At 38.6% G+C, this 72,089-nt stretch overlaps 3 protein-coding genes across 6 annotated transcripts; 1 reads left to right on the top strand and 2 right to left on the bottom strand.

Annotated features, from left to right (window-relative positions):
- The first annotated feature begins 35,408 nt into the window (after nucleotides 1-35,408).
- LOC107812907 (peptidyl-prolyl cis-trans isomerase FKBP20-1) lies at nucleotides 35,409-45,282 on the top strand. Of its 4 annotated transcripts, XM_016638088.2 has the most exons (7): nucleotides 35,429-35,557; nucleotides 36,125-36,494; nucleotides 42,539-42,672; nucleotides 43,974-44,107; nucleotides 44,187-44,266; nucleotides 44,791-44,883; nucleotides 45,017-45,282. In XM_016638088.2, exons 3-7 carry the CDS (start codon nucleotides 42,564-42,566, stop codon nucleotides 45,159-45,161), a joined length of 561 nt encoding a protein of 186 aa, XP_016493574.1. In that variant the 5' UTR covers nucleotides 35,429-35,557; nucleotides 36,125-36,494; nucleotides 42,539-42,563; the 3' UTR covers nucleotides 45,162-45,282. The 4 variants fall into 4 exon arrangements, with proteins under 4 accessions (XP_016493573.1, XP_016493574.1, XP_016493575.1 ...); XM_016638087.2 differs by lacking the exon at nucleotides 36,125-36,494 and having other exon boundaries at nucleotides 35,409-35,557; XM_016638089.2 differs by lacking the exon at nucleotides 36,125-36,494 and having other exon boundaries at nucleotides 35,439-35,557; nucleotides 42,543-42,672.
- LOC142177034 (uncharacterized) lies at nucleotides 36,180-36,740 on the bottom strand. Its single transcript, XM_075245494.1, has one exon. It carries the CDS (start codon nucleotides 36,738-36,740, stop codon nucleotides 36,180-36,182), a length of 561 nt encoding a protein of 186 aa, XP_075101595.1.
- Nucleotides 45,283-50,001: 4,719 nt separating the features above from the next.
- Nucleotides 50,002-52,045, bottom strand: LOC107812906 (E3 ubiquitin-protein ligase RDUF2). The gene has a single exon (XM_016638086.2). The coding sequence runs from the start codon at nucleotides 51,837-51,839 to the stop codon at nucleotides 50,649-50,651; it is 1,191 nt and encodes a 396-aa protein (XP_016493572.2). The 5' UTR covers nucleotides 51,840-52,045; the 3' UTR covers nucleotides 50,002-50,648.
- Between the last annotated feature and the right edge of the window lie 20,044 nt (nucleotides 52,046-72,089).

The following is a 72,089-nucleotide window of genomic DNA, read 5'->3' as shown; positions in this document are numbered from 1 at the left end:
GACCCGCTAAAGCATAGATACGGTTCTGGTTACCACCTGAACTGGAACCTCTATCTTTTCCTCGACCTCTACTAGCCGAACACTGAGACTCGTGCCCTGAAGGATGCACAGACATAGATGATCCTGTTGCTGAACTGGTTGGTTGTGCCATACCCCCAGAATCTCTCTTTGGACAATCTCGCATCATATGCCTTGGACGCCCAAATGTATAACAAGCATCGGAACCTGCTCGGCATTGGCCCAAGCATCCTCTACCACAGGTGTCACACCGCGACTGAAATGACCATGTCTGCCCTGAACCTCATTGTCACTGCAAGCCCAACATCCGTGAGCTCTCACCTGGTCTTGACTGAGTATATCGGTCATACTTGTAACCATGTAACTGAGGTGGCGGAGGCCTAGGTGTCCGTCCGAAGTACTATGGCCTATAACTACCCTGAGGCTGCTTCTGAGACCTGGGAAATCTCATCCTCTTACACTGCCCATGCTCAGTCCTCTCTGTACCTTGCTGCCGACGCCTACCCCTTTCTATATTCTAGGCGAATGCCTCTTTCTCCGTGGCATGCATAACCCAGAAAGATCATGTGAAGTTGATTTAACGAAGATGTATCATGACATTAAGGATGTGTACTGGTGGAACGATATGAAGAAGAACATTGCTGAGTTTGTCGCCCAGGGTCCTAGTTGCCAACAGGTGAAGGTAGAGCATTAGAAGCCCGGAGGGCTAATGCAGACTATAGAGATCCCGGCGTGAAAATGGGAGGCGATAAATATGGACTTCATCACAGGTTTGCCTTATTCTCACCGAAAGTACGATTCTATATGCGTGATAGTCGATAGGCTCACAAAATCAACCTATTTCCTACCAGTCAAATCTACATATACAGCCAAAGATTATGCAAAGTTATACATTAAGAAGATAGTGCGGCTACACGAAGTACTAGTATCTATTATATCTGACCGTGGGGCCTATTTACAGCACATTTTTGGGGGTCATTTCAGAGAGGTCTAGGGACTCAAGTGAATCTCAGCACAGCTTTTCATCCACAGACTGATGGACAAGCCGAGCGCACAATTCAGACACTCGAGGATATGTTACGAGCATGTGTGTTGGATTTTAAAAGAAGTTGGGATGAACATCTACCTCTTATCGAGTTTGCATATAATAACAGTTACCACTCTAGTATCCAGATGGATCCGTACAAGGCTTTGTATGGGCGTAAGTGCAGATCTCCTATAGGGTGGTTTGATGTTGGAGAATCTCAGCTACACGGGCCAGACCTGGTTCAGCATGCCGTAGAGAAAGTAAAGCTTATTCGGGAGCGATTGTTGACAGCTTAGAGTCGTCAGAAGTCATATTCTGACGTGCGGCGACGAGACTTAGAGTTCAGGGTTAATGACTAGGTATTCTTAAAGGTATCACCTATGAAAGGTGTGACGAGGTTTGGCAACAAAGGCAAGCTTACCCAGTAGCTTATGAGTTAGAATTTCCCTTAGAATTGGAGTTAGTCCATCCGTTTTTTCACGTATCTATGCTACAGAAGTGCATTGGCGATCCTACACGAGTGGTGCCCACTGATAATGTACAGATTACTGATGCCTTGTCATACGAGGAAGTTCCAGTTGCCATCCTAGACCGACAAATCCGCAAGCTACGAAATAAGGAGGTAGCCTCCGTGAAGGTTTTATGGAGAAGCAAGAATGTGGAAGAGATGACGTGGGAAGCGGAGGAAGAAATGAAGTCTAAACACCCCCACCTATTTCAAACTGAAGATATGGCTTGAGATGGGATGAAACAGCATAACTCTATTCAGGCTAGTAGGTCATTAGGTAAGCTCTTATTTTTTTGACTTTCAGTATTTATGATTTACGGCTGTGTGAGGCAAACTGTTGCTATTTATAGACATTGGTCATGTGTGGCATGCATAGTATGTTTTATGGCTACGTGCAGGTTGGTTTTAGTCTAGTTTATGGAGGAGACTCTGGAAATTTTTTCCAAAGTGTCTAAGAGTAAACATTCCAGGACGAATGTTCCCAAGGGGGGAATGATGTTACACCCTATATTTTCGTACGTAAAAGTGCATCGTAAGCAAACTAATGTAGGACCCAAAATGAGATCATATTTGAAAATATATAAAGTAAGTTAATCATGTTACCTCGGAGGTTACAAATATTGAATAACATGAACAACAAGTACAAAGAGGGTTGGAAGATTTAGAAGCTAAAGGAATTGAAGAAATAATGTTTCGTCGAAAGTCGACAAGTTGGGAATATTATAACATGTAATTTTGGGGTGAGACTAGGGTACTTAACATGATAAGGAGGTTATGTTATGAGTTATGTTAGTCGTATGATAGTCGTGTGTTATGTTTTGAAGTCAAGCGAGTTGTGCAACAAAAGTCGATGAAAGTCATCACAAGCTGCGTTCATAAGTTTTACAAAAATTTGGGTCAAATGTAACTGCGATTTTCTCGTAATATACTTAGAGTTATGGGGTGTTCCACCCATAAAATTGAAGATCTATGAGTCTATTTTCTAACTCATTAAACTGTTTGTCAATATGATATTGTAGTAAAGAGATATATGCATTTTTACGAGATTACGCAAGCTGCTAGGTGACAAGTAGGTGTGTCACCTACTTGCTTAAATAAGAGTCAGAAAATGGGCTTGTTCGGGTCGTCCAAAGAGGCATTTTAAAGGCCTATTTCCTTCATATATTATACCGATAATAGGGCATAATAACCAGACATAAGCTCTGAAAAAATCCTCCCAAATATTTCCCACAAACCCTATTGATTTTCTCTCCCTTTCAAGTTCTAATTGAAGGTAAAACCTAGAGTTTGAAGAACCAAGATTGGAGCTGAGTTATCCAATAAATAAAGTAAGTTTACTTCTCTCTTTCATCCATTTTTTCTGCTGTAAATGCATGGTAAGTCATTCTATATTTGTAAGAACTCACGGGACGGTGATCGAAAGTTGTGTGTTCGAGTTAATCACTTGTAGCGGACGATTTTGTGGATTGTTTTGTGTTGTTGTTGGGCTGCGTGTTTTACTATTGTTTTGTGAAGCTTTGGAGGAGGAAAGGTGTGTAGAAACACCACATAAATTAATGGTGGTGATCTGGTCATTCGTCGTAATATTTTCGGGCTGTTTAACACTACTACGATGGTCATTTTGTGTATGAAGAGATTGGTTTTGTGTATGAAGAGATTGGGGTGTGTTGGGCTATTTTGTAGTATTTTGTGGTGTATATAATGTTGGAAAATAATGTATATATGTTGTTATTGTTGTGTTCTTGTGTTGTTGGTGTTATCTTGAATTTGGAGGAAGTAAGGATTATAGGGAAGATGTTGTCCGTTTTAATACAAAATAAGCATGCCGTTCGTTATGCGATAGTTGTACCTTTCGTAACTTAATGATAGTATTATTATCGTTGTTGTATATTAAGGTGCGAAGAGGCGACTTCAACTTGGTTATTGGAAAGATTGTGATAACGTATGTTAAGGCTAACCCCTTCCTTCATTTTGGCATGATCTCGTAACTACATGTGTTTGATAACGAGGCATAAAGAGAAGTTCATACTTCCGCATTTATATACATTATCCTAGTCTCATAAGTTACAGTATTCTCCCTTATTGGGACTTTATATTCAATTGAGTATTGTCTTCTTCCTGTCAAGAGAGCAAAGGGTCTATATATATACAGTATTACAGTATTTTCACCACCATCGAACTATAATCGGTTGGCAGACCCCTATTGGGCAACCTTTGATCAGATGGTAAGTTATATACTGAGCCTACTGTGGCCGAACGACTATGACCGAGCCTAGAATGGACGAGATACCTAGCCTAGGATGGTCGAGAGCCTATGAGCGAGCCTACTATGGCCGAGCAGTTACATGTACTGAGCCTTATAGGGCCGGACACGTATTTTACTTACTATATTGAAGGAGTTGAGTCAGTATCAATAGGTAAGTATATCTCCAGATCATCTTTGTCTCCCAGTTACTTTCAGTTATTATATTATCAATTCAGTTTTTGCTTTAAGTTATTTTATTATCTTACATACTCGGTATATTATTTCGTACTGTCGTCCCTTTTCTGGGGATGCTGCATTTCATGAGTGCAGGTTTAGATAGACAGATGGGTATACCTCCTCAGTAGGTGATGCCTGAGTTCAGCCTGATCGGTAAGCTCCACGTCCTTCGGAGTTACCGGGTCTAGAGTTTTGTGTACATCTTCTGTATATATGAATGTTTGTATATATGTTATGGGTAGGTCGGGGCCCTGTTCCGATCATAGTACATCCATCAGTAGAGCCTTGTAGACATATCCTGTCAGTTAGTGCAGTATGTTGGGCTCTTAGGCCTGGTATGTATATTTTGTTGGTTTGTCAGCTGTAGTAGTTATGACGGCCTTGTCGCCCCAGCTTTATATTTATGTTTAGTCAGCGCTAGTTTCCGTTCAGTTTTATATTTTGCTTCGCAAATTGTCTTGCAATATGGCCCCATGGCAAAATTATGACATTATATGTTCAGATTTCCTTAGTTGCAAGTTGGTACGCTAGGTTAGGTGAGGCACCGGGTGCCGGTCTCGCCCCCCAGGTTCGGGGCGTGATAGATTAACTCTAAGGGATTTATGTTTTATTGTCCTTCTCATTCTCCTAAAGTTGTTGAGGCTAGAAATGCTAAATTTCTTGAGGAGCATGAAAAAAGTGGGAGTAGTTTGACTCAAAAGGTGGAACTGGAAGAAATAAGGGAACCACCTGTAGTACCTTTATTTATTGGAAACTTAATTGTTGCTCAAAAAATATCTCATGAATTATCTAAACAAGAACAAGTTCAAGAACTACCACCACTTAAGGAACCACATGAAGATCAGCCCGTTTTACCTGAACCCACTGAATAAGTGTCTAAACTATTGAGAGTAAGAAAATCCTCAAGAATTCGAAAATCTTCAATTTCTAGTGACTATGTTGTATATCTCCAAGATTCTGATTTTGATATTAGACTAAAAGATGATCCATGCTCGTTTTCTCAAGTCATGAGTAGAGAAAACCCTGCACTGAATAAAGTGTGGAATCTCGTCAAAACACCAAAAGGAGCCTCTACTATAGGTTTCAAATGGGTTTTTAAAACTAAAAGAGACTTATCTGGTAATATCAAACGATATGAAGCCACGCTTAAGGACAAGAGTTTTACTCAAAGGGAAGGCATTGATTACCATGAAGCGTTCTCTCCAGTATCAAAGAATGATTCATTGAGAATAATCATGGCATTAGTAGCTCATTTTGATTTAGAGTTACATCAAATGGATGTGAAAATAACTTTCTTGAATGGAGATCTTCAAGAGGTGATATATATGCGTCAGCTTGAAGGATTTTATGATAAGAACAAAAGTCAACTTGTTTGCAAGTTGAATAAATCCATTTATGGGCTAAAGCAGGCTTCCCTCCGATGGTATATTAAATTTCATAATGTTGTTTTTCATTTGGATTTACGTAGAACATTATTGATCAATGTATATACCTTAAGATAAAATGAGCAAATATATTCTTCTAATCCTATACGTGGATGACATTTTGCTTGCAAGTAGTGATTTGGGGTCGTTGCACGATACCAAATAGTTCCTTATCCAGAATTTTGAGATGAAGGATATGTGTGAAGCCTCTTATGTCTTTGGCATAGAGATTCACAATGATAGATCCCAAATATTACTTGGACTGTCTCAAAGGGCCTATATTGAAAGAATTTTGGAAAGATTCGGGATGAAGAACAGTTCACCTATAGCAACACCAATAATTAAAGGTGACAAATTCTCATTGAATCAATATCCACAAAATGCATTGGAAAATAGGCAAATAAAACGCATTATCTATGATCTGCTTGTTGGGAGCCTAATGTATGCACATGTCTGCACTAGACCAGAATGTTTGGCGGATCTCAAAGTAACCCTGGTCTTGACCATTGAAAAGCTGGTAAAAGGGTTTTGAGATATTTTCAAGGAACCAAGGATTTTAAGCTCACATACAAATTCTCTGACTTGTTGGAGGTGATTGGATATTCCGACTCTGATTTGGGTGGATGCAAAGACACTGGTAAAATCACTTCAGGATAAATTTTCCTTCTTGCTAGAGGTATTGTGTCTTGGAGAAGTGTCAAACAAATCATTTTTGCAACATGCACAATGGAAGCTGAAGTTATAGCATGTTATCAAGCTACATCACAGGCATTATGCTTGAAGAACTTTATTTTCGGCCTTAGGATTGTCGATTCCATTTCAAGGCCATTGAGAATCTTCTATGACAATTCAGTTGCAGTGTTCTTTTCTAAGAATAATAAAAGTAGCAGCCGAAGCAAGCACATCGACATAAAGTACTTGATGGTTACAGACTATGTGAAGAAGCAAGATGTGAGTTTTGAGCATGTTAGTACTACTTTGATGATTGTTGATCCTATGACTAAAGGTCTGCCGGCTAATATTTTCAAGGATCATGTAACCCATATGGGACTTAGTAGCTCAATTAGTCTTGCTTTGCTCTCTAACAGTTTGTCTAGACATTATGTTTATTTTGATATACATGACAGTGCACCCTTGTTTTTTTATGTATTATTTTGTGATAATTGGATCAATAAAGTTGGACTCTGAATGACTTATATTAAGTTCATTCATAAATTTGTCTACACTTTGTTAGAACATATTGTTCATTGTAATACATGGAAGGAATTGTTTCCTTAAGAGCATGACCACCATGATTCATGTAATGATGTGTTCTAGTTAAAGTGATTGCTTCATAAGTCTATGGCCATATTATTATGTTTATCTATCATAAATGATTATCTAATTTTAATATATGGGCCAAGTAGGAGAATGTTAGAAATTTATCGTCTTTTTTAGAGACTTTTAGTGTGGCCCACCTATTAGGTAATAAATTATTTAGCTTGTCAACCAAGTAAATAACATATCAGATAATATTATGTAGTTATGCATATATGGTAGTTTCTTCGATGGAAAGAAACAATTTTTATTAGGAGTCCCTAGGACAACCGTAATTTATCGAGAAGTCCCCAGGACTAAAATATTTGTCTAAGTGTCCTAGCCAATCTATAAATACGCATGACATATTACGATACGCACATATTAGAAGACTCCTAGGGTTTCTGTCAAGATTTTTCCAAGGCAACTCTGCAATAATAGAAGGTACATTTCTTGATTAATTTCCGCTTTGTTAGCTATACGTTTGTATACGAATTTCAACACTTTTGACGGCTATAAAAGAAAACGAATAATTTGCATTCATGCCTCGGCGCTTTTAACTTTTGCGTTTACGTCGCCGTTGCACATGTGCTCGAGTCATTCGGACCAGAAGTCATAGCAATTCTTCCTTTTCATTTTACTAGTCAAACCATAATCCATAAACCGTAGTAGATCAATAGTATCATGGCAATCAGCATGGAGACTAATTACATTAAAATAAAGTAATCTCTAAAAGAGGAATAGTACTAATTAATCATATGATTATTCAATCCCGAGATTTCCACCCAATAATCTCCCACTTAAAGGACACGTGTCATCTTTATTGTCCCAATGATGATTAAAAGAAGTTGGTCAAAGACAAGCAATGCTTAAGATTTGTGTCAGTGTTGACAGCTAAGCTTCTAAGAGTATATGATTTTCTTTTCTTCTTCTACATTTGTTTAGCCGTCCGACCGTCCAATACCTGACGATTTGGACTAGGATGAGAAAAAGAAAATGAGAACAAATTATAGTGCAGAGCATGTAACTGAAATTAGTTTCCATTTGAGAGAGGGATAGAATCAAAGTACCATCAATTTATGTTGTTTAATGACACTATTAATGATAGATAACATGTTGGAATGATTCATTGTCTTTGTTGTTATGTTAAAAAAGAAATTACGAGTAAGATAGGGAGTTCTTGGAGGGATGAAGTCGAAGGTCTATCGGAAACTTCCTCTCTATTTCAGAGTAAGGGTAAGATCTGCGTACACACTACCCTCCTCAGACCCCACTAGTGAGTTTATACTAGATTGTTACGTTGTTATTATTGTTGTTTATACATATAGTAAAACAAAAACTTAACTTTGGCGATAAGTATTATTTAATTTTGCATGTTTTTTCTTCTCGTCTCCTGTACTTGCATTGAAGTCCTTACTAGCTTGAATTTACATTGCATAAGGTTTATTATCGAGGAAACGCCTTTTATCAAGATTTTTTCATTCTCGTGATTCGAACGTGAAACTTCTAGTTAAAAATACAAAAAAATTTATCTCAATCCCACCATAACCCTTAAAAATAAAGGAATTCTCTATCAATGAGTTGCATGCAAATTTTTTAATTAATAGAGGTAAGCACCTACAATTAATTAGATTATGTGATAAAAATATTAATGTTTGCATTAGTGTAAATTGTCTACGTCATAACCCTTAAGATGTGACTTTTTCTCAGACACCGCATAAATATGAATCTACTTGTGCACGGGGCTACCCTTTGCGATAAATAAGACCGGCAAAAGTGGGTTTGTCACCAATTACCATCACCTAGCTTTGTGAATTTACTTGGAAATTAAATTCTCAAAGCAAGTGAAGAAGGTAAGGAAAACAAACTAGGCCCTGAGAATTGAAGTGTTTTTCACTGTTTTGGCAAATCTTGATGTTCACACAAAATGTACGCAATCAACAATAGCCACGTAACATAAGGGTGCAGGCCAAACATAGAATGAATAATTGATTAAGTCCATTTGATCAGTCATTTGGTGGGTCTCTATTTGGGTGATGGAACAGCAAAAGGTCATGTCTGCACAGCCTACTTATCCCATTATTGTACCAATATAAACCATACAATCCTTTTTCACCCTATTCCTCGGCTTTTTTCATCTTTTACCATGGAAGAAATTTTACAGATTACATTGTGTTTTGACATCCTGTAAACGAAATTCATTCATTCAATTAATTCAGATTTGCACCTCCGTACGTAGAGCCCGTGTATTGTAAGTGATTCGAAATTGCTCGGAGCGGGCCTCCCATAGAGGCAAGTGAAATTGGTGAGCCGTATGATGAACAACTATCTCTGCGATTTGGAGAAGACTCAACTAGTAGTTAGTACTCCTGATTTCGTTGATCGTGTATGATTCATTTAGTTAAGGAGGTGTGCTCTCTATGTAGATTTAATTTTTTCATTCACGGGATTCGAACTTGAAATATTTGGTTAATGTCTTATAAATCTTATTCATTTTACCACATGCGTATTACATTATGTTATTGATAAGTCAGACTAAGTCAGTCCAAAGCCACTCTTATATAACATGCATGAAGTAATATTATTTTGCTTTGGATTGTGAGCCTTCACGGTTTTCCCTAAAAACATAATATTATTTAAGAGTATTTATCACGTCTTATATATAATTTTTTTACTTTTTATCAACATCTAATATGAGATATTATTCGCGCACTATACAACATGTCTCATGAAGTTTGATATATCGAAAATTAGATTCTTTCCACGTGTTTATAAAAATAAATCAAATCTTCACTCTAAAAGACATGTTACAAACAAAAGTAAATCAAAACACACTCATTTTAGTAATTTACTTCTAAATGAATTAGTTAGTATATACTAATTAATTAACACAAGGTAAAAACTTACAAACAATAAAGTGGGAAAAAAGACAACCGACTTGGCGGGGTGAGCTTTGAGCTTATCCATAAAGGGAAAAAGAAGTAGAGCTTTAATTCCAGTAACATTTTGTAAGTAGTTTTTTTCCTCAGCCGTGTCTCTGTCCGATACCTGGATTAGAGTTCCGACTATATCGGATTCGAGTCGCAAATGAGAAATTACTTCTTATCAGTATTTTTTTCTATTTTCAAAATTTGAACACGGAAACTATGAAATTAAAAATCATACTCAAAATTTTTATTTAAACAATTGGTTTACTATCACAATTTGATTTGTAAACAATTATAAAAATCGGGTATTGTACGATAGTTATAAGGATTTACCTTTTTTCTCAAATCGATAATCAGATAACACATCTTATTAAAGGATGTCTATGTTAATACTGGTAATACCATTTACAATTAAGATCCAACATTTTAATTCATGCATAAACTAGAAACACTAAGGAGAAAAGAAACGACCTTGTTGTCTGTGGATCTCGAGATATATTCCTCTATTTCATTTTTATTTTTATTTGAAGTTGTTTCCTTTTTAACTTGTGTTTAAAAAGAATGATATTTATATATATTTGAAAAAAAGTTTAACTAAATAACATAATTTTATAGTCACACCATGTAATGTTATATTTATGATCATTAACTTCAAATGTTCATCCTAAAACTATGTGTTTAAATAGGTTCACATAAAATAAAACGCAGTAAGTGTTTCGTAAATTTCAGACGTATACACCCATATAGATGTCAGTTTCTAATAAAATGAGAAATACGCTATATTGCTAAAAACAATATAGAAAATGATTCACATCAACTAACTTAAAATTATAGATCTGAATCAAGTACATGATAAATAATCTTTGAAAACAACTAGCTAGAAACAACTCTTATCTAGCATATGTACCATAAAGCTAATATAGATGTTGATTGTTGACCAGCTACACAAGGGAGGTTGAAAAAATTAGAAAGTTGAATTCAATTTGTAGTTATTTCTTGCATCAGTATCTCCACTTTCCTCAATTTATTTTTATTTAAATAATAAGCAGTACTGATTATACCCCACTAATTAAATTTACATGTACTACTTAAGATTCTTTTTCTTTTCTAGTTTAATTTATTTTTGGGCTTTTGTGTAAATGGTGGAAGATATTCAGAAAATTGTGTGGCTCTTATTTACTCTGCCATTTTTTCTTCTTCTGGTAAAGTAGGGGCCTAAAAAAATCTTAGAACTGTAAAAGAAGGCCATGGATGACGTATTGTCATCTCATTGTTCAGAAATTTATGTCCCCAACGCCTAATTTGTCACCAAATAACGTATTATTTGACCCTATTATACTCCAACTTCTAAAATGTTCTTATTGTTAGATCACAAATTCGAGGGAAGACATCGAAAAAACAACAGCCAATGTTAGTAATTAGTGTGCTTCACATACTCGTTATATCACGGGAACTATATAATGTCAGAATTGTAGGTAAGAAAATTATTATACATGAATTACTGACTTTAAATTAGTTTTTTCTTATCTTTAAATTGTTTGTTCTCGTGTGTGTATATATATATATATATATATAACTTAATGCATTGCAATATAGCATAAAATAAGATATCGATTCTCGCATAACTTAATGCACATACATTATTTAACACGGCCAAACGTTGCATTAGTTATGCGGCGAATTCAACCGAACGCTATGGCATATTATTTAGACTGGGCCCATATATATATATATATATATATATATATATATATATATATATATACTATTAATAAAAGGTTATACTTATACTTTCTTAAATTTGGTTGAAGTTATTCCGGTTAGTGAATAAATTATGAAAAATTTATTTCTATTTCATTAATTTGTACATTTATATACCTCTCTTCAAACTCTGATTTTCCCTCTCCTGGGTATACTTATTTTTTGCTCATGTTTCTAACCATTTTTCTTCAAATTTTAGCTCTTCTGAGTTAGTTATTTCATTTTTCTGAATTAGTTATTTTTATTTATCTTGTTTGATTGGTCCATAGAGCATGAAGCAACTATTTTCGTGTCTTATTAGTCATTATTATATGAATTTTAAGCATATTAAATTCAGGGGCCTCTTATTATGATATAAGTTTGAGTCACAAAATTCATTGATCCGCTCCGGTGATGATGCATGACATTTTCAGAAACAATTACACCTTGCTCAAGCTTTAAAGTTCACGTGAAGTACATAAATTCTAATTGCCAAGTCTACACTCCACGCCAATAATAGTCGCTCATCTAATTGCTTCACCTAGAAATAATAGAAGAATATGCAATATATGTATAATCCATATATAATATATATATATATATATATATATATATATATATATATATATATATATATATATATATATATATGTATGTATGTATGTATGTATGTATGCATTTTAATATTAAAATTATAATTTTAAAGTGCATTATTTCTTGTGAGATAGTGGTTATAAATTAACAAGAAAGTGATCATTACTTTGGTGTAACTCATGAAACCATTAATGTCATAATCTACCACTAATTACACGCTAAAGATTAAATTTTATAACCACCAATCATGTTCTAAAATTTTATTATCCCACTACCTTATTATTTATTTCATGAAAGATATTTTACACCAATAAATAGTGGTATTTCTTCCTTGTGTTGTAGATGGAAAAATATTGTAGTGTGTATGAAAAAAGTGAAAAATGATGTAGCGAAAAGAGAGAGTTAAGAGAAGGAGAAAATCCAAGTCTCTAACTTATTATCTACAAAAATAAATATTATTTTGTTGAAGGAAGGTGTTTATTTTGGTGGTGCTTTGGACTCAACAATTTGTCTAGAGTTTGTTCGAGTTATACGACATTGTCGGGCTGTTGTATCCTGCAGGGGACAAGTGAAGAGTATTACTGTTGAACCGATGAATATGCTACCACAAAGGGCTTGAATCTTCTTAAAGAGAGCGAGATATCCGCGTCTCAGCATGAAAAATATTTATTTATTTTTCTTATCTTATTTTTCAACTGTAATTATTTGTAAATTTCACCAACAATGTATAATTTATGTATATCAACTATAAACAATCTGCTAGCACCTGAAACTGCTCAGCTTTGGCAACCTTTGCCACCATTGGCATTATGCTAGTGCGATATTTATATATCTGGCGATTACAGCTATATATGCATGTACCAAGTACGATAACAATGCAACAATTGTTTACATTATCACCGACTATGATATAGGACATCACCATTCACCTACTGCCTACTGATGGCAACCAATATGATTAATTATCATCAATTAATGCTGGTTAGTGTCATAATCCATTTTAAAATTTCGATTAACTAGTAAACTTTAATATGTTCTACGCACTCCCTAAAAGAGTTGTACAAAACTCAGAAAAGCTTGTTGCTAGTGATGACGAATGTGTATATACACACACGAGACTCCAATAACATCTCTTGCAATACGCCAAGAAATATTATACAAGCGTGTGCTATTTAAAACGAGGCTCTTAATTAAAGGTTAAATTAATTAACTAAATCATCAACTACCGAATTAGCCTTCCTATAAATATATACGAGCTATATAGACCACTCACTTCCTAGTCAAGAGATGACGAATGCGATCGACTATATCACCATTCTCATGGGACACATGCAACACATAAATATATTTAATTGATGTGTCAAACTCTTTTTTTAGTAATATAGTTTAAAATGTCATATAAAATGATTATAAAAAAATTTCTTTTTTTGGTTGGATCAATTATTGATATCTCTGGGTTTTTAATGCTGCTAACCCCTTAGAAAAAGATCAAATCCAAGTTTCTATACTTCAATTACTTCTCTGCTTAAATGCTTCTAAGAAAATGACAGTCTCAGAGGTCTACTAGCTATAGCAGCTCAGTTCACTGGGATTTGCCTGTTATTATCATCGCATTAATTAGAAACCCATTTCTCTTTCACTGATTTAAGTAACTTCATGACGTATAACATTGGGAATCCACCTTATTTTTTGTATTTTATCACTTTTTTTTAGAATATTGGGGTGATTTTCTAACGGCGGGACTCTCAATATAATGAACCCCGATCCTAATTTATGTAATGGAGTTCAGATTTCGAGAGTTAACATGTTTTTTATTAACCTTAATTTTTTTTAAATATATTTTTAGGTATTTTAAATTATTAATTATTACTATATGACTTATAATGTATTTTATATCGTTCTCAAATATATAATTTTATTTTAAAATTTTTTGAAATTCCATGTCTGAATCTACCATCAAAATTAAGAAATTTGACTCTCGAATTCGAGTTTTGCCACATAAATCGGGAACGAAGGAGTAATGATTATTCTGTGTATATATTTTTATTATTTTAAATATTTGATTCATTTGACTAAAAAATATATATATATTCGATATAATATAAATATATATATTTTATTTAGACTACCTAAATTTAAATAAATTTTTATTTTTAATTTTATACTTCGCTTTTCTTAAAGGACTTTTGAAAAAAGCTTTTGAGTAGAACATCATTTTCTTTTTTCATTTATCCCAAATTAGTAATCCCTATATTGTATTTCATATTTAGTAAAATAAAAATAATATCATAATTATAATATAAATAGTCCAAAATTCCTTTGTTACTCCTAAAACCAGAACCCCATTATAAATACTAACCCTAGTTGCCATCTCCTAAACCCTCCAACTGACTGACTCAACTCTCAAAAATTCATCATCTTCATCCTCAAGAATCCCCAGAAAACTCCACTTTGTGAGCTTTTACACAAATAGCCAAAAAAGGGTAACAAAAAATTCCAATTCCAACATCAGATCTCTACAAATTTTCTTGATTTACTCTCTTTTCATGGCTACTGATACAGTTCCACAGCAATTTTACTTAGATGACAAATGGAAACTGTCCAAAAAAGAAAGCTTAGCTCGTAGCTGCCGCTCTTCTTCAACTACTACTTCCTCTAATTTCCTTAAAAATTCATCTTCATCTCACAACAAACGATGTGCCTTTACAAGAAAATGTGCTTCTTTGGTAAAAGAACAGAGAGCAAGGTTTTATATTATGAGGCGTTGTGTTACTATGCTCATCTGTTGGCGTGACTACAGAGATTCTTGAAAATAATTGATACCCAGAAAAGAGAAAAATGTGATTTCTTTTTTTCTGAGAAAAATATATTTTAATTTCTCTTTCTTTCTATGAGATTGTACATTTGATGGGGTTCAAGATTTTCCACAGCATCCGAGGAGGAAGAGAAATTAGAATAAGCAGATATATTATGAAGATACATAACAGGAGAGGAGAATATATGTAAATAACATACAAGTTTGTGTTTTTTTTGTTCTTAATAGATCTTCTCCTTGCCGTAGATTATTCAGATACTAATTTCAAATTGAAGGAGAAAGGGTTTCTTAATATTACTGTTTGTGTTTTTCTTTTTATTGTTTCTGATCTGCCCGTACCTGCTTTGGGACACTTTGGAAGGTAAAGTGCCGGTAAAAATGTAGTGTTACCCGCTACTCTCTCTGCCGGAGGTAGTAAAGTGGATGCAGGTTCGGATAAACTCACTAACTTTTACTTAAACCTTATATTTGGATTTTTAAGTTTGCAAAATATGTATAAATATTTAATGTAAATTCACTAATTAAAATTAATTATGAGTTCGGCGACAAATTTAGAAGGCATAAACTTCAGACTTGGTTTGGCATGTAACTACTCCACCACAACTTTTAGTGCTCGAGTGTCCTTAGTTAGAGTGGGTCGCACCGGTGCAGTTTATTTTTTTGTAGCGAATATGTTACTCAATGCGTATCCGAATTAATAACGATTGTAGGCTTTCCTGAGAATTTTCCAAAAAAATAACATTGATATATCTAAAAATTCATTTTTAAGGAGAGATTCTAAGTTTGAGCTTTAAGAATGAAAATTATTTTTAAGTGAAGAGTGATTTGTAATTGAAATTAGTTGATCTAATAAAATTGGTTAACGATTGACTAAAAGTAAAAAAGATGTATATAGGTCATGATATCGTCGATTTTCTTCTGAAAATTCGTGGGGTTTGATGTTAGCTTGACACAATTGAAGTAATGGGTCGAAACTAAAAAGTGATTCACAGTCAACCATACCTTTGCAGGTGCAGCACTGTGTAGATTATGTGTGCTTAGCTAAGGCATATGATTTATTTTAATTACGATTTTCTATGGGAAGGGACAATGGCCAATACCGAAACAAATAAGCAATAATGTCCTTTGGTTAACCTTTGGAATTAGATATTGGAACAACAATAAAGTTATTTTCGTGAACTTAATAGGTTACGAGTTCGAGATATGAAACCAGTTATTAATGTTTGTATTAAGATAGTTTGTTTAGATTATATCCCTTGGGATGCAGCTTTCTCAAATTCTGTGTGAATGCATGTGTTTTGTGCACGGGGTTGTTATTTATAGGAGACAAAGTTAGGATGTGAAGTTTACGGATTTTGAATTGGCCATCGAACTCATAACTCGTTTAGTTATCGGGTTCACGATTGAATAGTTATCCATATTTAATTAAAGGTATATATGCACCCCAACAAAGTAAAGTCGATCAAAATTTAATTACTGACATGAAATAAGATTCTGATTTAATTATTTAAAATATAATTACATATTTTAAAAGTCCAAAAGTAATACTAGGCTGATAGCTGGAGAAGTAATTGGCTCAATCTTCCACGAAATCCTTAGCCCAATAACCATACTCTTCTGATAATTTCAGGGATTTGACCATTTAGGGACCACTTTGACTTTCCCCTTCTCGTCAGTGGCTAAAATTAATATTTTTGTTTTACTTTACTTTTTGGTGAGTCAATTACATGGAAATTAAGGTCCAACTCTCTTCTCATTTTGATACTGGCACTCCTAAAGGCTAATTGGATATTACCCACACAAAAAAAAAAAAAAAAACTTAAAAACTTTTGTGACCAATAAATATATTCTTCTTCTTCTTTTGAACTATTAATATATTTAAATACAAAAATTATTAAATGTCTTGCTTTTAAGTATTTTTTTAATACTCCTTTATTTATTGTGACCTTTTAGAAAAATTTAAAACAAGAAAAGGATCTTGTGTGTTTGGGTGCAATAAATGGATTTTGATTTTCATGTACATGTATATGTACATATTTGGAGATATATATAAAGAATCTCAAATCTTATCACTAACCTTATCAGTATATACAAATATGATATATTCGAAATGCAATCAAATTCAAAATACAGTTGATCACCAAGTGGCTTAAACAACTCACTTTTTAAAAATTCTACTATCTTTCTAAATTCAAATTAAGAAATTCATTTGTGAAGTATTATTAAAATCAGCAGGGACCAACCTAGAGTTAAGTTATGAATTTTGCAGAATTCATCAGCTTCCGACCAAAATTCTTTTACTGTATTAATATATTACTTAATATATATATATATATATATATAATATCCATCCCAAAATATACTAAAAAGGGCAACTTATGCACGACTCATCCCGTGTTTACGTAGGGTACGAAAAAAGTCCGCACCCAAAAAATGTACTTACTGTAGGTAGCTTATCCTGATACAAGTATCAACAACTGATACCACGACTCGAATATGTGACCTATAAATTATACGAAGATAATTTTATCGCTTATCCGTGACTTCTCTCCCATCCCAAAATATACTCTATTGGAATAAATGAAATACTATATAGAATAAAAATGAAAAGAAACCTTCTCTCTCTAAGGCTTCTGAGTTTTGACCAATGGGTAGAAATTCGAACATCTTTGAAAAACAGAAAGAGAGAGTCCTCAAACTCTCCACGAAAGCAAAGATAATTATTAATATAAAGAAAAGCAATGAATTTGCTTAGATAATAAACTTTGCACAATAAGAAAAAGGAGTAAGAAGACAAAATTACTAGTTACTAGTACTAGTAATGGGAACTAAATGGCATTGGGAAATGTAAGATTTGGAGTACACAGTCGTCTACTGTTTTAGCTGACAAGGTATCACGAGATCTCCACATGGGGGATTCTTCATTCTTCTTCCCATCAACCCTTCCTTTAACCTTATTCACTAACCTATATAATTGTATTTTTTTCACATCTTATATATATATATATATATATATATATATATATATATATATATATATATATATATATATATATATATATTAATTGATTACTTTATTTGAATTAATAAATATAGATATCTTATAATTAACTATATAAAAAACGAAAATATAAATATGATAAGATCAAATTCACTCAGAACTCATTAGATTAGACTTTTCAATTAGCGTGTGCATTTACATTTTTCTCATTTTATTTTAAGTGACATTATTTTTCTATTAGTTCGTTACGAAATGGCGGTACTTTATGTATTAGGAAATAATTAATTTCAAAACATCTCATTTTATCTTTAATGATATACTTTTACAGCTATAAAATTTTTATGGCATAGTTAATAATGCAATGTGTAAAAAGTCTTTCTGTTTTTCTTTCTTTCTTAATGCATTCTCAAATAAACTATATCACATAAATTGGAAGTTGAGAAGTAAACAAACCAAAAGCAACTAGAAAACAAAACATAACCAAAGTTTTATTCTTTTTTTTTTTTTAGAATAAGAGTTCAAACAAATGGAAAGTTAAATGTCTTTCTTGATCCGAGAGTCTATCTGAAACATCATTGTATACAGGTAAAATCGGGCTCATGGTATACCCCGATCTCCGATAAAATAAGCCAAACTCGAGACATGATAACATAGGAACGAGAACGAGGCAAAAGTCTCATCAAATCAGTATCCGGGGGGACGACACTCGCCCTCGAGAATATCGGGGTGGTCACAGTTCGAATTCGATCTTAGCCTTGAACGACTTCGAAGAACATTGTCAGACAATCGGTCACGGCCAACGGAAGGTCGTAATATCCGTGACCATCCGAATATCACGGCGGGGATCTCTGCACGTATCGATGAAGAACCGATAATTAGTTAATCGGAGGATTTTTACCTTTTACAGAGTTGTACCAAGAATAGGATTCCTCTATTATATAAAGGGGGTCTGATAATTCATTAAAGGCATTGTAACACACATATCAAAATAATATATCGTTATTTTCTCTATCACTAACTCTTTTCTCTTTTTCTTTGGTGCCGGTCGTGGAGAGCCCGGATCGAGGATAAATATTTCAACAAGTCTGGAACTATCTTCCTCGTACGGTTTGAATTTATTCTATCTTTGTTTGTTCAATGGTAACTTAATTTATCACTTTGTATCGAATTAACCCGCGTATCTTTTAAATTACTTACAAATTTAATTGTTATCCGATTTTGAGGGTAAACAGTTTGGCGCCCACCGTGGGGATAAGGATAATAACGGCGATTTGATACAAATTTCCGTAACACCCCTACTTTACACTTGCTCTTTGAAGTGCCTTTGATTTTAGGTCAGCATTAAAACGTCGAACTCCCAATTTGTCCCTCTAATCCCAGATGATGCGTCTGGTTACCATGGCGAGAACAACAATGTAGCGCCCGGTAACGAGGTGCCCTGTCACGACCCAAAATCCTAACCTATCGTGATGGCGCCTATCTCAGTACTAGGCAAGCCGACAACATCAATAACCCACGATTTCCTTTAAATTTAAAAACATAACGTTTAATACAATACCAAAGATCTAGCAATTTCTGATACAACACTCCCAAAACCTAGTGTCACTGAGTACATGAGCATCTAATATGAGTACAAGTCTAAAAAATACGGTCTATAATAGTCTGAGACCAAATACAGTAAACAAGGAGATAGAGAAGGAGAGACAAGGTCTGCGGAACACAGTAGCTACCTCAAAATCTCCTGAAAGTCAACTGCGCGAAATGATCAACACCCGCTATGTTCAGGAATATCTGGATCTGCACACGAAGTGCAGGGTGTAGTATGAGTACAACCAACTCAGTAAGTAACAATAATAACTAAGAAACTGAAGATAATGACGAGCTACACAGTCATAGTTCACTTTCAGTAGTTCCAACAGAGAATAGACATGCTTTCAAATCCGGCTGTTTAAGTCAAATCAATTTTATACAGTTCAATTTCAAGTAATCCGGATATAAATTCTTTCAGAGATTTTACAACAATGACAGATAGCAACCAAGTGCAACAACAAATGTAAAGCAAGTACAGCCTCTCAAGCAACAGTCACTCAACTTATCACAACAACTCAACCACTCGGCTCTCAGCCTTCAGCACTCACACTCAATGGGTACCCGCGCTCACTGGGGGGGTGTACAGACTCCGGAGGGGATCCTACAGCCCAAGCACCATAATCTGCACTGACAACTCATGTGCTATAATATCCTGCACGGACAACTTACGTGCCATAATATCCTTACCTCACCGACAGGCCCTCGGCCTTACTCAGTCCTCAACCTCTCAAGTCTCTCAGGCTCTCAGAAATCACAAAGATCAGCCCAAACAAAGATAACATATTATATCAACAAATATCCAGAAAGACTGAAGTATAATACGCAAGAAAAATCATGACTGAGTACAAGACATCAATTAACAAATAATTCACCAAGTACGCGACCTCTACGGGTCTCAACAGTACTATAACATAGCCTAAGCATGATTTTCTTACATGATTTATAGTCAAATTTCTTCAACAAATAGAGATCATATAGCTAACAATAAATTATTCAACTTTATAATTTTCCGGGACGGACCAAATCACAATCCCCTCGGTGCACACTCATACGCCCGTCACCTAGCATGTGCTCCACCTCCAAAATAATCACATGATACCAAAATTCGGGGTTTCATACCCTCAGGACCAGATTTATAATTGTTACTTACCTCAACCTGTGTAATTCTTTATTCCGCTATGCCCTTTCCACGAGAATTGATCTCCGAAAGCCTCGTATCTAGCCACAATTAATTTGAATCAGTCAATACAAATTATTATAATTAATTCCATAAGGAGATACTAATTTTTCCAATAAAATCCGAAATTAACTCAAACATCGCTCGTGGGGCCCACGTATCGAAACCCTACAAAAATTACAGAATATGAACGCTCATCCAACCACGAGTCCAACCATACAAATTTCACCAAAATCCGACACCAACTCCCTCAAATCTTCAATTAAAGTCTATGAAGATTTCTACCATTTCCAACCCAATCCTTACCCATTTGAACTTAACAATCCTTTCACAACCTTATTGGTATGTATACATAATACTCTTACACCCAAGAATCATACTATTAATCACTCATTTTTACTCCAAACCCAAAATTGAAGGATTGAGGAAAGAAATTCTTACCTCTTTGAAGCCCTAACAAGATCGTTGTGAAATCTTCAAACCTTGAACAAGAATTGATGGATAAATGACTAAGTCTTCACTTTCTCTCTCTAAAATAATCTCACCTCTCTCTATAATATCAGATTTTGGCTCAAAAATGAGCTTCAAGGGCTATAAATTGAAGTTGGGTCGGGTCAAAAATTAGAAAGAATGGAAGCTCCGACGCAGTTATGCGATCGTATAACAGGTATGCGTTCCGCATACCGGCCGCATAATTTGGCCTCCAAAGCTGGGTATTACTGACCCGGTCTGCGGTCATTATGCGACCTGTATACTTATTCTGCGGTCGCATAATGCACCGCAAAACAGGTCTGTGGTCGCATAGTGCACCGCACATTTTCCTCAATCTTGCCCCTCTCCTGATCCACTTTGCGACTATTATGCGATCCGCAGAGTGATTCTGCGACCGCATAGTGGTCGCAGAAATGACCCTTTTCCGATAATTGATCTACCTCGGCACCACCAAACCTTAATTTCCTTAGCAAAATTTCTCCGGGGTCGTTTCATATAAGTTAACATCCGGTCAACCTTTTCAACTTAAATTCTAAATCTTGGAACTAAGCGCTCCAAATCATTTCAAAACCTCACCGAACACAAACCAATTACCCTGGCAAGCCAAATAATAACTGTAATTCACAATTTGAGCAGTAAATGGGGGAACATGATTGCAATAGTCAAAACGACCGACCGGGTCGTTACATGCCCCCCGCCAATCCCAACAAAAATTCGGTCGCGGACCTGATCGATGCCAGCTCAAATGTGGTCATCAACACGTATTTGCCCCACCGATCCTGAGAACAGCATCCACGGGAGAGTCCGGTCGGTAGCTCAAAATGCTCATGACGGTGAGGGAGATGGGATCAACTTGCAGGTGATCTTCGAAATGTTACAGGCTCAGCAGACAGCGATAGCTCAACTGCATAACTGAAGCCGCTCTCCTAGCAGAGTTGAGCCCGAAACATCCCGGGAAAACACTCGCAGAATTAAACCAGCCGTAAATAGGCCAAATGAAGTTGAACCTGGAACCAACCCAAAAATAATAAAGATGATCGAGGAATTGAAAAAGCGGGTGGAAATAGAAGAAAAGAAAATCGAAGCTAACGACAAGAAGGTGGAGACTTACAACTCCATGGTCGACCAAATCCCTGGAGCGCCACCAATATTGAAAGGCCTAGATTCTAAGAAGTTTGTTCAGAAACCCTTCTCTCTCAACGTAGCCCCGAAGTCGATCCCTAAAAGGTTTCGTATGCCTGAAATTCCTAAGTACATTGGTACATCTGACCGAAATGAACATGTGACCTCATACACGTGTGCTATCAAGGGGAATGACTTAGAAGATGATGAGATCAAATCTGTTTTGCTGAAAAGATTCGAAGAGACCTTGTCAAAAAAATCTATAATATAGTATCACAACCTACCTCATAACTTTATTGACTAGCTTGCTATGCTTGCAGATTCCTTCGTAAAAGCACACGTCGGGGCTATCAAGGTTGAGACCAGGAAGTCAGACCTTTTCAAAGTGAAACAGAAGGATAATGAGATGATCAGAGAATTTGACTCCCGTTTTCATATGGAACGGATGGACCTGCCATCGGTCGTAGACGATTGGGCCGTTCAGGCCTTCACCCAAGGACTCAATACTCGAAGCTCGTCAGCTTCGCAGCAGTTGAAGCAAAATCTGGTAGAATATCCGGTCGTAACTTGGGTCGATGTGTGTAACCGATATCAGTCAAAAATTAGGGTCAAAGATGATTAGCTCAGAACCCCTTCCGAGTCTGTTTATCCTATCCTAGCCAGTGACAGACCCAAAAGAGACACTGATCGTGAACCAAGTCCAAGTAAGGACCAATATTAGCCGAATATCAGTGATCGTAGGAGTAACAGGTCCGAAAAACACCCTGCGAGAAATGAAAGAAGAAGCGATCGGAGTCAAAATAATCGGGGACTCATAAGCAAAAACGGTTTTGACAGACCCGTTAGGCCTAAGGATGAACCAAGTTTATCAGAGTACAACTTCAATGTCGATGTTGTTGCTATCATAATTGCCATCGGACGCATTAGAGACACCAAGTGGTCTCGACCTCTACAGTCTGATCCAGTCCAAAGGGATCCTAACGTAATGTGCAAATATCATGGCACTCACGGCCACAAAACGGAGGACTGCCGACAATTAAGAGAGGAAGTGGCCCAGTTATTCAACAACGCACATCTCCGAGAGTTCCTGAGTGATTGAGCCAAGAAACATTTCAGGAATCGAGATTCTAATAAACAGATCGAGCAGGAGGAACCTCAGTATGTCATTAACATGATCATCGGCGGGGTCGATATTCCCCAGGGGTGATGCTGAAGCGCACCAAAGTATCCATCACAAGGGAAAAATGGACTCGGGATTACGTGCCGAAGGGAACCTTGTCTTTTAATGACGAGGACGCTGAAGGGATCATGCAGTGTCCCAACGATGCACTGGTAATAGTTGTACTCATAAATAAATCTCGAGTTAAGCGTGTGTTGATTGATCCAGGTAGCTCGGCTAACATCATCAGATCGAGGGTCGTTGAACAACTTGATTTACAAGATCATATCGTTCCTACAGTCTTAGTTCTAAACGGATTTAACATGGCATGTGAGACCACTAAAGGGGAGATAACATTACCAGTAAATGTCATCCGGACCATTCAGGAAGCCAAGTTCTATGTAATCGAAGGAGACATGAGATGCAACACGCTCTTCGGAAGGCCATGGATCCACAACATGAGGGCGTTACCCTCGACTCCGCACCAAGTGATGAAATTCCAAATGCTATGAGGGATAAAAATAATTTACGGAGAATAACCGGCTGCAAAAGAGATATTCGCGATCGACGAGGTAGTTCCGGTATCCGCACTTACAAAGACAAGAGGTCTGGGTTTGGCCACCAAGCAAGAAGCCAAATAGCAATTACCTACACCGGCCCTGACCCAACCGGAGAAGTAGGGGGATGATGAAGACGACGATTACGAGGTTCCCAAGACTTTTATAGGCCCTGACGATTCCGATGCTGCCAAATCGACAGTCGATGAACTGGAGCAAGTCGTACTGATCGAGCACTTGCCCGATTGAAAGGTATACCTGGGCACGGAGTTGAGTACCGAGCTCAGGAGAAAACTCATTCAATTCCTTGTAGCTAACATAGATTATTTCGCTTGGTCCCACCTTGATATGACAGGGATCCCGCCAGAAATAACCACTCACAAGCTAAGCCTGGACCCGAAGTTCCACCCGGTTAAGCAGAAGAGAAGACCCAAGTCTGAGGTCAAGCATGCGTTTATCAAGGACGAGGTATCTATACTCCTTAAAATAAGGGTACATCCAGGAGGTTAAGTACCTAGATTGGTTAGCAAACGTAGTAGTAGTCCCAAAAAGGAAAACAAATTAAGAATGTGTGTAGACTATAAAGACTTGAATAAGGCGTGTCCCAAGGACTTTTTCCCTTTGCCTAACATCGATCGCATGATCGATGCAACGACCGGACACGAGACCCTCAGTTTTCTCGATGCTTATTCCGGGTACAACTAAATTCGGATGGACCCATGCGATCAGGAAAAAGACTTCCTTCATCACTAAGTACGATACCTACTACTATAATGTGATGCCATTCGGACTAAAAAATGTCGGTGCCACCTACTAATGCCTAGTAAATCGGTTGTTCGAAGAACAAATAGGAAAATCAATGGAGGTTTACAATGACGATATGTTGGTTAAGTCCCTGTGAGCAGATGACCATTTGAAACATTTGCAGGAAACCTTAAGCATATTGAAGAAATACAATATGAATCTAAACCCGGAGAAATGTGCATTCGGGTCGGGTCCGGGATATTCCTCGGGTTCATGGTATCCAATCGGAGAATCGAAATTAATCCCGATAAGATCAAGGTCGTCGAAGATATCACTGTTGTGGACAACGTCAAGGCCATTCAAAGGTTAACCAGACGCATAGCCTCCCTAGGGAGATTCATCTCGAGGTCCTCCGACAAGAGTCACCGGTTATTCTCACTGTTAAAAAAAAAGAATAACTTCTTATGGACCCCCGAGTGCCAACGAGCCTTGGAGGAACTCAAGCGGTATCTCTCGAGCCCACCTCTACTTCATACTCCGAAGACAGATGAACAAATATACATGTACTTAGCAGTATCCGAGATAGCGGTAAGTGGAGTCCTGGTCCGGGAAGAAGAAAGTATGCAATTTCCGATCTATTATGTTAGTAGGACTTTAGGCGAGGCCAAAACTAGATACCCTCACCTAGAAATACTGGCGCTCGCTTTGCTAAGTGCCTCTAGGAAGCTGAAACCATACTTTCAATGTCACCCCATATGTGTCGTAACTACTTACCCATTGAGAAATATAATGCATAAACTCGAGCTCTAGGGACGATTGGCCAAATGGGCCATTGAGATCAGCGGGTACGATATCGAATATCGGCCCCGGACCGCCATCGAGTCTCAAATTTTGGTAGACTTCGTGGCCGACTTTACACTGGCCCTAATACTCGAGGTCGAGAGAGAGTTGTAAAACTCGGGGACTTCTTCGGGAATCTGGACCCTCTTTACGGACGGCGCCTCGAACGTAAAGGGGTCCGGACATGGCATTGTATTGAAGCCACCAACAGGTAATATAGTTAGACAATCTATTAGGACTGTAAAATTGACTAACAACGAGGTCGTGCATGAGTCCATGATTGCAGGTCTCGAACTGGACAAAAGCTTGGGGGCAGAGGTAATCGAAGCTAAGTGTGACTCCCTCCTTGTGGTGAACCAATTTAATGGGACATTCTAAGACACAGAGGAGCGAATGCAAAGATACCTGAATAAACTGCAGGTAATGTTATATCGGTTCAAGGAGTGGAATCTACAACATATACCTCAGGATCAAAATAGCGAGGCCGATGCTCTCGCTAACTTGGGACCGTCGGTCGATGACGATGAGTTTAACTAGGGGCAGTAGTACAACTCATGTGATCGGTAGTGGAAGAAGGTCATACCGAGATAAACTCAACAAGCCTAACTTGGGACTGGAGAAACAAATATTTAGAGTATCTGAAGATCGAAAAACTGACCTCGGACCCTAAGGAATCGAGGACTCTGCGAAGGCGGCCCGATTCAGCTTGTCCGAAGACGGTACCCTATTCCGAGGAACATTTGATGGCCCATTCGCAATATGTCTAGGACCAAGAGACACCGAGTATGTTCTGAGGGAAGTCCACGAAGGCACCTACGAAAATCATTTGGGCACCTAATCATTAGTTCGGAAAATAATCAAAGCCGGTTACCACTAGATCGACATGGAAAAGGACGCGAAGGAGTTCGTACAAAAATGCGACAGGTGTCAAAGGCATGCTCCGATGATTCATCAGCCCGGGGAGCTACTACATTCGGTCCTATCACCCTGGCCGTTCATGAAATGAGGGATGGACATCATCGGCCCCCTTCCATGGGCACCCAGTAAGGTTCAATTTTTATTGTTTATGACTGGCTATTTTTTGAAATGGGTGGAAGCCCAGGCATTTGAGAAAATCAGGGAGAAGGAAGTCATTGATTTCATCTGGGACCATATAATATGCCGGTGCGGAATGCCGACCGAGATTGTATGCCATAATGGGAAGCAGTTCATCGGCAGCAAAGTAAGCAACTTTTTCAAAGACCATAGGATCAAAAAGATCCTATCAACACCCTATCACCCTAGTAGGAACGGGCAAGCGGTGTCCACGAACAAAACCATACTTCAAAATCTCAGAAAGAGATTGACCGACGCTAAAGGGAAATGGAAAGAAATCTTGCCTGAAGTCCTATGGGCATAATGTACGACCTCGAAGTCCAGTACCGGGGCCACCCTATTCTTGTTGGTTTATGGCGTCGAAGCTCTAACACTGGTCAAAGTGGGAAAACCGAGTCTCAGGTTCCGATATACGATCGAAGAGTCAAATGACGAGGCCATGAATATGAGCCTGGAACTGTTAGATGAAAGGCGCGATGCCGCCCTCGTCCCGTTGGCTGCCCAAAAATAACGGATTGATATATATTACAATCGAAGAGCCAACCTTCGATACTTTAATATCGGGAACTTAGTGTTAAGGAAGGTCACACTAAGCACCCGGAATCTGAATGAAGGGAAATTAGAGCCGAACTGGGAAGGTCCCTACCAAATCATCGAGACCATCGGAAAAGGATCGTACAAACTCGGAGAAATGAACGGTGAGCGACTACCGAACAACTGGAACATAACTCACTTGAAACGATACTACTGATAAGGTACGAATCTATTCATTTCTTTTATTTATTTACATTTTGGACTAACACTTGCAGGTGACCATCAAAGAATGATACAATTTTTAGGCCTGAAAGCACGCGATGCACTCTTTTTCCCTCGAACCGGTTTTGTCCCAAATGGGTTTTTCGGCAAGGTTTTAACGAGGCAACAGTAGATCATGCTAACTTAGAATCGAAGACCGTTTATGAACCGGTGTCAAGGATCACATCAACAGTATCTGAGGCTTCTCTATGATCGGCCTCGCACACTTGGGGAGGGGGGGCATCACCCTCAGATAATGATTTTAGCAAGGAAAGAAACTTTGTGCTCGAATAGTCTAGGCTCGATCGATAGGACTTACTGTAATGGCCAAATAGTCAAATGAACCGTGCCCAATGTAGACCGCTCGAGCCTTGACACAAAGCTTGTACACATGTGTAACCTTGTATATTATGTACATAAATGAAAGAAAGTTTCTACCTTGCGGATAATATTGTCCTTTAAAAATTTCTTCTTTATTACATTTGGTCCCCTAAAAATGTCGAGCCCAAAGGCCGCCTCGCTTGGGGACTGCCGCCCAAGGCAAGTTTGGACGGCTCGGGATAACGAAGCCCGGGGGCACAAAGCTTATTAGGTAGTGCCCGAACTTTAAAGGCAACGGCCATCCCCATTCAGGGACGTTTGTCTTGGGTAAGCCCGGACGACTCGGGGTAACAAGCCCACTGGGAAACACCCGTACTAGAAAGGCTAAGACCGTCCTAGAATAGCTCGGAGACGTCCAAGACCCGTAACCAAAACATAAGGCCTTCAAAATTGCTAAACCGGTTCAAAAGGATACCCTCGGCAAATTATAATCGAAAATATTCTAAGTACTTTGGGGAAAGCTTCTGGTCATACCAAGACCTCCACAAGTCTTAAGCAAAATAATATCGATAACAAGGCATGTTCGAACCTCCGAACAATACCTAATTATTACGTGCTAAGATATTCGATATCTTCACGATCATAAAAAAAAGAATGAAAGGAAACAAGCTTAAAAACTGTCAAAGGAAAAAAGAGCCTTATATATATATATATATATATATATATATATATATATATATATATATATATATAACGGCCTCAACAAAAAGTACAAAGGTGCAAAAACAAAGAAAAATCTATAAGGCACCTAAACAACCTGGTCTTCGCCGGAGCCCGCCTCATCCCCGGGACCATCGAGGTCTTCTTCGCCTCCAGATCCACCCGAACTCTCGGAGTCTTCTTTTTCCTCGGGGTATGCCAACTTCTTGGCCTCGGTCTCGAGCCCCTTAGCACTTTTGATCTCGGCCGATAAATCAAAACCCCGAGCATGAACCTTCTTGAGGGCCTCCCTTCGGGACTACCACTTCACATATTCGACAATGTCTTTAAGGAGGTCCTGGGTTGCCTCGGCATCGGCTTTGTACTGGGCCACCATCTCATCAGCATCGGCCTTGGTTATTTCAGCCACCGACTTGGCCACTTTAAGCTCTTTGACGTGGGTCTCTAAATCGGCAACAACTGAGCTCAGTGGAGACTGAAGCTTCTCAACTTTCTGGGACCGTACCTCAACCTTTTACCTCGTCGCTCAAAGTTAGGCCTCCGCCGAGACTAATTGCGCCCGGGCAGTCTCCTTTTCCGAGGCCAAGTGGTCCATCTTGCCTTTCCACTCTTCGGCCTCGACCTTGATTACATCCATCTCAGCCCAGAGTTGGTCGACCCGATCAATATTTTGTTGGAACTGTAGGTTCTGACCATTAGCCACCATGTCTAGCTCATTGTCACTAACTTCAAAGATGTTTACATGTTCAACCAAGTCAGCGTGTTCTTTCCGAGCCACGTACAATTTAGCTCGAAGGCTCTTAGCCTCTCCTTCACGTTGCTCGCTGAGAAGTTTGTACATATCTCTCTTCTCAGCAAGCTCTTTGGCTTTTGCCTCGAGTTGGATCAACTCGTCTCGGTACTAGAGGAAGATCTCATGGTGGAGCACCGAGGCCTACAAACACGAGGAAAGATATTAGAGTTATCAAAACATTAGTTCAAGTATAAGAAGAAAAATTGGAATCATCAGGGATTATCGAGAGTTACCCGGCTCAGCGCCTGTTGTGCTTCATTTAAAAGGCATGGGGAGTCTACCTCGTTCATTTTGGCCTGGTCTTCCTCCGTAACCAGTCACCGTAGGTAACTAGCTATCCTTACAGTGGGCGGAAAGAACCCGGGTACCCGCCAAAACGGTAATGGTAATAGACCGCTTCCAACCAGGATCCGCACTCGAGGGAGGGAACCGGTTGACCAGTCTCAGGCTTGAGTTAGGCCCACCTGTCCCCGAGGACGAATTTTTCCTCGGTACATCTAGGTCACCTAAGCCGGTGACGTCCTCCGTGGCGGTGGAATCCATGCCAGAAAAAAAGCAGCGGATGGGATCATCCGCCCCATGGGCCCCCTCGTTAGATCGTTCTTTCACAGTTTGGGCCTCGTTGTACATAGACTCGGTAAACAGGGGTGAATCGGCAATGTCTATCACACTAAGTGCCTCCTTCAGGGCACTACCCGTATCCTGGGAAGACTCGACCCCGATCTCCTCATCGACCTCCCTGGTCTAAGGCAGGTCTGCCTCACGGGTCTCTGGTATAATGGCCCCTGCTCTTTGGGGGGCAACGGCTCGCGAGCCACAAAAACAAAAGGCTCCTCCCCCTCGGACTCGTCCCTCAACCGATAAAGCAAGTCCGAAACTGGTGCTCGGGAGCTGGTGTTTTCCTTTGACTTGCGCATCAGCATTCTCCTTGTTTTCTTTTTCTCCGAGCTCGGGGAACTCGAAGCCCTCTTCCTCTTCTTCTCTTTGGCTTTCCCCGAAGCAAGAGACTAAACGGGAAAGTCCTCGTCCTCAACCGAGGGCCTAAGCTCGACGTTTTAGGCAAACCTGCAAAGGAAAGTAAAGGAGATAAGAACACAATGTTAGTATAAAACGATTCACTACGACTTATTCGGGAAGAAGACCTTACCATGGGAACGGGCCTCTCAATGACCTTTTGAAAGTTTGCGCCATGAGGGCTCGGAATAGGGCATCTGTGATACGATGCCCTCGAGCCACTCCTTGAGTTGAGGGATAGCATTTGAAACTCGAGCAAGGGCTACAACATAACAGAGATGGATGAATCTGGCCTAGGCACACGCTGTACCTCTTGCAGAAGTCTAAACAGACCAGATTTACCGGGCCCAATGTAAAGGGATAAGTGTAAATACTTAGATATCCCTCGAAATGGGTAGTAATGGCCTCTTCAGGGTCGGGGACCACGATATCTTTGTCGACCCAGTTGTAATCTTTTCGGACCGTGGGGAGGACCTCTTGGTAATTGAGCAGATGTATCTCTAGGCCTCCTCACACCGACCCTGTACGGAGGAAGGCTTTTCAACCTTGAAATCGTTGTTGACTGAGCATCCCTCGGGGATGAACATTTTCAAAGGGGTTCGGGTACTGGTTCATCAACGGCAATGCCCGGAACGGTCTCTTCGACCTCAGTGGCCGGCCGCGAAGTAGAAGGAGTTTCTTTCTAGGGAACGGTTTTAGAAGTCTTTGCCATTCTTTTAGAACGTAAAAATGGAGGGAAATCTAGAAAAGATAAAGAAAGAAAGGAAGTTTAAGGATTAGACTCGTTGGCTTGAGAAGAATATGGGTAAAATTTCTTGCAAAGGACCTTGAGTAACGAGGGTAAAAGTGCTAAAGAGTGTTGAAATCGTGAGGGTACGAGGGAAGAAGGTTTGATGTAAAATGAAGAATGGATAGAAGAGGGGTATTGATAGGAGTTCAGCAACGTTGCTCATGGTACACCCCGATCTTTGATAAAATAAGCCAAGCTCGAGACATGATGATAGGGGAACGACATCGAGGCAAAGGTCTCATCAAGTCAAAATCCGGGGGACGACGCCCGCCCTCGAGAATATCGGGGTTACGGTTCGGATTCGGTCTTAACCTTGAACGACTTCAAAGAACATTATCAGACAATCGAGCACGGTCAACGGAAGGCCGTAATATCTGTGACCAGCCGAATATCACGGCGGGGATCTCAGCATGTATCGATGAAGAACCGTCAATCTGTAAATCGGAGGATTTTTACCTTTTATAGAGTTGTACCTAGGATATGATTCCCCTACTATATAAAGGGGGTCTGATAATTCATTAAAGACATTGTAACACGCATACCAAAGCAATATATCGTTATTTTCTCTATCACTAGCTCTTTTCTCTTTTTCATTAGTACCGGCCGTGGCGAGCCCGGCTCGGGGGCAAATATTTCAACAATGCTGGAACTATCCTCGTCATGCGATTTGAATTTTTCTATCTTTGTTTGTTCAATAGTAACTTAATTTATCATTTTGTATCGAATTAATCCGCGTATTTTTAAAACCATTTACAAATTTAATTGTTATCTGATTTTGAGGGTAAACAATTATCTTTACCTTCACAAGAAAGGTAAGGTTTGCATAAACATAAAACTTTTCAGATCCTTGTGAAATTACACTAGTTATTAATATCGCTGGAAAGTCGATTTTTACCCCCAAAAAAAACATATTAAACACACACATATTGTATTTTGTAAACAAAATATAAGAAAATAACTCTTTGGCCTTCCAGTGTCACACATTATAGGCTTTCTTTGTTTTTTTTTTTTTTTTGTTAATTTTTTTGTCTTTCTGTTTCGGATAATACAAAGGTTCGTGACTCATAGACACCAACTCAATCTGGAGTTTTCTATACTCATTATTTAGGAACGGGCAATAATAGGGTCCCCATTTGATGTCTATTATGTAAACGATATCTAATCCTATGATTCACTAGACATTGGTATCTCCTTTTCCTCTGCTAACATAACGTTGTGTTTGATATTTAATTATTCATAACTCTTTGTCTTCAATTGTTGATACAAAAAGTAACAGCTTCTACTATGGTTCGAAAAAGTGTCGGATCATAAAGGTCTATTGTACGTAGCTTTACTTTGTATTTTTACAAGTTGTTACTTCTATGGCTTGAACTCATGATCTCATAATTACATGACAACAACTTTACCAATTAAGTCTTTTGGTGTCTTTTGGAATTACCAACTCCTACTCGAGACGAAGCCCTTGTCGTCTTCCAAAAAAAGATTATAAGACAAATAACTATGTTCTATATATAAAATAGTGACCATCTCTCCTTTTCTTTTACTAATTAAACAAGAATACAATCACTAAAATGTCGAACACGGTGTTTTTTGTTGCTATCATGTCATCTTTATGCACATATCTGTGTTTTTGACACTTCTCAGTTTATGGGTAAAGGGCAAGATAAAATGTGAATTAACCGACAATAAAAAAAGAGAATGAGAATTCTTAAGAAATGAATAAAAGAAATTTGAAAGATAATCTTATATATTGGCAATACAGCAGTGATTACTTTTGTATCTTTTAATTTGTAGTTTTGTACTTTTATTTTAAAAAATAAAAAATCATTATTTGTATGTCTAACCATAATTGTATTTTGAGAAGAAGCAAAATATAAAATATTAAACCTAAAAAAAAAAAAATCATATTTGGCAAATAAAATGTTATCATCAAAGAATCTAGATTATAGATCCAGTGTTCGATCAACGATCACATCAAAAGTCTAAGCTTCGATTTTTCACGTGGAGACTATCAAAATATTATTCTACAAAATATCTTAAAATTAAAAAATTCTTACACGTATATTTAGTTAATCCATGCTATAATTTTATTAAAATTAAAAACAAATACAAGATAATTAACTAACAATCGGGCTATAAATAATCACAAAGTATAATTCATGAAAAATTAAGATGTTTACTAGATATAGTGGAAAGCTAAATGAAAACACCATTGATCCTCATGGTGTAACGGAGGAGAGAAAAATGAGCTTTTGACACAATTAACTAGTCTATCAAAATAATTACAGCCGCTAGCAATATATATATATAAAAATATTGAATAAGCGAAGAAGGGAAACAAAAAGAAAAAGGAGGAAAAAGTATAAAAAGCCTAGGCACCCAAAGAGGAGGAAGGGCGTAGTAATCGACGAAATGCTTCGGGGAGTTGAAAATCAGCATAGATCCGGAGATTCCCGAATAGGGCAACCTTTCGAACTGCTGCTGAATCCATGGGCAGGCAAGAGAGAACCAGGCGTTTCTCGGTTCCTTCTTCCATAACCAGAGTTCGGAGAAGGAAGAGATAAGAGGGCCCTATTAATTATAAATAATATATAGTAAGATATTTGTACGCTATTATTTTAGGAAGTGACTAAACTGTATAATCACAAGGGTGATATCTTGTGGGCTCTATATGTTCACGTGAGAAGCCCTGTCCCTATCTTACTAATGGATTAAGAAGATATGATATTAGTGAACATTTTAATATTGAGGAAGTAACATGATATACCCATTTGTAGAACTCACTTTTATGGTATACTTAAGTTTTAAAATTATATCATATATTTCAAAAATATTACACGCTATACCTCCATATATTCCAAAACATATCACGATATTCTACTTTGGAATACAATCCAAACCTAACTTACCATAATATTCTATTTTACAATACAATATTCTAACTAAACAGGCCATAATATTTTAATTTGGAATATAATATTCAAACTAATGATACCACAATATTCCAATTGAAAATCCAAACATAACTTACCATAATATTCTAATGAAGAATACAATATCCAAACTAAACATATCATAATATTCTAATAAAACATACTACAGAATTCTAATTTGGGATACAATATTCAAACCAAACTAAACATACCATAATATTCTAATAAAATATACTACAGTATTCTAATTTAGAATACAATATTCAAACCAAATATATTATAATATTTTAATTTGGAATACAATATCCAAACTAAACATACCATAATATTCTAATAAAACATACTACAGTATTCTAATTTGGAATACAATATTCAAACCAAATATATTATAATATTTTAATTTAAAATACAATATCCGAACCAAACATACTACAATATTTGAATTTGGAATATAGTATCCAAAGCAAATATGCCATAATTTTTCTAAACATGCTACAGTATTCTAATTTGGAATACAATTCCAAATTAAATATATCACAATATTCTAATTTGAAATATACAGTAATATATTTTAGAATAAAGTAGGTATACATGGTAAAATAATTTTATAAAGTAGGTATATAGAGTAAAATAAATATTTTAATTGTATATGGTGTTAACTAATGTTTTCAATTGGCATACCAAGTAGATTCCCCTTTAATATTTGAGTTGGTGGGCTATGATTTACCCCTGGCCCATTAAGTAGCTTTTTGTAGGACAAAAAGAGTTGGATTTGGGTCACCAAATTGATTGGATCCAAATCCATAATTTGATTCTCATTATCTTTGACTGTGACAATGTATGGAGATTTTGCACTAATTGGATTGATATTAGACCATCTTGTAAATCTATTTGACTAAATATGTACTTGATTGCCTAGAACTTTTGCTAATTGAGCTATAGAGTTTGGAAACTTGTTTATGTTTCTTATTGGACTATTGAATAATACTAGAGGTTTTATAAATAATAATCTAATCAGAATTGAGCAACCTTTTATTTTCGGGTTGTTTAATCATTGAATATCTAAATTTACTAGCCTGACTAATCCAATTCGAGCCAAGTTAGTCCATTGAGGGTTGTAAAGTATGCCTTACCGAAATGCTCTTTATGCTTATGACTCTCAAATCGAGACATCTAGTTAAGACTGGATGATCTTAATCATCCCATCATATTTTTCGATGTTTTTTTCTTTAAAAAAAACTTCTTTAATATTAATTTTACCTAATTTGGTAAAAAATAGTTGTATATATACTTGCGCTTAATCACCTTATTTGGTTACACTTGTAATCCATTTTAGCCACAATAAAAAGAAAAAAAAGGTGGAATAACATTTTTGTGAAATGATCAGGCCCTTTGAATTGGGCTTATGGATTTCACACTTCAAAAGCCCAAATTACTTTTAGTCATTTGCGTTGACAATAAGCAAATGGATTCCAATTTGGGACCCAAATTCCAATTGATTATGTCGTCCAATTTCACATGACGCCGGAGTAGCTGTCCTCTTGCCGTCAAATTTCCCTATATTTCTCCGGCGAAATTGAACTGTAAGTTCACTCTCTGTCTTTTATATATCATAAGACAGAAACTTAACGCCATTGTCGCATGATATTGTAATTGTTAAACACGAATTGTTAGATGAATTACTATGTTTTTGCCCTCTAAATACCTGAAGGAGCTTCAGTTCAATTTGGCGTAGTTCTATGACTTTCATATGTTTAAATTGCATAGTCATATTTTTTGCTTCTGATATTGTACTAGTCTGTCTTTTGAGTAAAACTAATTAAGTTTTTATCGCCTTTGAGTATTATAGAGCATGATTAGTAAGATTTTGATATAATCTGTTAACTTGCAAGGAAAATAGTGAGATCTAAGCGAGCAATCTAAGAGAGAAGAGAAAGGAGCTAAGTATTCTCATTCATAATCCTCAAATGGGTAAAGTGCAGTACATATATCGTGACTGAGAAAGGGACTAAAGTAAAAGAAATATTTAAATAACTGGGCCAAAGTGAAAATACTCTAGGGACTAAACTACTAGTTCTCAAACTATATAACTGACTTAACTACTTCTGATTCTTATACTACTACTCAAGTTCTATGTACTATTCCCGCAGCTGTGCAATTGACGCAGTTCATATCAGTACTCCCCCCTGAAAATCTTCCTTGTCCTCAAGGAAGAAAGGATGGAAACCTGACACGCAAAACACTAGCATCTTCCCAAGTTGCCTGATCTTCTGGAAGCTGATCCCACTGAATTAGAAGCTGAACTATTGCCTTATTCCCCTTCTGAACCATCCTTCTGTCCGACACTTTATCAGGACAAGGACAATAGGGGCTGGACAAGTCCAAAACTGGAGGGTGAGATACTTTCTCAGGGACCTCGTAACATGGCTTAAGTAAGGATACATGGAAGGTGGGGTGCAACATCAACTGTGGAGGCAAGGATAGTTTGTAGGCAACATTGCCTACCTTCTGAAGGATCTGGTATGGGTCATAATACTTGGAAGAAAGTTTGGTGAAGTGTCTGCTAGATAAAGTCATCTGCCTGTAGGGTTGAATCTTATGATATACCCACTCTACAACATTAAACTGTTTGTCTGATATTTTCTTGTTGGCTTGGTCGACCATCCTCTGCTGAGACCTGGACAGATGGAACTTAAGTAGCTGCAACTTGAGTTCCCTTGTCGTCAAGCTTCTATCCACTTCTGGTACCCCTGAATCTCCTTGCATATAAGGCAAATGTAAAGGTGGAGGCCGACCATACAAGGCTTCATATGGTGTGGTCTGAGTGGATGTGTGAAAGGTGGTGTTATACCACCATTCTGCAAAGATCAAATAATGCCCCCAATCTGCAGGTGAGTCAGAGCAGTAGCATCATAAATAAGTCTCCAAAAACCTATTGATAACCTCAGTTTGACCATCGGACTGTGGGTGGTAAGCAGTAGAAGTGTTTAAGGTCACTCCTTGGGTAGCAAACAGTTCCTGCCACAATTTGCTCGTGAAGATTGGGTCCCTGTCACTCACAATATCTTCAGGCATTCCATGAAGCTTAAAGATATTTTCCATGAACAGCTTGGCAATGTCCATTGCAGAATAAGGATGTTTAACTGCTACAAAATGAGCATACTTTGTCAATCTATCCACCACCACCCAAATGACTTCTTTCCCATTAGACTTAGGCAACCCCTCGATGAAATCCATGCTATTGCTACTCCATGCGAGTGCTGGGATTTGTAGTGGCTGCAACAGGCCTGGAGATGCAGAGTGGTCATACTTGTTTTTTGGCACACATCGCATTTTTTAACATAGTTCTCCACATCTTCCTTCATCCTCCTCCAGTAAAACAGAGCAACAACCTTCCTGTAAGTATGGTATTGTGGTCAATTCCAGAATGACCACCAGTAACTGAGTCATGCCAAAGTTGAAGTATCTCCTTCCTAAGCATTGCATCAGACCCAACTACTAGTCTCTCATTCTTTCGCAATTGCTGATTAATAAAAGAATACTCCTTCACTTTTTTGAGATCATCCAATCGATGCATTAACTTTTATAACTCTGGATCTGTACTCCCGCTATTCATGATGGCCTGTAGTAGGTCAGTTCTCACACTGGATAGTGAGAGAGCAGCAATTTCCACTGTAGGAATCCTGGACAGAGCATCTGCAGCTTTATTCTCCTTGCCTTTCTTATATTCAATTTCAAAGTCATATTGCATGAGTTTAGTCACCCACTTCAATTGTGCTCTTGCATGCAACTTTTGCTCAAGTAGGAATTTTAAGGCCTTCTGGTCAGTTTTAAGAATGAAATGTCTACTTGTTAAATACTGACCCCACCTTGTGACAGCCATTACCAATGCTAGCAACTCTTTGTCATACACGGACATAGCTCAGTGTTGTTGAGATAACCCTTTACTTAGTTATGCGATAGGTTGGCCCTTCTGCAATATCACAGCTCCAATTCCCACATCACATGCATCAGCTTCGACTGTAAATACCAAGCTGAAATCTGGCAGAGCTAACACTGGTGCAGTGGTTAGAGCATTTTTCAATGACTGAAAAGCTGCAGTTGCCTTCCCAGTCCACTTGAAACTATCTCTCTTCAACAAATCAGTCAGGGGCTTGCTAATTTGCCCATAACCCCTAATGAATCTTCTGTAATATCTAGCCAACCCCAAGAAGCCTCTTAATTGCTTGACAGTGGAAGGGGTTGGCCACTCTTATACTGCCTCGATCTTATTAGGATCAGTAGAGACCCCCTTGCCAGAGTTATAATGTCCCAGATATTCCACACTTGTTGTAGCAAAATGACATTTAGATTTCCTGGCAAAGAGATGGTGCCTCATCAACAACCTAAAGGTCTCCTTTAAGTGATCCACATGATCCTGCATAGTCTTGCTAAAAACCAGTATATTGTCAAAGAACGCTAAGATAAACTTCCTTAAATGCTCTTGAAAAATGCGGTTCATCAAGCCTTGAAAACTAGAGGGAGCATTGGTTAAGCCAAATAACATCAGCAAATACTCATAATGACCTGAATGGGTCCTGAAAGCTGTCTTGTGAATGTCTGAGGGTGCCATCCTAATTTGGTGATAGCCTGATCTAAGATCAATCTTAGAATACACCTGTGAACCCCCCAATTCATCCAACAGCTCCTCAATGATAGGTATAGGGTACTTGTCTTTAATTGTAATCTGGTTTAAAGCTCTGTAATCCACACATAATCTCCAACTGCCATCCTTCTTCCCTACCAATACAGCTGGAGAAGCAAATGGACTACTACTATGTTGTATTAAGCCCTGAGATTGTAATTCGTGCACCATTTTTTCAATAACATCCTTTTGCACTAGAGAATACCTGTAGGGCCTTGCATTTACTGGATTGGTCCCTTCTTTGAATGGAATGTGATGATCAAAAAGTTCCCTGAAAGGGGGCAACCCCTTTGGTTCACTGAAGACTGCCTCAAACTCATGCAAAACCTGCTGAATCTCAACAGGTTGAATCTCAACAGGTTCATTGCCTAGAATCGGCTCCTGTCCCTCCTTGTGCTTCTCTTGTGCATTCCTTGTAACCACCTTAATCATAAATAGTTGGGCACATTCCCTTTGTATTTTCTGCAAGGCATCTGACTCCACCATCTGTAGTTTGGGTCTAATCCCTTGTAAGAGTAACATCTTCCCTTCAGTTTCTTAAAATTGAACAAAATGTCGCCCAAATCACTTAACCACTGGACCCCCAACACTACATCACAAGTTCCCAAAGGAAGCAAAAGAAAGTCTGCTCTAAACACAGAACCTTGCAACAACCACTCAATTCCCTTGCACACTCTTGAGATTGGTACTGTGTTTCCATCAGCTAAATTAGCATCAAGTAATTCACATGAATCCACCTTCCGGCCCATTTTAGTCACCAAATCCTTGTCAATGTAGTTATGAGTTGACCCTGTATCAATAAGGATATTGAGTGTCCTATGTAGACAGTAACCAGGGAGTCTTAATGTCTTGTAACCTATGGTGCCATGAAGCGCATAAATTGAGATCTCACACGTCTCTGCAACCTCTTCCATGTTAAACAACTCCTCCTCAGTTTCCACCACTGTCTCCACTTCCTCTAACTCCAGCAAGTACAACTGAATCTTAGGTTTACATATATGGCTAGGTTCAAACTTTTCATCACTGACATAGCACAACCCCTAGCTCTCCTCTCACTCAATTCTGTAGGGGTGAGTCTCCTCCTCTTAGTCCTATCAAGGACTGTATTCTGGGCATGTTTTGGTAAATGGTTAACAGGTGTCCTTACAGGTTTGGCATAGGTGGGTTGCTGTGATGCAGTATGGGTTTTATTGAAGATATTAGATGACTGTAAAATGGAGGTTTTCAACGCTTTGGATCGTTTAATAAAGATTGACTCCTGTAACTGAGCCAAATGATAGGCTTGTGGCAGGGAATATGGTTTCAATATCCTCACAACATACTTCTTTTTCTTTGAACCCACCCAATCAAAAATCCTCCTTTTCTCAAAGGAGAATCGAAAATCAAACAACTCTTGAAACTCTGCTACCCCTCCCGTTTGCTTCAACTTAACCAATTCACTCATAGGATCATCAAATTTTGCGCCAAACCTATCGGACAATGCCCAAATGTACTCCTCCCAACTCGGAATTGAAAGATTAAGGGGTACCCTGCTCCTCATATAAGCTCTGTGCCACTGTAATGCCAAGTCATCCAGGTGCATGGAAGCAACTGCAACCTTCTGATTGTGTGGAACTTCATCCATTGAAAACAAATTGCTCCACCTGGTACCACCAGTTCTGAAATCCCTTGCAGTTGAACCTAGGGAACCCAATCCTATATTGTCTCAAAATCAAGTGTGAGGGGTGGTAGTTAGGGTAGGTGTTGTAGTGAGTTAGGTAAGGTGAATACACTGGTTGAGTAGTGGGTAGGGTGTTCATATTTGGTAGCATCTGGTTTTGGTTCATACGAATGGGTATTGGGTTAGTCATAGAGCTGGGAATCTGGTTAATTGGCCCCGACATTGGTATGTGGTTTTGGGGAAATTGAACTGGAAATTGTGGTGAGGGAATGGGTGCTATAGGTGGAGTCATCTGAGTTCTGGTCATGGAAGCTTGGTGTGTAGCAGAAGTAGGGTGAGATTGATGGTTGATTAGCCTTAGGGTTCGAATTGGATTGTTGTCAGGGAGATTGATTATCAATACCCGCCAGATGCAAGGGCCCATCGGTGGGTGAGTAAAGTTCCCCTCGAGTTAGCTCATTTACTGTCACCTCTTTGCCGCTGCTGGAGCTCGGAGCAGCTGCAATGGCTTCCTTCAGTTCCCGAAATGCATGTTCGTTCACTGCTTCCAGCTGATTCTGTCGGACATTGAAATTCGCCACTTCAATAGCCATTTGATCCAACCGATTCAACACTTCTCCAATTTTACCAGCCATGGCTGATGACCCACAGAGCAGGATCTGATACCATTGATATAATCTGTTAACGCAATGAAAATAGTGAGATCTAAGCTAGCAATCTAAGAGAGAAGAGAAAGGAGCTAAGTATTCTCATTCATAATCCTCAAATGGGTAAAGTGCAGTACATATATCGTGACTGAGACGGGGACTAAAGTAAAAGAAATATATAACTAACTGGGCCAAAGTGAAAATACTCTAGGGACTAAACTAGTAGCATAACTGACTTAACTATTTCTTATTCTCGTACTACTGCTCAAGCTCTATGTACTACTCCCGCAGCTGTGCAATTGACGCAGTTCATATCAGATTTTGCCTTTGTTCATGCATTGAGAACTTGTTTCCTAGAGGTGTGAGGCCAGTGGCGGAGCCAAAAATTCGTACAAGGGGATTAAAAAAAAGGACTACAGTGTCACACCTAGGATTTGAATTTGTGACCTAAGGCAATTTTACAACCCCTTTTAGCGCTAACACGAGAATCTTTTCTTGTGTCAAGGGGATTCGCCCGTTTATATATAACATATGTTGCTCGGGCTCTCCAAAATTGTTGCTGCACTTGTGTTGGATCCTTTAAAAATTGCACTACTTTTGGGATCTGACACGCACCGTACAACATTTTTGAAGTGTCCGTGTAACATAGTATATTACCCAATTTTTTTGTTTTTACCTTATTTACGCAACATTTTTCCGTCTGAATGGGATTCAATCTTGTCTCCCCTTAGTTACGCCGTTGTGTGAGGCTATATTGTTTAAAACCTCCAAAAATGCCGTCGCACCTGTGTGGGATTCTCCAAAAATGAATAACTTTTGGAGGATCCGACACACTGGCAACATTTTTGAAGGATCTAAGCAACATAGGTGTGAGGCTAATCTAGTCGGTCTGCTTTCTTTGGTTTATATAATTTATTTTTGCCTCAGTAAGCTGAGATTGGGGACTTCTCTGCAACAGTATTTCTTCATAGTGTATCCTCTCCTGATACAACGCTAGGAGGTCCGAAACAACGATCCAAAATGAGAAATGAAAGAAATAGAAGGAAAAGGAAGTGTCAGTACTGAACTTCCAAATTTTAATATTAAAAAGGAAAAAATGTTGAAAGACAATTTTTTTCTAAAAATATTAGGTGAGTTCTATAGACTTTGCAAGAATATGTAAACTTTGCAGTTTAAATTGCCAGCAATTAGAATGGGAATGGTGTTCTCAAACCAAAATCTTACATAAAGTGTAATGTAATGCTTTCCTTTTTGCCCTTCTATTCTTCATTATGCTGGTCTAGTTTAACGCTTTTAAGCTGGTTAAGTTTCAGAACATTTACCTAATTAATTAACGCCTTTGATGTTGATAAATCCTCCCGTAATACAGTTAATGGAGAAAAGAATCCTCCCGTAATACAGTTAATGGAGAAAAGAACTATGAAAAGCTCTGAGTTTTTACGTTAACTATTTCCTTCTCATAACTTCCCCATTTATCTCCTTCATTTTTTTTTTTGTGTGTGTGGTTTAAGCAGTTAGTTGCTTAAATAATGTGAATAACATCGTCTGCTCGTGACTTGATGTTCTTTTCCAGCCAGGTTGCAGAAAAGTTGTATAACATGGGTGATGCAATTGATTTAACTGGAGATGGAGGTGTTATGAAAAAAATAGTGCAACGTCCGAAACCTGATGCAATTGCTCCCTCTGAGAGTCTTCCTCTTGTTGATGGTATGGGTCACATAGATAGCCTTGGGCATATGACATAAAATGTCTACATTGTTTCTGTTTTCTGTTGTCAGTCTCTGTTGTATTCACTCTCGCATTTTCATTTTGGCATGTCTCTTACAATGGACTACTTATATATTATTAGGATAACACTTGAATGCATAGTGAGCCTTTACTGTGTAACTATAGCTCTCATGCCATTACCTTTTTACAAAGGCAAGGGTGCTCCTTATAAATTGAGAAGAAGATTTCTCCTGCAAAACAATTGCTTAATTTATTGTCGTAAATAGAGAAAGTATAGCAAATTCTGATTTGGTTGGCTGTAGAACAATATGCTAATGTTGAAAAGCTAAATAGGTCTTCTTTCTACTAAAAGTTAATGTTTGAAGTATCCTTGAAGAACGAAGTTTGGGGTAAGAAAGAAAGGCAGAGTGGGAGCTTTGAGATAGTTGAAAAGGGGTGTAAAGATTGAGAATTTTAAAGCAATACATCCCCAAAAGTCACTGTTAGTTTCTGCTATAAGTTAGGCCTCAATTGGGAGCTCCAGCTACTCTACTTCCATCGTCATGAAGTCCTGCGGATAATTCGAATACCACAATATCCTTCCATCCCTCACTCAAGCGTGTCATTATTTGATTTTGACCCTGCGGATAATTCGAATACCACAATATCCTTCCATCCCTCACTCAAGCGTGCATTATTTGATTTTGACAAGAGTAACTGTCAAGTTAAATGCTCTTTTTGACAATAAACTCATAATTTAAGGTCTTCTTTTTTTTACTGAATAAGTCTCCAGAGTTGTATCCTTCCCACTTTTGAACTGGAAAATTGCACGATTGCATGCATAAGCAGATAAGCTTCTAGATTTTCTTTATTTTGGCAATAGTTGAGACTGAAAAATTATTAGACACCGGCCAACATTTTGGATTTCGTTAACCATAATTTAGTCCCTGAATTAACTTGTGCACTACTAGTGTAGCCCAGTGCCCCACGTAAGAGCTCAAGAATAATGGAAAATGCTTTTTATTTTTGCTTAATGACAATTTTCTGTATTAATTCTCTTTTAGCAACATATGAAATAAAAGCAGGGAATACTCTTTTGTGATCCATATTTTGAAAATGACTAATTTGTCCTCACCATGTATCTTGTTTCAGTGATCGGTCATCTCCAAATTTACAGTTTCTTAATTGCTAACATGTGCATATTTCTCTTTAGCTGTACTGGAAATAGCTACATATTCCTGGTTGAGTCGTTGAGATTCGGCACATTAATCTTTTCCTTTTGTTTTTCGGTATCAAAACAGTTCATTATGAAGGCACTCTTGCTGAGACCGGTGAAGTATTTGATACCACCCGTGAAGATAATACAATTTTCTCCTTTGAGATTGGTACTGGTTCTGTTATTAAGGCTTGGGATGTTGCACTGAGGACCATGAAGGTCAATATGCTCTCAGACTTGTGGTGGTTGTACATCGAGTTTAAATTAGTGTTCAACTTTTTTCCTTTTGATCTTTCAGGTTGGGGAAGTAGCTGTAATTACCTGCAAGCCAGAGTATGCCTATGGAAGTGCAGGATCCCCGCCGGATATTCCCCCCGAGTAAGTTAACTCTGTAGTTCTTTACATGCTGCAAGTGTGTCTATTTCTGGTAGTCTACTATGGTGAAAGTATACTCTTACCAAAAATGGAGGAGAAAGAATAATGTTTCTGTTTTAGGAAAATGGTATGGGTTCGTTCACTTATACTTTAAACTATGTAAAACAAAGTCTCTCTACTAAATGGCTAGCACTAAAATGGAGCTGGGAGCCTAGGATTGTGTGGATTGCCTTCAGCTCTTGGACATCATTCAGAATTTATTTTTACAGGTTTTCTTTTAGAAAATAAATACTTGTTTCTTTAGCATTACTATACCTGATTTTTTTTTTAAAAAAATTGTTTCTTTAGCATTTGCATCTCATCAAGTCATTAGGTCGTCAACTTCCTTGACCTTCCAGCACGCTAAACAGTTAAAGAAAGTAAGAGGACGTTGATTGGTGGCAACACAATGAGTGTCTTGGGCTGGTAGAGGCGGTGTTCTTTTGAAGTAGTAATCTGATTGTTGGTTTTGAAACATCTTAATACAGTGCAACCCTTGTTTTTGAGGTGGAGCTCGTGGCTTGTAGACCACGTAAAGGTTCTAGTATCAGCAGTGTTTCAGATGAAAGGGCTAGGCTGGAGTAAGTTCTCGCTCTTTCTCTCTGCGCTATTGGGTTGAAAATCGTGGTTTATTCTATGTAAAAGCCTTCATTTATATCCTTAGAAAACAACTGAATGGAATTTCGACAAAACAATTGGCACTGTATTAAACAGGGAGCTAAAGAAGCAAAGAGAAATGGCAGCTGCAGCTAAGGAGGAAGAGAAGAAGAAGAGAGAAGAAGCTAAGGCAGCGGCAGCTGCTCGTATCCAAGCCAAACTTGAAGCAAAGAAAGGAAAAGGAAAGGGTAAAGCAAAGTAAAATCCGGTATGTATTATATGATATATGCGTATAGACGAGATGTTAGTATACCAGATGTTTAATATGCTAAATTCGTAAGCTTTATCATTTCCTTGATCGAGAAGTATTTCTATGCTTTCAAGTTGTTAAATTTTTTGGCATCTCTCCATAGTTTATACAGGAAGGATATTCGGTTAATCTGTTTAAGTATTTTACAGATTAACAAGGTAGGGGTAAGGTCTGCGTACACATTACCCTCCTCAGACCCCACCTGTGATATTACACTTGGTTTTTTGTTGTTGTTTAAGTATTTTACAGAGCACATTTTCAGCTAACAATTGATGGTTTTAAAGATCTCTAATAATCGGATATTTTAAATGTTGCTTATAGTGAATCGGCCAACAATGTTACAAAATTCATTAAATTTTAATTCGTGACACTACAGTTTGAATTGTAACGATCATCGAATTGTTCCGTTGATAGCTTAAATGATGTAGAGTTCAGCCTCCTAACTCCCACTTTCCTTCTATTACCACATTTGTAAAATTGGTAGAGAAGGATAATTCATGCAAACAACAAGTACAAATAACTATGGAAGATCTCTTTAATACTCCTTTTGTTTCAGTTTACATGAACGTATTTTTTTTTTGGTACGTTTCAAAAATAATAATCTCTTTCTGAATTTGAAAATAATTTAATTTAAATTTTTAATTTTACCCTCAATGAAAAGTTTTTATAGCCAAACAAATATTCTGACATGTTTAACACCATAAAATTCAAAAAAGTTGTAGTGTTAGCGAAAAGGCAATGACAAAATTCAATTCTAAGTACCAAGTTGTTTATCTACTTTTATCCAAACAAATTATACGAGTAGCTTTTTCGTGTAAGCTTTTTCCTAGTTTCATTGAAGTAAAGTCGTGGCCCAAATGTTCATTAAGATGCCAAATAGCCACTTATTCTTCCAAATGTTCATTAAATAGAGACAAATCCCAAGATTTAAGGCCCTTTGATTCCGTTTAATAGCAAAAGCCAAGCTGTTAGCGTCCAACAGAAAACTAATTTGTTGTAATCACATGGCACCATATCAACTTTAGTTATAATTTGTCATTCCCTAGATGCTTAATTATCTACTAAACAAACAGAGATTAGCAACAGAAAGATTTTAAAAAAATTATTGACTGACCCCTGTGGCCAGAAAAGTACATACTTTCGGCTATTTGATATTTTCTTCTTTCATTTTTATTTGTCCATTATACTAATAATACATTTTCACTTTTACTTGTCCACTACATTAAATTAAGAGAGATAATCTTTTCTTCTTGTTTTACATTTATCATTAACTACTAATTCCCCAAATCATTTCTCTCGACTTTTGGAAATGCTATCATTGTTATGGATAAAATTATAAACTACATACTTTATTTTTTTTAAAGGGAGTGCAAAGTCAAAAGTGGGATAACCAAAAGTGAACAGAAGGAATATTTGCTATTGCCAAACTAGTAGTCGGAACAAGGTATTCTCTCTTTAATCTATAACGATTAAGATTTAATTAATTGATTTGGAATAAAAACCAAGTGCGAGTTAAGTGCTAAAATATTAACTGCAAGCAGCAGCTGTAGTATATTCCCAAAAATATTCGGAGAAAATACAAATCCAATCCAACCACGCTGGAGAACAAATTCTTTTGACAATGGCGCCTAGAATATTCAGACATTATGCGTTATTTTTGAGAAAGAAAAGGGATAAATAAATAGAGTCTGCGTTATGTTTATCATCTACTTCTGTTTATTCTTGTCAGCTAATTGGTAAGACTAATGTTGCTAGTACAACCAAAAGCGGATCCACAATTTAAATTTAATGGATTCAACTTTTAAGATTTTTAGCATTAAACTCAGTGTCGTGTTAAAATTATGAGTTCCGTAGCCGAAAGGCTACATCCGCCCGTGACCACAACATTCACAGTTCTAGATGCAACTCAATTGACTAGAATACAATATTATGAACATTAGCTCAAGAGGTAGCACAAATTTGCACCTTTAACTACAAAAGAACCTAAACATGAACATCCAAAATAGGCCCAAAACTTGTACTGTTTTCCGGTGATATGCCGGTAGTGTTCTCGCATGGTAGAGTTATGCAGTAACGTATACACGGGGCTGAGATTATGCTTCACTTGAGTCGAGGATCTATCAGAAACAACTTCTCTACCTTCACAAATGTAAGGATAAGGTTGCATACACACTACCCTCTCCAGTCTCCACTTGTACGATTTTAAAAAGTATCGAACAAACAGCTTTTGAATTTGTGCAGAAATACAACCAAAGGCTTAAAAGATTTCCTGCATATGCTTCTTCCTTCAAGAATTTGTTAAGTATCAATCCTTTAGCAGCATCATTTGTGCCTTATTCGAGCCGTGAAAATAGCTTCTTGCAGAAATGTAGGGTAAGGCTGCGTACAATAAAACTTGTGGGCCAGCCCTTCCCCGGACCCCGCACATAGCGGGAGCTTAGTGCACCGGGTTGCCGTTTATTTGTGCCCCATTAACCAAAGGGTCCACAACTCAGGGTCCAAATCCAGCCATACATCAGACCTACCATGTCATCAATCTTTAGAATATGAACAAAACTAAGAACGTGGTTAACCACCCATTATATAATATATGCATTAGGGCAAAGTAGAGACCACATAGTAATTGAGCTAAGCAACAGATACAAGGTCCCTCAAATATGGAAATTCAGTTGCAAAAACTTTCCAAGTCAAGTCTGATTAGGAAGTCCCACATAACCTGTCATCAGAAACTTACTATAAAATTTTAATTCCCAACACCATGCCTAATGGAATCACTTTAAAAACTTAGACCAATCACATATTCTTTGCTTAAAACAAGAACTATTTCTTCTCCTTAGCAGACAGGGAAATGTACCAGAAAATACTACTGCCCCACCAGACTATTAGGTCCCATCTTAATAATATGCTGCAAGTGCTCTCTCAACTAAGGCCTCTCTTTTCCTAATCTAATAATAATAATCACCACTTTTAACATTCTTATTTCTTAGCAAGAAAGTTTCCTGCTAACACCTGTCTTCTTTTCTGAGGTTCTTGTCATTAAACATACCAGCTCTACAGAATTTCAACAAAGAGTTTATGGCTACAAGTCACTCTTAACAACACTCCTTTCATCTACAGAGACCTTTTTATATGCAGGTGTATCATTAGATCACCACACTGACATGTCACAATCTCACTCTGACTAAATGACCCCGTATACAATATGCCAATTATGTCAATTAAAATAACTTTCTTAGGTTTACCTCAAACTAGAACTTGTAACAAGCCAAGTAGTGGTTATTAAAAACAAAAACAAAAAACTAAAAACTGGAAGGCACACTATATTAATAGACAGGTATTTACACCCAAAAATGGGCCTGATCTTTGCAAACAAAATGTCTTTTGGCATGCCCAGATGTATCGTAAGTAAAGAATAATATGCTAAAGATTCACTTGTCGGTATGAGTTTATAACTAACCAAAGGGTTTATAATTAACAAAGGGTCCGAAACCTACCCTTACCACCTTAAGAAAATGAACAAAGGAGAATGTGACCAATCACCAGTAATACATAGTATTATATAAAGGACAATGGAGAGACCACAGAGTTGAGCTAAGCAGCAGGTCTCCACTATGGAAATTCAGTAGCAATTGCAAAGCTTTCAAAGTCAAATCTGATTAGGATGTCCCAAATGCCCTGTCATTAGACTCATTATACAAGTTAGTTATAAAACTCAGTGCCACTATCTCTAATGGGATCACTTTAAAATCCATCAAATACTCTTCACTGAAAACAAGAACTATTTCTTCTCCTTAGCAGGCAGGGAAGCTGACCAAACAATAACCACTGCCCCACCAGAAAACTACAGCTCCTACACTAATAAAATCTATCAACTTGCCCTATTAATATCCATCAAGTAGCTGCCGCTTGAAACAAGAGATTTTTCTTCTCCTTAGCAGGGAAATTGCACTGAACAATCGCCAGAATATTTTCTTTTTAGCAACAGTGATGCCCCGGCCAGCTTGTACACTATTCCATTTGGTACGGCTATTGTACAGGTACCGGGTAACTCTGCAAATAGGAATCCACCCGGCTATATTATAGGTCCCACCTAATATAATGCTGTTAGGTCTATCGCAACTTGCCTATTTCTCTTTTTTCAAAGTAATCTAATTGATAACCAGGCCTACTTATAATCCATACCAGAAGGATTGAGGCTAATATCAGTCCTCTGTCTGAAATTTCCTCATTGCATATCAGTCTACAAAGTCATCTACCCCAAAAAGATTGGAGCTACTACTCAACTGGACCAGCATACATTTCACCATTGGAAGGCTTTGTTATCTGCAGATGAATTATTAGGTTCACCCATCATTCATCAACAAGTTACTAGTTCCCACTTTGCCAAGAATCAAGACTACTAACTTAAACCATAGGCCCATTTTATCTATTAAATCACTTTTTTAGCTTATACAAAACCTATACCTTCAAAAAAGCAAATTCATATATCAGTCAAGCCGGTACTTTATGTTTCATCAGCATTTGCTATATTTTAATATGGCCTGCTATTGTGACCTCACTTCACCTTCCCCTACTGCAACTGGTGTTTACACAAGTTTATCCCCCATGAATAAACTCCACTTTAAAAACATAACCCGCCAACCGAAACACAGAATATCAACAACGTTCAACATTTATCATATTATGGATATGTACATGCCCATCCTCATTCCTCCGCACAAAACAACTCACAATGTAGCTTTCAAACTTCTATTAATGACATCAAAATGTAAAGAACAAATAGATTCCAATATAAGGAAACAATTTGCTATTTATAATCTTCGATGAACAATTTAATTACATGATCAAAAGGAAGTCTTTAACTAGCAAGCCAAGACTAAATGCAGGGTCCCCTATTGTGGGACATACCTGAATTTCCAAAAAGTGAAGAAGTCCAGATACAAGAAACTCAGAATTCATGTAAGCTTCATAAGTTTCAATAGACTATTGGAACAAAGCGGACTGACTTTAAACTTAAACTAAAAGCTTAAAAAGGAAAAGATAAGGAATATAAGAAAGAATTACACTGCGGGACACTCTTTAAGTTCAAAGGCACATTTGGTACTTGAGCGTTGAGGCAGTCGACCTTCTTGCCAGGAGCCATTTCTTACACTAATATTTCAGCGTCATCCTCCCCTGCTATAACATCTTCATAAATATCAAATATAAATTCTTGCGTGCCAATTAAGAGCCAACATTCACATCCAGTTATTTACAATGACGATAAACTTGTCATCCACCAGTATTCAAATTACCATCTTTTTTCTTTTTTCTGTATGACCAAGAATCCGTCTGTGGCCAACCCTTAGGACCAACCACTGCTTTCAAAACTCGGGAATGGTGGATCCACCCCTCTACCATTCTCCACTTAAATACCAGGTTAGTTCTCATGGGGGCAACTTACCATCTTCTAACTCCATTATTAGCTTCAAAACCCCAACCTCTACGCCTTCTTGCCGTAGCTAAAAACACAGACGACATCGAACTACTCCCGCTTCGATTTATTATCCTAGAATCTGAACTAGTGGAACTAGACCTTGAAGAAGAACCACCACCACCACCACCACCACCACCAAAACACGAAAACAAGTTGCCAAAAAACCTCCTCAATCCACCATTTCTCCGCGATTCGCTCCCTCTAGAGCCCCACGAAATCCTCCTTGTAACCCCATTATTATTATTACTACTATTATTAAATCCACCATCCATTTCAGTGTACACAACAGGAAGTGCTCTCTCCCCACCACCCCTCCTCCCTCCTAACCTCCCAACAGCAAAACCACCACCAGGTAATCTCCAAATTGTCAATCCAACAGCTTCCTCCTCCACTGCCTCTTCATTTCCTACTACAACATTCTGTTCGTTCGAATCGACGTCCCGTGACTCAGTGGGCAATTCGTGCCTACAGACGGGGCACGAATTGCGCAATGAGAGCCATGGGAGTATGCAATCCGAATGGTACAAATGCTTACATGGCATTTCCCGTGCCTCGGTACCTAACTCGAATGGCTCCTTACATACTGCGCAGTATGATTCTGTGGCAATATGGTTATTAAGTATCTCAATTGTGGGCAATGATTCTACTGCTGCTTTTGAAGCTGGTGGATTCTCCATTCTTCCAATACCGTTAGCTTCTATTTGAGCAAGCTGATCCAACAGCCTGTCAAAACCCGACCCGAGTAAAAACTCCGACATAGTAGCCGGTAAGGGTCTTAATCCCGACCCAGCTCCATCATCATAATATAGTTCAAACGCCCCTCCCCCTCCACCTCCTCCACTCCCTCCTCCGCCACGAAGGACGATGACGGGATTAAACGGTGACCGATCACCGCCTCCATTCCTCCGGTTCCGGCGAAGACCTGGACTTGACCCAGAACCATGACCCGTCCCGGAAATAGGACCCGTTCCTGGAGACTGATCGGAGTTGCGCGGCGCCGGGAAACGGCGTCGGCGTGACACGGAGAGAGAGGATCGGGTCGGAGCCTCGACTTCTTCGACGAATCCGGTGTTACAATCGGGGCATGTAACTGAATCCTCGTTGTATACTCTGTAAAATCTGTTGCATCTATAACACCAATACGTTGAAGACATCGAAAAATCTCTACACTTCAAAACTCAGAAAAAGTCAACAAACACGAAAACGGATTTAGTCCAAACCCAGTTTCAGATCCGAAAATTGCAACAAAATTAATCCTAAAAAGGGAAGTTTAGAGCGATATTTTGAACAAAATTTGGAAATGAGAGAATATTGAGGAGAACGAGAGAGAGAGAGAGAGAGAGAGAGAGAGAGAGAGATTGGGGGTGGAATGAATGGGGGAAGGAGACAAATATAAGGAGAAGGGATATAGAGGGAATAATTATAAGAGTGGAGGGTAAAATAGGAAAGGGGATGTTAGAGTGATGACTAGGAGTGTGGCGTATAATAGAAGCTGGAAATTCATTGACACGTGTCAGTGGAAGGATGGTGTAGAACAAATTTATTCAAAGTGATTAAGCTAATAATGAAATCTATTGCTCAAATACATTATTACTACCTAACTATAATAAATTAATAAGAGTATATGGCTCGCATTAAATAATAGTTTTTAGGTTAAATTATTTGATTTAGAGAAACTACATTTAAATTAAGTTTTGTCTTTAATGAGTTGTACTTGCAACTATGACGTGATTCTATTGGTTAATTAAGGTGTATGTGCCCGTAGGGGTATTTGGAATAATTTTTAGAGAAAGTTTGTACAAAATCAAAATGTAGTGTTTACCATATAATTTTTGATTTTTGTGAAAATTCTCAGAATTTGAATTAAAATTAGTTCAAATAGTTGCATCAGTATGAAAGTATGGAAAATGGCAATTACGATCACAGTAATCATAAATTAGTGTAATAGCATTATTGAATATTTGAAAGTGTAGTCATGTTGTAGACAATAAAATTCATACGGATGCAACTATTTGAACTAAATGTTTATTCTAAAATCAATTTTTGGGTCAAAAAAGATAACTCCTAATTTTGTTAAATTTATAAACACTAAAACATTTTCTTTGCTTTTACATATAAAAAATAATTACAACATATAATTTAAGTGAGAACAGAAAAGGAAGATATTTTTGAAAATTATTCTATTCTAGATAGAATAGTCAATATTAAATGGCGCTTTCATTTTCTTTGTTTGATGACTTCCTTTTCTATCACCAGAATACACACATTTGAAAATCCATGTATTAATTCAACCATATATGTATAGGGTGTGTTTAATTTAGTTGCAAGCTCGAAGGTTTTATTTTTTAAGGAAATACATCTAGTGTAATATCTGCAAAATTTGAGTTACACGTTCTTAAATAAATTACCTAAGCGCGCGAGTTCAAGATTTTATAATTTTCATTACTCTCAGTCTACACAGTAAAAATATAATGTATTTCAAGTTTTTCATTCTTTAGAAAATGCGAGTTGAAAGTAGTGAGTACACCGCTCGTTCTACTCATTGTACAAATTATTAATCCGAATAAAATTAGATGTGTGTCGGGTCGGGTTGCTTGCTCGAAGGGCTATTTGATTCGATCAACTACGTAAGGCATAGTACGCGTCAGGGGTGAATGTAGTGTGTTGATGACGGATTCAATAGAACCCATAACTTTTAATGCAAAGTAAATATTTATATATAAAAATTCGTTAAAATTACAAAAATAATAGATATGGACCCATAACTTAAAAAATATAATGGATTCAATGCTCAATCCGTAAATGTTGAATACTTAAAATTTAAATCTTGGATTCATCTCTTGGCCGCGTACTCTTCCATATCTACTTCTGCTCCCTCGTTATATCTTAATCGGGAAGTTTGATTATTATACTATTACTTAGTTCGTGCAAGAATGCACAAGCTTTTTATTATTGCATTCTGCACTACATATAATAGACTTTTAGAATTTTCATTTTTAATAAGAAATCTAATTCAAGTGAAATGAGAATCTGTTGGTCATTTCTTAAAAAGATCAAACCAAAATGAACTAATCAAAAAATACTGTTTCACTTTATGAGAGAAAAGGGACAGAAAAGACGCATATATATTTCACTCAAATCTACGCAGCGCACTAGAAAAGATTAAAGCAAAGCTTAAAAAGGCAATGGACTCATCAAAAGGATAATATGTTGGTAAGTCTTTTCATTTGTTTTGAAGAATTAACTTAAATAGCCGGTCGTCCAACTGCTTAAATTAAAAATAACCCGCATATATATAATTTATGCATAATATGTATATAATTATAAATAATTAATGTATAATTTATTATAATTATTAGAAAAAAATAAATAGTGAATTTATCGACTATTTGTGTAAAAATCCCTTTTTTTCTCTCGTATTTGTATTGAAGTTCCTATTCATCCGAATTCATGTCAAGTAAAACTCATTAAAGGAAAAACGCTTCCCAAAAAAGAGGTATTCGGTGCACAAAATATTTTGTATTCATGCAGGGTTCGAGAAAGGATTGCACCTCTAGGAATATGACGTAGACAGTCTACCATGTAAGTATTAGTGGTTGCTTTTATAACTTGAACCCCTCACCTATAGGTTACACGGTAATAATGTTATCGTTGTCTCAAGACTCTCCTTCTTAAAGAGATAAATACTCCCTATCAGAATTTTTTTCTTTTCTAAAACTTGAACTCGTGACCTCTTATTAAGGATGAAGCGATCATATTCGTTCACAATCATCTTTAGTGGTAAGTCTTCTGTCAGTTTCTCACGAACAAATTTATCATGCTTTACAGTTGGTTATTCTTATCATTTTGCTAACTGTTGGTGTCAATTAAAGTTGGTAATTGTGAGGGCTTTAAGGATTAATGTTCTTTTCTTTTTTTACTTTTGCAAGATAAATACTGCTGGTCTAAAAGTTGCGTTACTACGAGGACTTTAAAGATTATACGATCTTTTCTTTTTTCTTTTTGAGGGATGGATTGCTTTAGTTTTTGGTGAAAAAGTATGGTAGAAATAAGAGAACTTTGCAATCCATATCAGCTTTGCGATCGATATCCTTTAAATATTAATCTGAATTCTCTAGAAAAGCTTGAGATTCGAACACAAAATATTTAGTTAAGAATAAAAAGGCATTTATCAGTATACGACAACCTTTTATGGTTATTGGTTAGCTAGGCATGTCAACAAAATTCAAGGAAATAAACAAAGTAGCTGCCTTCACGAAGAAAAAGAATTTAAATTCAATGAACTAGCAGCGTAAAAATATATATACAATTATAGACGTAATTTATAAAACAACTATAAATAAATTTATTATAAACGTTAATGATAATATGATAAAAATATTAATTAATCTGTTGTTATAGATTAAATTATAGTACTAATCATATAAAAGATCATACACTATCATTATAGTATGTAATGTGGAAAATGAACATGATGCAAGCCTGCAAAACAAAAATTTTAAGAACTCTTATTTAAGACCCCACTCCCTCCCACCTAAAACAAAAAGTAAGTCAGAAAAGAAAAGAATATGTTATACTTGCATTCTATATATATTATTAGTACCGAACATAGACTTAACGAATATAGTAGACTGTAGAAGTCCTTTTTTGGTATGGAGAGTATAGGATAAAATATGTTATGTTAAGTGAGCGCACAAGGGAGTGACACGTGGAGTCGGAGGCATAAGACAGTTAAAATCGAAGGCAACTATTCCGTCTGTTACCGGAAAGAATGATGCTCATAAAAATGAAATAAATGCCTACCACCTAGTAATATTTAATGAAGAATATTCTACAACATTTAGTACACTGCCCGTTATAAAAAATTTGGCTTTCATGCCCGTCGTTACATATTCTTCAATGACCCTCATAATTGACATTAAAGAAGGGCTTATCCTAAAACATTGTTCCCTATGAGCATCTATAAATAGTGAGCTCTATTATCGTTGTAAAGGACACAAATTTTCTGGCAAACTTACGTTATAATCTATTCAAAACTTAATACAATTTTATCTTCTTGCTCCTTGATTTCATTGTTGTTGTGCCTGGAGACCCTGCTCCCGGAACTACAGTTTCTGCTATTTTATCTTCATCTCAAGGCTAAGTATTGTATATTTATTTAATTCTTCTATTATTTCAGGATCAAATTAATTCACTTGTCTAGAAATCACGTATAAATTCAAATGTACCGTTTTACGGGTAAACAGTTTTGGCGCCCACCGTAGGGCCTAGACAGTCGTGTAATTAAGTTAGTCCTTGCCTCTTTTACTAACATGTTATGATTATTTGTTCTTAGCAAAAAATCATAAAAAATGACAGATAATGGTGTTAATAACACATACAATCTTGAGGCCCAAGGAGACCAACCTCGGCATGAAGAGTCAATCAGTGATACCCACAATGAGGGGAGCGATGCCACGCAAATCCATGGTAGACGGTACCCGCGACATGTTCGGGAGGCGACTCCTGACGATGCTGAAGAGGAACATGTTGTTGAAGCGGTGAGGATCCTGCAAGAACAACAAGAGGTCATCCTAGTCCATCTCACACGGCAGGATAAAGTTATGATAGAAATAAAGCAGGCGTTATCGGGTGCTTCCAATAATGCGAACGGACAAGGTCCAGTTTCTTCCGGTGCTCCCGCAAATCAAACAACATAGAGGGTCGACAACAACACCCCGAGGGGCGAGTTCGGTGGGGCGGGGGGAACAGATCCGTTCACAACAATGAGAGTGATCCCTTCAAAAGTGAACTCTTGCGGTTTATGGGAGAAGTATACGCCTGCATGGACCAAATCCCGGGTGTACCACCGAACTGGACTCAAAGAAGTATATTTAACTGTCGTACAAACCGAGCGCGACACCAGAATTGATCCCGAAGCGGTTTAAAATGCCCGACGTACCAAAATATGATGGGACTTCGGACCCTCAGGAGCATATTACCACCTATACAACGACGGTGAAAGGGAATGATTTAGCTCCCCATGAGATCGAATCAGTTTTGCTAAAGAAATTTGGAGAGACTCTCACGAGGGGAGCCTTGACGTGGTATTCTGGGAAGACCATGGTTGCACAAGATGAAAGATGTACCATTAACGTATCATCAGTTGTTGAAATTCCCAACTCCCGAGGGGATTAAACAGACAAAAGGCGACCATCCGGTGGCAAGGTAGATGAGTGCGATTTCGGTCTCCAGTAGCAAAGGGAAGGAGAATGCGGCATAGCAATTACAGGAACTGGCGCCTGCTCTCGAATCAAGTGAAGTCAACCAGGGGGAAGAGGCGTCGGAACCTTATCAGGTGCCAAGATATTTCTAGGTACCAGAAGAGACGGACGTAACAAAGTCCACAGCAGAAGAGCTTGAACAAGTCGCATTGTTTGAAAAGTTCTTGGAGAGGAAATTCCACTTGGGGACATGACTATACCCCGAGCTCTGGTCTGGATTTATTGAATTTATTAAGTTTAATGCCGATTGTTTTGCATGGTCGCATGCGGATATGATAGGTATCCTGGCGGAAGTGGCCGTGCATAAGCTAAGCTTTGATCCCAGCATTCCTCCGGTAAGACAAAAGAAACGTCATATTGCCAAGGCCAGAAATAAATTCGTCAAAGAACATGTAACTCGCCTACTTGATATCGGTTCGATCCAAGAGGTAAAGTATCCAGACTAACTAACTAACATAGTAGTAGTTCCTATGAAGAACAATAAATTTTGCATGTGCGTAGACTATAAGGACTTGAATAAGGCGTGCCCGAAGGAATCATTTTCACTACCAAACATCGATCAAATGATTGATGCAACGGTCGGGCACGAGTTAATGAGTTTCCTCGATGCTTACTCCGGGTACAACCAAATTAAGATAAACCCAGAGGATCAGGAAAAGACTTCGTTCATAACGAACTTCGGCACATATTGCTATAATGTGATGCCCTTCGGGCTAAAGAACGCCAGAGCCACTTATCAGCGGCTCGTAAATAAGATGTTAGAAAAAAGATAGGGAAAACCATGGAAGTTTATATAGACGATATGCTTGTTAATTCTTTGAACGCATGTGATAATCTTAAGCCATCGAGGTTCAGGGTCAGCGCCAGCAAATTCCTAGGATTTCTAGTGTCACAAAGGGGTATTGAGGTAAACCCCGATAAAATCAAAGCCATCTAAGACATCCCAGACCAACTATCGATCATAAAAGAGGTTCAAAGGCTCATAGGGAGATTGGCCGCTTTGAGAAGGTTCATTTCTCGATCATCAGAGAAATGTCATCGCTTCTTCGCGCTACTCAAAAAGAAGAATAACTTCGAGTGGACCCTGGAATGCCAGCAGGCTTTGATGGATTTGAAAAGGTACTTGTCAAGCCCTCTGTTACTATCAAAGCCGGAGGAAGGAGAAATATTGTTAATCTACCTAGTAGTCTCAGAGGTAGCGGTAAACGCCATTTTTGTCAGTGAGGATGAAGGTGCGCAATCTCCTATTTATTATGTGAGTAGAATTTTAACAGGAGCAAAAACTCGCTACCCGCATTTGGAAAAGTTGGCCTTAGCTCTCGTAGTCGCCGCTCAAAAGCTAAGGCCTTATTTCCAATGTCACTTGATAGCTATGGTGACCACCTTTCCTCTGTGAAATATCCTTCATAAACCCAAACTCTCGGGTAGGTTGGCCAAATTGGCAATCGAAATGAGTGAATTTGACATAGAATATAAACCTAGGATTGCGATTAAGTCACAAGTTCTGGCCAACTTTGTGGCCGATTTTAGTCCTGGATTTGCTGCCTCTTGCAACCAAAGAGGCAGTGATCGTGTCAGAATCTACATCAAGAGTTTGGACCCTATTTACGAATGGAGCTTCCAATGTAAAAGGGTCCAGGATTGGCATAATATTAATCGCGCCTTTGGGAGAAACTCAAAGGCAAGCCATAAGAACGGTCCCTTTGACTAACAACGAAGCAGATTATGAAGCTTTGATTGCAGGAATCGAGTTGGCTCGGGGACTAGATTCCGAGGTCATGGAAATCTAATGCGACTCCCAGCTGGTGGTAAATAAGGTCTACGGGATCTTTGAAACCAAATAGAAGCGCATGCAACAGTACATAGTGAAGGTTCATGATCTGCTTGCTCGGTTCCTGGAATGGTCCATTACGCATATCTCGTGGGAAGAAACTACAGAAGCAGACGCATTAGCTAACCTCGGCTAATCAATGAAAATGAAGGGATCAGATTCTGGTAGTACAACTCATGCACTCGGTGCTGGACGCAGATAACTACTATGAGGTAAATACGACTAATTTAGTTTGGGACTGGAGGAATGAGATCATTAATTATCTCGAACACGGGAAGTTGCCCGAAGACCCCAAGGCATCCCGGGCGTTGCGCGCCAAAGCAGCACGATATAGCTTCAAAGGAATCCAATTGTACAGGAAGTCTTTCCAAGGCCCGTTGGCCCGATGCTTGGGAACTTCCGAAGCTAAATATGTTATGAGAGAAGTCCACGAAGGGATATGTGAAAATCATTCAGGCACAGACTCCTTAGTACTAAAATTGGTAAGGGCGGGATACTATTGGCCCCGAATGGAATAAGACGCTAAAGCTTTCATACAAAAATGTGACAAGTGTCAACACTATGCACCACTGGTACATCAACCAGCAGAACCATTACACTCAACTTTGTATCCATGGTTGTTCATGAAATGGGGGATGGATATCGTTGGACCACTGCCGCCAGCACCTAGTAAGGTAAGATTTCTTTTAATTTTAACTGACTATTTTTTTAAGTGGGTTCAAGCATATCATCATCAGAAGATCGGCGAACGTGAAGTGGTGGATTTATTGTAGGAGAACATAATTTGCAGATTTGCAATACCAAAATAAATAACTTGCGATAACATGCCACAATTTATAGGTGCAAAGATCACGAAGTTCCTTGAAGACTTGAAAATCAAAAGGATCACATCTTCGCCCTATCATCTAAGCGCAAATGGCCAAGTAGAGTCAACAAACAAAGTGATCATACAAAATCTCAAAAAAAGATTGCAAGTAGCCAAAGGAAAATGGCCCGAGGAACTGCTAGGAGTGCTATGTGCGTACCAAACAATGGCCAAATCGAGCACAGGAGAGACTCCTTTCTCCCTTGTGTACGGAACAAAAGCCTTGATCCTGGTGGAAGTAGGGGAACCTACTTTGAGATATTTCCAGGCAAATGAAGAGGCAAACAACGAAGCAATGTTAGTCAATTTGGAGCTAATCGATGAGCACAGGGACTTGGCGCATATAAAGACGACATCTCAAAAAAAGAGAATAGAAAGATATTATAATCGAAGAGCCAACCTCCGTTATTTTAAAGTGGGAGACTTGGTTCTAAGGAAAGTAACTCAAAACACCCGGGAACTCAATGCAGGGAAGCTAGGTCCAACATGGGAAGGCCTCTACCGGGTTTCAACTATCACCGGGAAAGGTTCGTACGAGTTGGAGAATCAAGATGGAGAAAAGTTACCAAGCAACTGGAATGTGGCACACCTAAAGAGATATTATTGTTTATGAACGTCGCATGTACTAAAAGTATATGCACCACTCTTTTTCCCTTCATCCAATTTTTGTCCCAATTGGGTTTTTCTGGCAAAGTTTTTAATAAGACAGCAATGAAAAGCATACTACGAAGAAGGTTTTCGCAGCAGCAATAAGACCTTTTAATAGCAAGGCACACAAGCGAAGAACCACTCTAGAATGGTTAGGTAATCTTTGGCTCGATAGCAAAATTTCCACCGGGAAGTTAAGTTTGCTATCAAGCAAAGGTTACTCGACCGTTCACAAGTGCAAACCAGTAAGGGATTGCTAGATAGTCTTTGGCTCGATAGCTTCAAATTCTCATTCTTCGCATTCGAACACTGGGGAGGAATGATATGAGGATACATCAACAATGACTACCACGTCGACCGGAAGCATAGTTATATATATCATCGGGACCTGGGACTACGCGACCAGCCCCGTAGAAACAAATTGTACAAATTAGCCACAAGAAATGGCAATGTCTTTTTAGCATAACGAATGCTTATGTATTTTTTTAAAATAGAAGGAATAAAGTAAAGCCCTCTTATTTCTATCTTGTTTATTGTCTGAACGATGATTTGATTTTGTCATTTGAAAGTTAAACAAGTACTTCAAATGCTAGTGCCGGAATGAGCAAGAGACGTCCTCTTAAAGAGTACCGTAAACATAAGAGGGCCCTCTCTTATAAAAAATCTTACGATAAAGGGTTGATTCCGGAAGAACTTATGCCCGAAATCCAAATGCTTTCAGGGGAAAGTACACCCAAAGCTTTGCAAGAAAGAACGCAAAGATTTAAACTTGCATAAATGTTCAAACAAAAGAACACAAAAAGACTCATGTAATACTTGAGCAAAAGATGTTTTTATTCACAATAAATGTGCCAAAACGGCATAGGTACAAAAGTTGGGGAAAAAAATAAAAAGCTAAACTGTTGGATCTCCGGAACCCAGAGGAAGAGAAGCATACACGCCCCGAGAGGAAGTGGGTAGATCCGCCGTCTGCTCAATGTCTTGATCTCATCATTTTGGCCTTCAACATCTTCTCCCTCCAGTTCCTCTTCAGTTCCCGGGGACTCAGAACTGGAACCAAAAAAAATCAGAAGCATCAGGCCCCGCCGGGAGACCCCTTTTAGCAGTTGACTCTAGCTCACGGGCTTTAGCGATTTCAGCATCAAAGTCAATGACACCTGCTTTAGCCTCTTCCAAAGTTTTCTCCTCATGTTGTACATAACATATATTTTTCAACAACAAGGGAAGCCGCTCGACACTTGAGTTGACCTCGGCAGAAAGGTTTACCGGGCGAATCAAACGGACTTGAGGCTAACATCGAGTTCGTAGATAGTAGAGCTGAAAATTCTATTATGCTCAATGGTCTTCTTATAATTCTCCTCCAATTTGGCATATTTCACCCCGACAACAGCAAGTTTTTCAGTTTTAGAGTTCAAGGCTACCTCCAAATTGGTCAATCTTTCAGAAGAGGCAGCCTCGCGATCGAATACAGCAAGAACGACACTATGAACTTCAGCCCATGTGGCCCTAGCCTCTTCAAATTGAATCCTCAAACGGCGATCTCTTGGCTAAGGGTCTTTACTTCTTGCTTGCTCTACTGCAAATGAGCCTTCAACACAACAACCTCAATAGCTTTGGCTTCCAGTTCTGAGAGGCGGGCAACAGTTTGGTCCCGCTCGACCAAAAGTTGATCCCGCCCGGAGGTAAATTCTTCTTTTTCCCGAATCATCCTCTGGAGGCCCTCGAAAGCAAGGAAATTGGCCTGCGAAAGAAGAAAGGCAAAACTCAATATATTACTAAATCAAAGATAGAAAAATGACAAAGAAAATAAAGAGTGTACCGCTGCGGTGTTGTGCATAGCGTTGTTCAACAAGCACTCTCCTAAGAGAGCCTATATCTCAACCGGCCAGGATAACAAATTGCATCTGCTAGAGATTGATAGAGTAACGCTCCTCCTCATTTGCGGATCTTTTAAGGGGGCGGCATAATTTTGCCCCAAATTCCCATGAGTTGGGGACTGGGGGAGAGAAACACTCTCTTTTCAGTAGATGCAGTCGGTGGAGATGCTGTAGCAGTTACTGGTGGAAGAGTTGGTGAAGAAGGAGATGAAGCTGATAGCGTTGAAGGGTGAGAAGCAGCTGCGGAAAATGCAATGCTGGTTGTTGGTTGCTCGTCAACCGAAGATGGAACGAACTCAGTACTCAGCCCCACAATACCGAGCGCAACAAATGGGATCCAAAAACGGGAGTTGGCATTTTTCACCATCTCAAAATCCCCTAGAGTGTCGAGTCATCATCCTCGGTTAGTGTAACTAACTCAACAGATTGAGCAGTCTGTTGAGTTGAGGAAGGTCGTCATCTTCTATGTAGAGAAGCCCCCTCCTCGCTGGCTTCTTCATCATCATCAATCATCATAGTATCTATGGTCGGCCTGGGCGGAGGGCTCATCACCACGACTTCCAGTGACGACTCGGGGGAAGCATTCTTCTCCTTCTTATTCTTTCCCCCGATCGCGGAGGAACGCCTTCTCTTTGGTTGCTTGTTCTCCGGCCGGGGACTCCGAGAAGAAGCACTAGCACCAAAATCAGGCCCGAAGACGATTGTTTGTGAAAAATCCTTTTACAGCAGCCTCGCCGCATCGGCATGATCAACCAAAATGTCCTCTTCGAGGACGACAATGGAGCCCTGGGGTAGACCTATATTCTAGAAAAGAAAATAATCAGATAACTTCCTTATGAGAAAAGGTAAAGACAAGATGAGTTCAAACTTACCATGATTTTTGGCTTTCCACCTGTATTTCAGGGACAATTCTTTCCACGTGCGGGTTTCGGGCATAGTAACGTCCAAACTTTTCTGAACTCATTGGTTCATGCCCTCAACCCTAGGAGGAACCCACCGAGGTGCTGAGACAGGTAAAGTAAGAAAAATCAATAATGACTAAGAATGGTCTTTAACAAAAAAGTAGCAAACGGTGTACTTACGAGTGCGGTTCCACAATTCCAGGAAAGATGGAGCCGAGGCTGGGATTATGTCACTGGTGGCGACTGAAACGAACCGTTCTATCCATCCACAATCGTTATCATTATCCATTCTGAATAGCAGTGCATGGTGACCTCACTTTCTGAAGTTAATCATTCCCCCACGGAAGATCTTGGGGGAATAAAGGTTCATCACGTGAGCTAGAGATAGCTCATCCTCCGTTTCTTGGCACAGGCGCTGAAGACAAGCAATTGTCCTCTACACAGAGGGACTCACATGTGCCAAACATACCTGGTAGCGGGACAAAACTCCACAATGACGGAGTCAAGCTCGCCATTCAGAGAAAACATCCCCAAAGTGAAGGGATACATATAGAAGTACGTAAAACCCTTCTTGGGTAAGGTTACCTGCTCCGCCGGATCAGGAGCGATAATGTCTAAATCCTGGCAATGACAATTTTTCTTCACAGAAGGAATACCAGAAGGACGGATGGAAGAAGGATATCTTCCAACGACCCATGTACGAGAGTTAGCAGAAGGAAATCTTTTTTCGAAGTCTTTAGTTGCGATAAGACTTGTGGGGATGATGGTGCTCACTGTAGGAGGAGCAGCTTCATCGAATTTGCTTTTGTTCTTTTAGAAACTGAGACTTTTTGAAGAAGAAGCCATTCTATGTTAGAGAAGAAAGAAAAGTTTTTTTCTTTTGAAGAGAATTAAAGAAAGGTTGAAGAATAGACTACAAGTTGAAGGAAGAGAGTTTGGAGAATTATAAGGTATGAGTAAAGGAAGTTGATGCGTATAAGTAAAGATTTAGGCGGCTAAACTCGTGGCCATGATTACCTCGATAATCGGCAAAAGTTATGCTGAATCATGTGATGACGTGTGTTCGGGAGTCGGTGAAATTCCCGCCAAAAAGAATGTTTCTACCAACATCCCGGTGACACAAGGTTATGTCACCATAAAGTAGGGGGACTATCTGTATAGGGTAAAATATGTTATGTTAAGTGATCGATGATGACGTCCACAATGCCTTGTGCCTTGTGCTTCGGAATACTCATTTTTGAGTCGGATTTCATCGTGGTAGACCAAACTTAAAACTTTCCTGCAATTTGCACAATTTCATTAGTTTCGGGAACGTAAATCAATACTTTCGGACTAAAACAAAAGAAAAAAGGTGCTAGTAAGTAGTCAAAATCCCCACTTATCAACTTCCCCAAACTTAAGTCTTTTCTTGTCCTCAAGAAAATAAATTAGTTCTCACCTCTTAAAGTTAAGGGTCATTTCAGCGAGTCAAAGGTGAGCCATTCACACATCAGTTGGGACTAACAATTACCCACACTACTCTTGTATTATTAACAAGGCGACAAGTCAAATATTCATGCAGATATAGTTCTAATGTGACATTTGATCTTCAAGAATTGACTTTACTCATAAAGGACTCTTGTTCTATCATGTAGGTCACGGTGGACTCCAAACTCTTCCTCCTCTACTTTCCATTTGCCAAGCTCACTTAATAAATTAGCACTCAATCCGAAGATTCATGCAAGGCTCACTCATCTCTCACAAGAGAATGTCACAAGTACGACTGCATGTACCATAGGCTTGTCCCTCATGTAGATCGTCACTAATGTAAGCTCACTCAGTTTGAAATCAAGTAGGACTTCTTTCGGGATGTAATGAAGGCTTTTGGGTTAGGGTAGGATACCATATGGGTAAGTGGTTACACCTTTCCTTAAACACTCCACACTTTCATTTCTCGCCTCACAATTGCCAATTCTTAGAGGCACTTTCTTTTCATTGGGGACTGGAGAGACTTAGCATCGCTCTTTCTTGATTATTTCATTCTTTTTCTCCCTTTTTAATTTCTCAATGTTTGGGGTCATTACCTCTTTTTGAATCCATCAACCCTTCCACTTATTCATGTTTTGCATTTTTCTTTTTGTTCTTTTCTTTTCTTGCCTTCTATTTTCATAAAGATCATTTCTTTTCTCTTTTTGTGCCTTGATACCTTTTTTCAAATTCCTCATCTCTCCCCCAAACTTACATTTTAATCCATTTGTTTCACAAGAGTGTTAAGAAAAGTCCGGGTGCTAAGAGATGGTCATGACAAAGCGGGTAACAGCTTATCACATTGTTATCAAATGAGAAAGGCTAGAGGCTCAAAGGGGTTGACTAGGGATAACAACATTGGTTGGCAATAGAACGCTTAAACGGGCCAAGAAGAGCCTACAATCACTTCTCAAACCAAGCAAAACTTAGGATTTTATCTTAAATCACATTCGGGGCAAGTTCTAGACCCTTCGCACAGATACTTGGACTAGCAACAATGCATCTCACCCCTCACGCAACTAGATTGTAAAAGAGGATAGAGTTGAGGGCCCACAATGACCATATTCAAGTTTAAAGATCACTATGGTCCAATTAAACAACTCAATGATTGCTAAAGTCAACTCAAGAGTCACAAAGTCACTAACTAGAGCTATTTCTTTCAAAAACTATAAGTATTATTATTAACCATAAGTACGTAGTTAAGTGTGTTGGTACTGATTGAAGCATGGTTGACTCTTCGAGCATGACTTAATTAGGTCTTTTTATTCATTATTATTATTATTATTACCTAAACACAAAAATAGACTCATTCTCATAAGAAGGTTATCACGCCATCCATCGTTGGGATGAGTCACACGGTTCACACAATAACTACCTTTGGAAAGAACCGTGGCGTTAAGAAAACCAAAGGCTTATTATCTACTAAAACATAACAAGAAGCTACTTAATAAAACACGAACTAACATGGAAAAGATAAAGAAACTAATAAACAAAAACAAAGATAAAGAATCTAATGAGCAAAACTACTAAAGATAGAATGAATATACATAGTAAGAGAGAGAGAGAGAGAAAATAGTTAAATACAAGTACGAAAAAGAAAAAGTATCATCAAATTATTATAGGCCGAATGTATCAAAGTGTACCAAATATGTCAAATAAACTCCCCCCACCCGCCACCCCCCACCCCAAGTAAAAAAGTAAGCATTGTCCCTAATACTAAGCAAAATAAGAGTAAAAGAGGAAAGGGTGAAGAAAACTCCATATGGCTCCTTGGACATCTCTATGTCCCCAACAATGTCATCGCCCTCCGGATCAGCCAACTGGATCTCATCATCCTTGACTCTAGGTGTGGATGGGTTAGCGAACATCTCACGCACTGCTTCAGCATTGTCGGCATCAAGGTCTGGCTCTTCAGACTGGCCAGCTGGTGCTACCGGTGCAGATGGGGCTGAAGGATCTAGGGAAGACTGGTGCGGGTCAAGTAGCATGTCAAAGGGAAGGTCTTCGACTATAGCAAGTCTATGCACCTCTCTCTGGAGCTTATCCACTGACTTCTTGCAGGCCTGGGACTTCCTCATCTTCTTTAGTACCATTCCCAGCTCTTCAATCACTGACCCGTGTTGTACCAAGGTGCTCATGATTGTCTTCTGGTTCTCCAAAATCTTCTTTAGTGTCTCATCAATGGTATAAGGAGCCTGAGGTTCTTGAGAAGTGGACTGCGTTGCAATAGTACTGAACAAGTCAGACAGCTTTGCAATAGCTGTCTGCATCCAATTGTTGAGACTCGCTAGTATCTGGGAGACTTGCAGCGCAGATAGTGGGACAGTAGGCATGTGCACTGGCCTCAAAGCTGTGGTAGGAGCTATGGCATGAGCCGTAGTAGGGGCTGTGGATGATGGCGTAGGCATAGCTACGGCACTGGAGGAAGGCTCAGCCGAAGTGGATGGAATATCAACAGCCTCAGGAGCTACCACTTCTGGCTCATCAGACTGGCTTGTGATGGTAGGAGGCTGAACTTTCTTCTTCGGGTTGCTCGCATCCATCAGTGAGTACCAAGTAAAAGATTTCTTCGGCTTCACCTTTGTGTCAAAATCCCTATGCACTACCTTTGCATCAGTGCAATATTCTGTAATAGTGTTGGGATACGGGTAGGACAATTTATCTTGAGGTGCAATCACTGAGATGTTGGCCGACATCACAACACCCACATTGATTGAGTGCCCGGCTATAATAGATGCCACAAGAACTGCTCGAGGAATAGGAAGATGAGTTTTGTTCTGGCACGGATCCAACATGCTGCATACAAATGTCTTCCACCCCTTCGCCTCAAAACTCAGAGTGTTCTGGTGGATAGGAACCCTGACAACAATCCATGGCAGTGGTGGCCTTAGTGGTGCTAGAATCTTAGCTAACCAAGGTCAGACTTCGTCTCCCAGTGTGCACTTCTCCAAATACTCCTTCGGCTCAACATCCTCGAAGCCCAAGTATGTGTTTAGTGTATGCTAATCAAACCTCACCTTGAGGTTACGTACTTTGGTCACCTTCGTCCCCTTTTTTATATGAGCCACATTGGCATATAATTCACGGACAAGGTATTATTTGGCATCCACTATACTATGAGTGAACCACATCCACCCCTTGCGTGCCTTGAACTACTTCAAAATGGCTGGATTGTACCTCTCCAAATCCTTCAATAGAAATTGTCGCTCAAGAGTTAGTGACCTCACTGGCCACCACATACAGAAGCTGGTGAAGGCGGCCAGGCTGACAAAACTTTCCTCCCAAACCTCTTTCTTATTTTATCTTTCAAGGTCGACAGTTGTAGTATCTCCCCTCTGCCATCATCGGGGATATCAAGAATTGGTGCAGAAATATGTGCCTCGGGAACTGGTGTAGCCGATGGCTCGGAATCCTAACTAGCACTCTTCGATCCCTCGAAAGTGCTATGAGAAGAGGACGTCTTGTATCTGAACTGGTATCTCCCTTGCGGCCTCGACTATATGGCCGGCTGCTCCTGAACAGAGGCTGAGTTGCCCTCTGACACTTCCCTAGACGGGACATATGAGCTAGTCTCAGAGAGGTCTGCACCTATCCCTTTACCGGCTATTGCTTTCTTTCTTATTGTCTTTGGTAAGCCAAGGGTTAAGGAACTCTTGCCTCGACCTCGAGAAGATTCACCTCTCTCTTTTGAAGTGTCGCCTCATCCTCTAGATTGAACCATTGTGCGTATCAAGCAATGGCGATTGTTAGTTGCAATTCGATGTTCAAACACATATAAGAGACATATGAGTAAACGAGAAACTATAAAACACAGTGGGAGATACAATTGAATCATGCTTGCGGGGGAAAGTGATCTACGGTCCGCACAATATTTCTTGCGGCCGCAAATGAGGACTTGCAGACCGCACATTTTTGTTATGCGGCGGAAAAAGTGAAGTGCAGTCCGCACAATTTCAATTGCTGCCGCACCTCTGAAACCCAAAAATGTCAACTCTCTGATGACAGAGAATTGGTCATTGTGCGGTCGCAACAGGATTACTGCGGTCCGCACAATTAAACTTGCAGCCACACATTAGAGTCTTAAAGTAAGGACTCTATGATGACAGTAAATGTGTTGTTCTGTAGCCGCGATGGGAATTCTATCGGCCGCACATTTTAACTTGCAGCTGCAAATCCCTTCTTCACTAAGTTGCCCTAAATTCAACATGTGCGGACCACACAAATTCAAGTGCGGCCCCAGATTTCAAAAATTACGTACATATCAAACTTTTCTATCTAGGTTTTTCAATTTCATGCACAATTAGACATGGAAAGCTTGTAAAAATAGTGCATTTTACTAAACCAGTCCCCATAGAGCATATATCAAGTTAACCCAGTTCATATTTACCCCACATGGATACACAATTGAATCCTAATGACAAATGGCCACAAAAGAACTAAAAATCTACAAATTAAATTAAAACAAAAAGTTACGTGAAATTGAAGCGTACCAGATGAAGTGAGTGTAATGAGTGAATGATCAAAGTAGTTGTGTGCGTGGACAGATGAAAATTCCAAGAAAATTCAACAGATCACAATTTTTTTTGTTCAGAGACTGAAAATCGTAAAACTGGCCATGTTCCTCTATTTATACCAATTGTTTGCTAAGGGGAAGAAGGACGAGTGCGGCAGCACATTTTCATGTATGGTCTGCACTCTGTTACCTGGGGACCTCATCTAAGCTTTTCATCTGCGGTCCGCATATTTTCAAGTGCGGTCGCAAATCGACCTCCGCACTGAGTGGCAAAAACTTCAGAGAGTTGGTATTTTCAACATCTCAATTGTGCGGTCCGCAAGATAATGTGGCCCGCAATGCTCTTTTGCTATAGCGCCAATAAATGTATGGTCCGCACAATTAAAATGCGGTCCGCATTCCTTAGAACAATTAGCCATAATTTCGTCCACAATTTCTGTAAGTCACACTCACCCCTATAGCACACTTCAAATCAGGTTAGAATAGAAAATTACACCTAGCTACAAAAGAAAAAGGAAAAGAAGCATGGGTTGCCTCCCAAGAAGCGCCTGATTTAACCTTGCGGCACGACGCAAAATACCTTCAAGTGAAATGAAAGACCGCCACAACGTGGCTATCTCCAACCTTTCCAAGTAGTGCTTCACCCAGTGACCATTGACTCAGAATACTTTATTATTTTTGTTATTCAAGTCTAATGCACCAAAAGGTGTCACACCCACAATTTCAAAAGAACAACTCCATTTAGATTTTAGCTTCCCTGGAAACATCCTCAACCTTGAATTGAACAATAATACAAGATCACCTACATTGAACTCTTTGTTCCAATATTTCATATTTTCTTTATACAAGGACGAACTTGCATAAGCATGGTACCAGGACTCATCCAATTCATTCAAATGTGCAACCCTCAAGTTAGCGGCTACATCCCAATCAAGATTCAACTTCTTTAGAGCCCACATGACCTTGTGCTCTAGTTCCACCGAAAGATGACAAGCCTTTCCGAACACCAAGTGGTATGGCGATATTTCGATAGGTGTTTTGTAAGCCGTCCGATAAGCCCATAATGCATCATCAAGCTTCTTGGACCAATCCGTCCGATTAGCATTCACCGTTTTGGAAAAGATACTCTTTATCTCCCAGTTGGAGACTTTCACTTGCCCACTAGCTTGTGAGTGATAAGGAGTCGTGACTTTGTGAGTAATACCATACTTGCTAAGTAAAGTGTCGAAAGCCTTGTTGCAAAAATGTGACCCTCCATCGCTTATAATTGCACGTGGAGTACCAAACCTTGTGTAAATATTCTTCTTCAAAAAACCCACCACACTTCTCGCCTCATTGTTGGGTAAAGCAATGGCCTCAACCCATTTTGACACATAATCAACCGCGACCAAGGATTAGGTGTTTCCACAAGAGCTCAGAAAAGGGCCCATGAAGTCAATACCCCACACATCAAAAATATCAATCTCCAAAATAGTTGTGAGAGGCATTTCATTCTTCTTTGAGATCCTACCGGCCCGTTGGAATTCATCACATCTTTTCACTAACTCACTTGCATCCTTGTAAAGAGTATGCCAATAGAAACCACAACTAAACACTTTGGTCGCCGTTCTTGCTCCACTATGATGACCACCATATGGCGAAGAATGACAAGCCCCAAGAATTTCACCTTGCTCTTCTTCTGGTGCACATCTTCTAATCACCTCATCTGTACAAACCTGAAAAAGGTATGGTTCACCCCAATAATAATCTTGACAATCCCGTTTGAGCTTCTTCCTTTGGCTTGAAGAGAACTCATCCTGAATGATACCACGCACAAAAAAAATTCCAGATCCGCGAACCATGGCACCTCTTTCATTGAAATTGCCAAGAGTTGCTCATCGGGAAAGGAGTCATTGTTTCAAGGCCATCATGCGGCCTCCCCTCTTCATCTAAACGAGATAAGTGGTCTGCCACTTGGTTTTCACTCCCTTTTCTATCGTGGATGTCAATATCAAATTCTTGCAACAATAATACCCATCTCATCAACCGAGCTTTGGAGTCCTTTTTCTTATAAGGTAATGAAGCCGCATAATCCGTATGGACAATGACTTTTGCACCCATCAAGTATGAGTGGAACTTCTCAATTGCAAACACAATGACAATGAGCTCTTTCTCCCTAATGGTATAGTTGACTTGGGCACTATTCATTATCTTACTAGCATAGTAGACTAGATGAAAAATCTTGTTGATGTGTTGCCCCAAAACAGCCCCAACAGCTACATCACTTGCATCATACATGAGTTCAAAAGGTACACTCCAAATTGGAGTGGTGATGATGGGAGTAGTTGTCAACTTAAACTTTAACAATTCAAAAGCTCTGATGCAATTATCGTTGGAGTTAAACTTAGCATCCTTCTAAATAAAATTGCATAACGGGTTCACCACCTTAGAAAATCTTTGAAGAAACGCCGGTAAAACTCCACGTGGCCTAAGAAACTCCGCACACCCTTCACCGAAATTGGAGGTGGAAGTTTAGAAATTACCTCAATCTTTTCCTTGTCAACTTCAATTCCATTCTTTGAGATTTTGTGTTCAAGGATAATGCCTTTTTCGACCATGAAATGGCATTTCTCCCAATTGAGCACCAAATTTATTTCTTCACATCTAGCCAACACTTTGTCCAAATTTGCAAGACAACCATCAAAAGAATATCCAACCACCGAGAAGTCATCCATAAAAACTTCAAGGTAGTCCTCCACCATGTCCGTGAAGATAGCCATCATACACCTTTGAAAAGTCGCTGATATATTACATAAACCAAATGGCATCCGCGTGAAGGCGAAAGTACCACAGGGACATGTAAAAGTTATTTTCTCTTGAACTTCCGGAGCAATAAGAATTTGGTTGTAGCCCGAATACCCATCAAGAAAGCAATAGAAAGCAAAATCATCTAATCTATCGAGCATTTGATCTAAGAAAGGAAGTGTAAAGTGATCCTTCCTTTTGACTTTGTTGAGCTT

Source organism: Nicotiana tabacum, chromosome 23, assembly GCF_000715075.1.
Source record: "Nicotiana tabacum cultivar K326 chromosome 23, ASM71507v2, whole genome shotgun sequence".
NCBI lineage: Eukaryota > Viridiplantae > Streptophyta > Magnoliopsida > Solanales > Solanaceae > Nicotiana > Nicotiana tabacum.
Note: the sequence above shows the minus strand (reverse complement) of the source record. Positions and strands in the feature narration are given on the sequence as shown.

What these genes read in the sequence shown, in the direction of transcription:
- LOC107812907 (XM_075246313.1), top strand. Translation starts at nt 36,785, where the DNA reads ATGGTGTGGTCTGAGTGGATGTGTGAAAGGTGGTGTTATACCACCATT. An exon ending in ATAATGCCCCCAATCTGCAG is followed by an intron (nt 36,866 to 42,542) that starts GTGAGTCAGAGC and finishes TTTTCCAGCCAG; the next exon opens with GTTGCAGAAAAGTTGTATAA. An exon ending in TTGCACTGAGGACCATGAAG is followed by an intron (nt 44,108 to 44,186) that starts GTCAATATGCTC and finishes TTGATCTTTCAG; the next exon opens with GTTGGGGAAGTAGCTGTAAT.
- LOC107812906 (XM_016638086.2), bottom strand. Translation starts at nt 51,839, where the DNA reads ATGTCTTCAACGTATTGGTGTTATAGATGCAACAGATTTTACAGAGTA.
- LOC142177034 (XM_075245494.1), bottom strand. Translation starts at nt 36,740, where the DNA reads ATGCAAGGAGATTCAGGGGTACCAGAAGTGGATAGAAGCTTGACGACA.